The 72,089-nt window shown below is 42.3% G+C and overlaps 2 long non-coding RNA genes across 2 annotated transcripts; both read left to right on the top strand.

Moving 5' to 3' along the window:
- The first annotated feature begins 22,556 nt into the window (after positions 1-22,556).
- LOC138579490 (uncharacterized) lies at positions 22,557-38,425 on the top strand. The gene is made up of 5 exons (XR_011304021.1): positions 22,557-22,660; positions 23,197-23,234; positions 33,279-33,494; positions 36,501-36,560; positions 38,260-38,425. It is a non-coding gene; the product is annotated as an uncharacterized lncRNA (long non-coding RNA).
- Positions 38,426-41,800: 3,375 nt separating this feature from the next.
- Positions 41,801-51,906, top strand: LOC138579491 (uncharacterized). Its single transcript, XR_011304022.1, has 5 exons — positions 41,801-41,937; positions 46,527-46,597; positions 47,413-47,504; positions 50,411-50,514; positions 51,416-51,906. It is a non-coding gene; the product is annotated as an uncharacterized lncRNA (long non-coding RNA).
- The last annotated feature ends 20,183 nt before the right edge of the window (positions 51,907-72,089 follow it).

The following is a 72,089-nucleotide window of genomic DNA, read 5'->3' on the forward strand; positions in this document are numbered from 1 at the left end:
TCGTTTGTTGAGTGCATGCAATTGTTTACATCATCATAAGATGTGTGTAAAATCACATCTTTACAACATTTTACAAGTAAACTGTATCAGAAATATGGTAAAGGCTTGCCAAGTTGCAACAGATTAACAATCTGTAAACCGTTCTAAAGAATCAGGTTTCCTTGTTTTTTTTTTCTGTTCCATTGCAGGCAAGATAATGTGTTCTTCCGTTCCATTACAGATAGTCCAAGTAGCCGCAATCTTGAGTAGACTGCCAAGTGATATGTAATAGAGAGGACAGTGTGAAACTAGTGATCATGCATGAGGTTCTTCAGTGTTTCCTTACTAACCCTGGTAGGGCATTGGAGTTGAGCTTAATAGATAAACTTGTGTGCAAATATTATTATTATTATTATTATTATTATTATTATTATTATTATTATTATTAGGGTATTAGTGTATTTATTGAGCATGGTATTTATCGGGCACACCCCAATAACAGAATTTTGGCTGGGCTGGCCAAGCTGTACTTACGGGGGAAATAAAATCACAGTGACCATCTTGCATGATATATACCCACATAACATTTCCTGTGACTGACAAGTGGTCAACCGGAGTGTCAACCAATACAGAGCACCCACATGTGCCAGGGGTTTGGAGAGGTGTGCAGTATGTTGTCAATTTGCAACAGCCACAGTGGGTGCTGTTTGTTCTGGGGATGTCAGAATTGTATGCGGTAAAATAAATGGATCTAACTCTCATTAATCAACAACTCCACCTTCTACACACTCGTGTGTGCAAGATAGGTTATATGCTCAGGTATTCCAGGCTGATCAGTGGAGGGAGAGGATGAGGTTCAGTCTGCTTTCTCTGAGGCCGAAGGAGCAGATGGTTGCTGATAGCACATACTGAAGAACGGAGAGAAATAGCACAGTGAAGAGTATGCCATGGGATGCTTGTGATCGCAACTACCATCCACACACATTAATGAGTCTTAGAATAACAATAAAGATAATGGCCCATCCAAGTACAGCCTACAAAGCATTTAGCTAGAAATGAGTAATACTTAGGAGCAGACAAATGCTACAGAAGCAGAGGTGGAAAGGAAAGTATAAGCAACCCTTCACAGTGTATCTCGAACACAGCTTCACAATTCGAAAAGCTGGAAATGTTAGAGTGTTGTAGCCTCATCACCACCACCACAAACGCAAGGAATGACATAGCCCATTAGGATAATTACATCTATGTAATTCGTTCATACACTAAAAAGAAAACATGTCCACTTCTAATCTACAGAAAACAGGGGAACGTGGGGACAAACCTGGTACCATGTATTTGCAGACCCCCAAACGCAGCAACATGCTCCTGGGCGGGATATAGTTACAACATATTCACTGCTGCCCTCCCACCGCCCTTCCAATGCCTGTATCTAATTGGCTTACTACCACCATCCAGTACCAGCACCCTGAAAGACATTGCTTTTTTTCCCCATGGCCCTATTGGTGCATATGGCATGCATAAAGGTTACCAAATCAAATGTTCTTCAGGATTCAGGTGAGCTTAGCTTGGTAAGTAGAAAAGTACTATCCTGGGTGGAGCTCTCTCTCATCATGTCACCATCTGGGTAGTAATTCTCCCACATGGTGGCATAATGGAAGAGAGAGTTCATTTCAGTGGCTACCGTGTCACCCTGCGGGGAGTGGTAAATGTTTGTGCTTTCAGCACCGAAAAATAAAATTACAAGATGTGTGTGTTGGTTTTTAGCCATGAAATGAAATCTTGAGTGGTGGTGAGCAATTTTTTAGACATGAACAATTTAATGATGCTTTATGAAATGCTGCATTCTGACAAACTTACCAGCGAAGGTGATGGATAATACAAAATAAAGAAAGGGAGAGGGTGTACCTCTTCTTTTACAAAACGGGTTTCACAAACAGGGTGAAAATACAAGCAACTTCTCTGACATTACAAACACATTTCTATAACAAGCTTTCCTGCTTTTGACCTGTGTGGACCTGCCATGCAGCTACCAATTGCAGCCAAGCCGAAATAAGAGAACTAGGAAGTGTGCTGGGCTCTTCAAAGGGTTGCCAAACTTCGTCTGAAATTCTTGATGTCTGATTGCTCCACCAAATCTCCTTGGTTAGTTGATCCTAGCTACCCCATTGAAAGTGATATTACCAGAGGAAGATTATCTTTTAAGAATCTTAAGAAGGAAGGATGCCTGTTAAATTGCACGTCATTGTGTGGAGTAGTGGGTTTATTATTTGTTTACGTAACTACCCAGAAAAGAAAATGAAAGAAATAGGCACTGGAAATAATGCTTATTCAACTTCTTGCCATTGCATGTCCAAGGTCAGAGAGAGAAACCATCGGTGGGGTAGATATGCCTCCGCAGAGAGAATCTCAACCTGTGCTCCTCTTTACCAATTGCTCTGCATGTAGAACTTTATTTGTTATATATACAAATACTCAGGGTTAATCTTAAGATCAACATGCTATACTTTCCTTCAAGATAGAGACTAGGTACCTCCGAGAATTATCTCACACAGATTAAAGAAGCCATTGAGTTCCATACTGAACAGTTTACCAGGCAAACCTATGCAATGACAAATGTTTATGTTTTGCAACACAAAATTCTCATGTGCCACACTAATGAATACGCACTCAGGCAGCACCAGTCTTGCCCATACAAAGAATCCTGGGTCACAATGATGAAGAGCAGAATGCACATACCAGAAAGTGCATACAAAATTAACCTTCTCCCGGGTGAGTCTGGCTACAAATAATACAAAATCCTCTTTAGGTACCTTCTACCCAAAAACATAATAAGAGTGTGGATTGAACAAAGTGAAATGGTGCCACTCTCAAACAGTAGAACCAGTTCATGCCTATCCCATCTCCTGGATTGGTGCTACACCTTTAGGCTCCAGTCACAGTTCTTGTTCTTGAATTTATGTGAATACATATGAACCGAGTCTGAGCTTATCAAAAGTATATGTTCAGTCACTCCCAGTGCCGTGCAAGTACTTATGGCCCATAAACAGAGCAACTTTTTTCCTGGTGAGCTCCATAGCGTAGACAGAAATGCAGCTGCTCGGTTGATGATTATCGATCAGTGACGCTAGCAGGGCTGACAGGATACACCTTTATTACCTGAATGTTGCTCTCGATTGTGCAGAGAAACCTAACATAAATGATGCAGCTGGCATGGCAAGCAGAAATGTGTGGGTCCTATTCATGCCACTTTTTGTTTTTGTTGTCAGATAAGTGATACATTGTGTTAGAAATGTGTGACATAAATACCAGATTTTTTTATAAATTGTTTATTTTGTTACATTTGAGTAAGCGAAACACGCATTACTCACATATATATATATATATATATATATATATTTATAGCCAGCTAGCATAGCATAATTAGCATACTTTATGATTGGCTTTTACATAACATTTGAATTTAACTGAACATACAATAATCTTCAACACTGTGGAAAATGGTTTGATGCATACCATTATACAGAAATGTAAATGTACTTAGGTTAGAAGTGTGGAATACTGTGTGGTTGGGGTACAAGAAGATGGAAGGAGAAGGCGAAAACTTTACGGGTTGGACATAACTAGTATATTTGCTGTTGCCCAGACTCAGAGTTAAACAACACACAGTTTCAAATGTGAGTAACAAAGTTAATCACACATTTTTCATTAAATATGGAGAATCCACCATGGTAGACTTTCTTATTTCAGTTTGTCAGGGTAGCTAAAGGTGCAGGTTTTCTAAGGGCAACCTGACTGCTACCTCCCTCCATGCAAGAGATGCAATATAATCCTTCCATTCACTCTTGTTCTCACTCAATATTCTCTCACATCTAAAATTAGACTGAACTCATCATACCCATCCAGCTCCATCACATTCAGCCTGTGCATCAGACATTTTAGCATCATATTGTGTAGAATACCTCACCATCCTGGCATCGCCTTCAGCCCCATCATCCAATATCATCTAATATCACCACTGTGCTTGGCAAGCTCAAGTACACATGCACTGATAATCTAACACACACAGAGGTCCATACACAGACACATACCACTGCAGCTAGTAACCATACACCACTGAACCTATGAACCAATAAAACAAAGCTGTCTTCACCTGTGTACACACAAGAGCTCAGAAAATAAACACGCAATCCACCAGCAAGACAAGATATGGAAAAAATCCAAGTGACTGGAATACTTTGCTACTAGGCCAACTTTCCACTCAATATGCAAGAAGGGCCCTCAACATCACAGCATAAATACATTGCTACACAGCAATCTTAGCCAGAGGTTCCAACAACAGTGAAACCCTCTACAAGGCCATAAAGCTGTGCTTCATCCTCCTAAGAGTTCTCACAATGCCCGCATCTACAGCCAGATATAACGCAATCAATGACTCCTTCAAAGATAAATCAAAAAAAGATCTGAAGCCAGATTGATGACACTGTGTCAAGCATTGACATCTTCACCATCCCTTTGCACAGGTCACCAAGATGCATGATCAGAACCATAACACTAGATACACTTACAAACATCCTTTCAGCTTTTAGGCAGCCTCCCAAGAGGATGATATCATATCAGCCTTAAACTTGAATGGAGCGAGTTCAATATTCTGATTCAAAGAAAGCATGGGAACCATTTTTAGAGTGTTCACTGACAGAATCTGTACCTCTCATTTGAAGAAAGCAAGAATGGAGCAGCAAACAAAACTGTGCAGATTGTTTAGAGGGTCTACCTTCAATATTCCTCCTATTTGAAGAAATCAGCAAGAAAACAATTACCACAGCAGGCTGATTGCTAAGAGCCGGCAGTTTTGCAATGTCACTGATCATAGAAAGCACACATACAACCCTTAACATAGAGGAGTTGACCATTCGGATTGTGCCCCACCACCATGATTCTGATTTGAAGAAAGCAAGAAAACAATTGGAATCAGGCAAATGTGTCAGAGTGTACGCCTTCTCCCTATTTCTCTGTTTCAAAGAAGTCAATAAGACAACCATTAGCAAAGTGTGACCAATCACTCCCAACATGCACCTCCAGAATGTCTCTGATTGAAAGAAAGAAATAAGAAGAGAACCAGTACAGAGTGAATGAGTGCTCACAGAGGATGCCTATATTATGTCTCTGATTGAGAGAAAGCAAGAAGAGAACTATTAGCACAGTGTGGCTGAAGGCTCAAATCAAGCGCGTTCACCATGCCTCGGATTTAAAGAAAGCAAGAAGAGACCCATTAGCAGAGTGTGACTGACCGCTCACAGCAAGCGCCTTCTCTATACCTCTGATTTAAAGAAAGCAAGAAGAGAAACATTGGGCCTCATTAGGACCCTGGCGGAGAGGGTATTACGCCAGCGTAGTGCATGGCGTACCTCTCCGCCATACTACGAGTTCCCGTAGCGCCATGGCGGCCTTTTCCGCCTGGTTTTACCAGGCGGAGAAAACCATGGCGCTACGGGACCTCGTTGTTAATTACGCCACCGTATTTTACGGTGGCGTAATTAACTCCTTCCCCACTCCCATTATACCCTATGGGGCAAAAATGGGAATGGGGAAGGGCAGAATGGGGATTGGGGATTTACCGCCCCGCCAAGGTCGGAATGGGGCGGTAAATCCGCCAACCCCCATGGCGCTATCGGCGGCTTTCCGCCATGCTTCGCGGTGCATTTAGCACCGCGAAATCCGCCTGGGTCGTAATGAGGCCCATTGACTGTGGTGGACCGCTCATAGTGAGTGCCTTCATTATGCCTCAGATTTAAAGAAAGCAAGAAGAGAACCCCTTTGTAGACTATGGCTGACGTTAACAGCGAGCAAGTTCCATATGCCTCTGAAGAGTAGCATAAGCACAATTTGGCTGATCGCTCACAGTGTATCCTTCACTATACCTCTGATTTAAAGGAGCCAAGAAGAGTACCATTAGCACAGTGTGGCTGGCCGCTCAAAGCGAGCACCTTCGCTATGCCTCTGATTTAAAGAAAGAAAGAAAGAAGAGAACCATTAGCACAGTGTGGCTGGCCGCTCAAAGCGAGCGCCTTCGCTATGCCTCTGATTTAAAGAAAGAAAGAAGAGAACCATTAGCACAGTGTGGCTGACCACTCACAACGAGCACCTTCACTATGCCTCTGATTTGAAGAAAGAAAGATGAGAACCATTAGCATAACCTAGCTGGCCCTCAATGCGAGTGCCATTGCTATGCCTCTGATTTAAAAAAAACAAGAAGAGTACCATTAGAACAGTGTGGCTGGTGGCCACTCACAGCGAACACCTTCACTAGTCCTCTGATTTGAAGAAAGCAAGACCAGAATCATTAGCACAGTGTAGCTGATCGCTCTCATCGAGCGCCTTCACTATGCGTCTGATTTGAAGAAAGCAAGACCAGAATCATTAGCACAGTGTAGCTGACCGCTCACAGTAAGTGGCTTCTTTAGGCCTCTGTTTCAAATAAAGCAAGAAGAGAAACCTTAGCAGGGCGTGACTGACTGCTCACAGCGGGCGCCTTCTTTATGCCTCTGATTTAAAGAAAGCAAAATGAGAGACATTGACTGTGGTGGACTGCTCATAGTGAGTGCCTTCATTATGCCTTTGATTTAAAGAAAGCAAGAAGAGAACCCTTAGCACAGTATGGCTGACCACTCAAAGTGAGTGCCTTCTTTAAGCCTCTGTTTTAAAGAAAGCAAAAAGAGATCCATTAGAAGAGTGTGGCTGCCTGCTCACAGTGAGCACCTTCGCTATGGCTCTGATTCAACCAAATCAAAAAGAGAACCCCTTAGTAGAATATAGCTGACCGCTAACAGCAAGCAAGTTCCCTATGCCTCTGATTAGTGAGAAGGAAAGAAGAGCACCATTACCACAGTGTGGCTGGCCGCTCAAAGCGAGCACCTTCACTATGCCTCTGATTCAAAGAAAGCAAAAAGAGAACCCCTTGGTATACTATATCTGACCGCAAACAACGAGCAAGTTCCCTATGCCGCTGATTAGTGAGCAGGCAAGAAGAGCACAATTAGCACAGTGTGGCTGGCTGCTCAAAGCGAGCACCTTCGCTATGCCTCTTAAAGAAAGAAAGAAAGAAAGAAAGAAAGAAAGAAAGAAAGAAAGAAAGAAGAGAACCATTAGCACAGTGTGACTGGCCGCTCAAAGCGAGCGCCTTCGCTATTGCTCTGATTTAAAGAAAGAAAGAAGAGAACCATTAGCACAGTGTGGCTGACTGCTCACAACGAGCACCTTCACTATGTCTCTGATTTGAAACAGGCAAGAATATAAATATTAGTGGGGTGTGGCTGACCACTCAACGCAAGAGCCTTACTATGCCGCTGATTTAAAGAAAGCACGAGAAGTACCATTAGCACAGTGTGGCTGACCACGCACATCAAGCACCATTGCTATGCCTCTGATTTGAAGAAAGATAAAAGAGTACCATTAGCAGAGTGTGGCTGGCCGCTCAAAGCGAGCGCCTTTGCTATGCCTCTGAGTTGAAGAAAGAAAAAAGAGAACCATTAGCACAGTGTGGCTGACCGCTCACAGCGAGTGCCTTCACTATGCCTCTGATTCGAAGAAAGCAAGAAATACGAGAACCATTAGCACAGTGTGGCTGACCACTCACTGCGAGCACCTTCACTATGCCTCTGATTTAAAGAAAGAAAGATGAGAACCATTAGAACAGTGTGGCTGACCACTCATAGCGAGCGCCTTCACTATGCCTCTGATCTGAAGAAAGAAAAAAGAGAACCATTAGCACAGTGTGGCTGACCGCTCACAGCGAGCGCCTTCACTATGCCTCTGATTTGAAGAAAGAAAAAAGAGAACCATTAGCACAGTGTGGCTGACCGCTCACTGCGAGCACCTTCACTATGCCTCTGATTCGAAGAAAGCAAGAAATACGAGAACCATTAGCACAGTGTGGCTGACCACTCACTGCGAGCACCTTCACTATGCCTCTGATTTAAAGAAAGAAAGATGAGAACCATTAGAACAGTGTGGCTGACCACTCATAGCGAGCGCCTTCACTATGCCTCTGATCTGAAGAAAGAAAAAAGAGAACCATTAGCACAGTGTGGCTGACCGCTCACAGCGAGCGCCTTCACTATGCCTCTGATTTGAAGAAAGAAAAAAGAGAACCATTAGCACAGTGTGGCTGACCGCTCACAGCGAGCGCCTTCACTTTGCCTCTGATTTGAAGAAAGCAAGAGGAGAAAAATTAGCCCAGTGTGGCTGACCGCTCACAGTGAGCGACTTCACTATTCCTCTGATCTGAAACAGGCAAGAATAGAACTATTAGCAGGGTGTGGCTGACCATTCAATGCAAGAGCCTTAGCATGCCTCTGATTTAAAGAAAGCAAGAAACGTACCATTAGAGCCGTGTGGCTGACCACGCACATCAAGCACCATCGCTATGCCTCTGATTTGAATAAACAAAAAAGAGAACCATTAGCACAGTGTGGCTGACCGCTCACAATGAGCGACTCCACTATGTCTCTGACTGAAAGAAAGGAAGAGGGAACCATTGGTAGAATGTGGCTATCAAATCAGAGTGGGCCCTTTATCATGCAACTGATTCAAAGAAATGAAGAGAATTTATAACCACAGCTAGCTGACCATTGAGTGCATGCATCGTCACTATGCCTCTGGTTGAATGAACACATGAAGCAGTAGATTTGCAAAGTCTAACTGACCGCTCACATCATGCAGGTTATCTATGCCCTTGATTGGAAAGAAACAAGAAGAGAACCATTAGCAGAGTGTGTCTGGCAATTGACAGAAAGCATGTTTACTAATCCATCGACTGAAGGAAAGCAACAATAAAACTATGAACATGGGAGGGGATGATTCAGAGCAGGCATAACTAATATGCAAGAAGTGGACAATAAACATAGTGGGGCTAACAGCTTTGGACATATACCTATACAATACCTGATTAGAAGAAAGAAGGGAACCATTAACACAGCGTGGCTAACCACTCACAGAATGCGTATTCACCATCCCTCTAACCAGCTGTCCAAAGCATTTGATTTCCCTGCAGCTCCAAGTCAAAGAAAGTGAAAGAAAAATATAAGTGCAGGCAATCCAAATACACAGCATAGCTGTCTATAGTACTCTTTTAAGTCAGGCGAATTCTCCCACCACAATCATAAAATACATACACATGTTCTTGGGCCTTGTTGCCACCTATACAGCTCATGATGTGCTCTGACTAGCGTTATTGTCGCCATGAATGGGACCTACTTTTTTACTTCCTAAAAAGTAATTTTCCTTTTAACTTCTAAAAGTAGCGAGTGAAATACTGCAGCATCAATATCTAAACAGGAGACCAGATTATCACTGTGGCATTGAGCAATCTGAGGCATGCACTTCTACAACGCCTCTACTGATGATCTTCAGAAATGGAAAAACAAAACACACACTTTATACAATTACTGCTTCAGTCCTTACTTTCGGTCATTCAAGATCACTTTACTGGCAGCCTGCAAAGTGATCTCTTGGAATGGCAAGGAGAACGTGCTTAGTGACATTTGTGATCTTCAGGGTCTCTGTCTTTGTGATAATTTTATATCGAATCCTCTGAACAGGAATAAAGGATGCAGCAAATTCTGGTCTGTAGATATTCGTATAGAATACATGGACAGGAAAACCATAGTAATTCTTGAATGGGCGATCAACCTCTTGGTACCACTTGACTCTTGCTAGAATGTGTTTATGGATGGACCCATCTAAGAACAAAAGATTATGTTCTATGAAATATAGGATTTGGCCAGCATCAAGCGCCTGGTGTCTTCCTGGAGCCGAGTAAATGGCCCCATTTCTGTCTGGCCAGTAAGCCATTATAAATGAGGACCTGTAACTTCTTAATTCTTTGCTTCCCAAAAGATCACCACTATTCTGTAGTTGATTGATTTTGAAGCATGAAGGCACAACTGAAAAGTCAAGTGTGGGATATATTGCCTCGTACATAGTTTGGAATTTCATCAGAGCCAATGGTTTTAAATGCCAAAGTGTTTTTTTTAGATACACTATTGCTCTTCCCGAGGAGATGGGTGGACTCTGATTTGCAGTCATACATGAAGAGTCCCTGCAAAGCTCTAGAAAGTCTCCTGCCACCATATCCTTAAGAGTACCACGAGATCGAGTAGCATGCATTTTATTGACGTGGTCTTCAACCATTTTATTTTCTTCCTTTGTACCTTCAATCACTTTGGAGAACATTGAGCCATCTTTTAAAAACTGTTGCATTATCTGTAGTTCAACAGATCTCTGATTGGAGGGCTGATTTCCCAGAATTCTGTTATATCGTTCAAAGCTAAAAAGCCAGAAGGTACTGATTGGTCCATAGTTTAATATGCATTCTTTAAGATGACCATGTAAATGCATGTTAGGTGTTACATAGTTAGATCCATATAGTTGTTCAAATGACATACAGAATTTAATAATGCTTTCTTTAAAATTACATGAGAGCATAGCAGATGGCATGCTCTGACAAAGTGTCTCCAAACGTCCAAGTGCTGAGATGGCAAAACATCTTGCAAACAAGGAATAGAAAAATAAAGTGTCCAGTTTTTCCACTGATCCGCAGTAAAATCAGCAAATCCAGATTGTATTCTATAGGGTATATTTCCTAAATCTGAGGGCACTACAAAGTCATCAATTTTTTGTTGAATATCCTTCATATCTTCAATTGATAGCATACCCGTCTGTTTCCAAATGTCAACCATTCGCTTTGCTGTTCCCAGAAAAAGATTGTGCATTGGGTCTACAATGTGCATTTGTACAATATGAAAATATGGGAGACCTAAGAAAACAGAGTAACGTACATCATATTGTCGCTCAAAATCTTCAGCTTCCTTTCTACTTTTTGCATTCTGAATTTTTCCAAACCACTCAACATGTTTATCATGTGTTCTTTCTGGCCAGTCCTGTTCTCGCATAAAGCCACCATAGTTTCTCTCTCCAAATTGACCAGGAAAATATTTCCAACATTTTGAGCAGCCACGGTATGCAGCATGGCCTAAAAATCCACACATTTTACGGCAAGCTGGGATGTCGCAACCAATTAGAATAAGAGCAAGGTAAAAAGTAGTCAGTTTGCCTTGTTTGTGTGACTTCAAACTTAAACCATGCACCCATGCTTCTTTTAAATCCTCAATCAGACATGAGAGAAATGTATTTGTTTTTGGCTCTTTGGCCATGTGTGGTATAATGCCAACTAGAATTACATTTCTTCTCTTAAAGCGTTCTGATTTTGGTAAATTCAAAATAGTTAGGTATATTGCTCCAACAGAATACTGTACGTGTTTGAATGGACAAAACCAATCCACATTCAGCATTAGGCCATAAGATCTTTCCTTTGTGAAAAAGTCATACTTTAGTCCATTAAAAACCTTCCATATATGCCCATCCATAATGTCCTCCAGAATCCCAACTGGAATATGCCTTTGCCTCCATTGCTCACAGTGATCCTCAAACCCTGGACGCATCACCATTTCTGCCAAAGAGTCTTTAATAGATCTATAGCAATACCATTTAAATGGATATAGTTTTTTCTTTCCTGAAGGCAAGGTGACTTCCTTCAAAAGTGGTTCCTTGAAAGTAGTTTTTTGATAATGGTTTCTCTGCATGGGTATTTTAAAAATCCACATTTTATGGACTCAACACGACTTTCAACAACTTGCATGCAGTCATTGATTGAATACAAAGTGTAACATTTTCTACAAACAACAAACTTTGTAAAGGGGTCTTTAGTAAAATTCCACATGGTAGAATGGGAATCATTAATGCAATAATTCCATCTGGAACAGCAAAATAGACATCAGATCTTTGAAGAATTGCAGCAAAGCTTCAATTGCAATATCAGATATAAAAAAGCGGGCTTGCCACACCATCAAAAATAGACATAGCCATGTAACCAATCGATAGGCTTTTTTGTCAGTTGGTAAAGTTTTTGATTCCAGATGTTCTGTAGCTTCATCCAAATCTTGAGAAATCCCTTCGTCCATATCTTCAGCTATTTGTTCTACCTCTGGAATAAGCCAATGCTCTTCAGTGTCACTGTTATGCTGGGTTTCAAAGTCTTCTTCGGTCTCTGGAAAGAACACTGAAAAATCAACATCAGATACATTGTTTGGCTTGTCGAGATAGTCTCTCTTTACTCTTTTTGGTTGTTCCCTAGTCATGGGTCTCGAGTTTTCCTCAGCAACCACTGCTCCAGCAGTGCATGTATGTGGTCCGTGTTCTGTTGAATCTTCACCATTGCACTCGCTGCCTTCTACGATCTCTGCTCCTATTGAGTCTTCAATATTTGAACCACAGGTCTTCACTGTAGACAAACAATGGTATCTTCTGCAGTGATTCTCGTGATACTGGTGATAATGGCGATGGTTATAACTACCCTTACAAATTTGACATGTAACTCTTCTTTCAGCTACACATTCTTCCTTTCTAGATTCTGGAACTCTGGGGAAAAAATGAAAAATATGTACATATAACATTATTCAATCTGTTTAAAGAAAAAGACATGGCATGCTACATATTCATAATGCATTATAAAGCAAACTCTCAAATAAAAATACGACATAGGACCTTTAACTTATAAAAAACAGTATACTTGAGACCACGGGACACTAGAAATTCTCTCAGCCAATATGTAAATGCTCAATTTCCATATTTGAATGTGCGACGAATCACGAGATGTCGTCACTTCTTGCCGAGGGGGAGCCACTTCTCATGAGGCCAGGAAGATGAGGCCACTACCCGATAGTACCTAGACGCCAACAGAAATGACTCTCTACAGACAACAAAATCAAACTAAAGTTGGCCTCCCTAACCCATAAAGCCCTCAACAATGCCGCCCCCAGTTATCTGATGGACAAGGTAAAGAGAAAGTCCTCCATCCGACAAACAAGAACTATCAATTCCAACCGTCTGATAATTCCCAGATTCAAACTCTCCACCATTGGTGGGAACAGTTTCCCAGTGAAAGCTGCCATGCTCTGGAACTCTCTGCCTCACAACCTAAGAGCTGACCAACCATACTTGCACTTTAGAAGACACCTCATCAGTCACCTTAACTCCAATAACCCTTGTATTTAGCTGCACTTTCTACACCTATGTATAGATAGTGATACTCTTGCTCGTGTTTCTGCATTCGCCTCTAACAGCCCTGCACACTTCTGTACACTTACCTCCTGTATAGATATTGACTTTTTATGTTTGAAGACTTGTATACCTCTTATTCCTGTAATCCTGAATATTCTTTTAGGTTTACCCGCCTCTAACAGCCCTGTACATATCTGTATATTTACCCCTGCATAGATATTGACTTTGTATGTATGAAGGTTTGTATATTTTTTATTCCTATAATTCTGATTATTTTTATTACTACTTCAAAGTGTATATTTCTGCAACATTGTAAGCTTCGAATTATCTTTTGCCTGCGCCCTGTTGCCCCTGGGTAAGGTGCGCCATACAAATAAATAAACAAACAAACAAACAAACAAACAAACAAGGGGTAGTATTCAGTGGGATGATCTCATGGGAGAAACTTCCCCTCTGCGGACAAGGGCGGACATCTTGGGAGAATGTGGTATTCCAACCTTCCACTCACACCATATACCCCTTCTCCTTCTCTAGCTCCAAACTCCATATCCCATACTTCCATGTGTTTCAGTAAAACTGAAAGCTTAACACATACTGAGAAGAGTAAAACTAGGGATTACCTAAGAAAGTCCTCCTTCACAAGTACTGGGCCAAGGAGGAGGTGCAGAACAATGAAGAGCACCAGTGAGAACTTGAATGAGCATTCTAGCTATCTTTGCCCATTCATCATAAGAAGGAAGGAAGGACTTACCGGTTGGTCAAGCCCTCTTGAGAGGAACCACGTGGGTGGAAGCGGTTTGGCAAGGAAGACTGAAGAGGCTGCTGACCAGGATGCTGGCGAGAAGGCGGGAACGCTGATATGGTCCGATGCTGAAGGACCAACTTGTAAGCTGTCTAAGCAAAGGTCTGGAGCAAGCAAGAAGGCAGACAGAGTCTGTAGAGCCACCGCAGTATGCCAGAATATGAACAAAGCCACGGAATACCCAGAGACCGACCGGAGCACACCGGCAACAACCCTGAGGGTACCTGGATTGCCGGGATGGTTGGCGGGGCCACAGAGACATTGAACCCACATAGCAGGACTGAGAGGGGAAGCCCTGGCGAGAACACAAATATTAAAAAAGCTGAATGTAAAGTGAGATAAACAAGGTTCCGGGACCTGCATCCACAAAAGAGGAGAATTCCAAGTGGCATTCTTCATGGCAGTACCTGGCAGGGGAGTGAAGCAGGTCTGCAAAACCAAAGCAGTAAAGAAATGTGGGACTGGGACCTGCTCCCACAAAAGGGGAGAAGTATAAGCCATCTTCTCTGTGGCAGTACCTGGCAGGAGAGTGAACCGGTCTGCCAAACCAAAACAGTAAAGAAACACTGGTCTGGGACCCGCACCTACAAAAGGGGAGAAGTACAAGCCATCATCTTCATAGCAGTACATGGCAGAGAATGAAATAGGATTGCCAAACCACAGCAGTAAAGAAACACGGGTCTGGGACCCACACGCACCAGAGAGGAGAAGTACAAATCATCTTGTGCATGGAAGTACCTGGCAGGAGAGTGGACATGGTCTGCCAAACCAAACCAATAGATACACCTGGGTTTGGGAACACTAAAAGTGAAAGACTGAAATTATTGAACTGTGAGATAGAGACCAGGGGAAAGGAGCCATTCCCCCTGGTAGAGTTGAACTGCATATTCAAGTGAAAACATCCCAGGGGAAGGGAGCCATTCCTCCCAGTTGTGTTAAACCCGGGAAGTCAAGATACCAGAAGGGAGGCATTCTCGTGGTGAACAAGGCCAGGGTAAGCGAATAATTCCCACTGATGGTGTGGAACTTTATCTTTGTGCTTTGTATTTTGTGTTAGAAAATAATTCATCTTGAGTGACAGTGTACCTATAAAAGGAGACAAGTGCTAGAACGTTGTCTATTTCATTGGAGGACAATTGGGACCAGGAGAAGGGAACCATTTCCTCTGAGAAGAATTCAAAACCTGCAAGTAAACTTCTATTCTCAGTCCAGAAGAAGGGACTCATTCATCTGGATTAAGAAGGGCTACTTTAGTTTAGTTTTAAGTGTGAGGGACAGAAGTAGGGTTTTTGACACAAGAAAATGTACTATTGATTTACCCAGAAATTCTGATAGAACCTTATTGTTTTAGCTGATGCAGGGAAACCCCTATTAGGGAAAGCTAGGTTTTTATCTTTATTTTTATTTAAATATGTAAAAGTAAAAATGTGTTTGTTTTTGGTGGGATTTGTGGCGAAGCGTTGTTTCATATACAATTCCACACCATTTCATCAATCTGCACCACATTTTGCATAGTTACCTGATAGGAACCTCCAGACATTACTAGCTACGTGACATTTGCACACACCACCGCTTTCCCTGGATTTCGGCACCTTCACACATGAGACAGTTGCCTGAAATTGTCAAAACATCAATGTGGTCGTAGCAGGACCGGTCCCGAAACGAGGAACAAAACCCGAGGTCCAGGCCCTATGATGTACAGTTTCCAAGATATTTGCACTGCAATGCACCACAATGAACTGCTACACACCAGGGTGAGGCTACAGGTGGGTAGAGAGCACAGAAGGACCCAGTATGCAACAGCACACCAACTCTTGCCTCCCCCAATGACTGCTCCGAGGTACGTCTGCCAGCCACATGCACCCATTCTCAGTGTAGTTTACTTCAGGGTGCAAAGCACATCAAGTGATAAGTGAATCGGAACAGCGACCTACAGGATCAGTGTTATCATATCTGTCTACAGAACCTATTCGAAGAAAGGGTACTTCTGCTAGTATCTAATAAAAGTCTATTCCAATCACTATACCACCTGAGTGTTGGTCTCCTCCTTCTGCACCCTTTCAAGTGGTAGAGTTTTGCATACCACCTTGTCCTTTACCAGTTATAAAAACAAGAAGGAATGTATTATTGAGACCTAGTTTCACTTTTTTAAAATCAAGCACACTGCTATATTTTGCACCGGTTGTAGCAGGAGTAGGGAAGCACATGTGTGGTGAATGCCCCTAGCCCCTAAGCAAGTTCACTAAGTCTCCACTATGGATGCCAAGTCTTTCCTTGAGGCAAAAGGGAGAACTATGTTAAGCTTGTTTACCAAAAAGAAGAATATTTTCTTTACTTTCTTTAATTCAAACAATTTTATTGGGTGCATGGGTGAACACAACAGAGAAACGTAGGCCAAGGCAGGAATTTGTCTACATCTCATGTAGGTCCAATTGTTCTGTGAAACAAAATTTTGGTTTGCTTGGTTTCATTTGCAGTCAACTTTTTTGCCACCCAAATTTGTATTTTATCAATGCAGCTGTCTGAGCAATAAGAATGGGCTAACAAGTTGTTGATGTAAAACAAGTTCCACCTACCATGGATATGGAACCTCAAAGAAGAGAGCACAGATGGAAAGATTAAACAGAAAAGTAGAAAAAGGGTTGAGCCCTTGGGAAAGCCCGAAATTGAGCTGCAATTAGAGAACCTGCTGGGTGCTATTGTCCAGAGAGCAGTTGAACTACGTCAATCCAGATATGAAGCAGTGACTATCCAATCAGTAGGACTGGTGAAAGGAACATCGCAGGACTGTACTCTGTAATCCTGTTGAATCATACCAGGAGAAGGGAATCATTCACCTTGTACTCACCCACCAGGAATCATTGCTAATAACCCTGCAGAGTTTGGTGAAATGTATGCTGGATCTCCAGCAACCGCGTCACTTGCTTGGTGTACATACATGTTGTAACTCGTCACACAGGATTTCAACACTGATTGATAGTAGAGACATATGTAAGCAACCCTTACTGTCAAACTCTGGGACCAGGGCATATGGTAGGAGCACATGCTGTTGTCCTGTTAATGAAATACTGCTGCTACCCACCCGTGTGTGGTACTAGTGTCCTTCTCTGTACACACATGTGCTGGTTGGTTTTGGGTTCTCTCTTACTTATCCACCCAAAGGCTGGTGTTGGGCTCCTCCTCATGTGTCTAATTAGCACATACTGTTCTTTTTGTTCTCATTTCTCACATCCTCTATCCAGTTTGCAAAACACTCAGCAACTGGACTGTTCTCGTCATGCTTCACCCTACATGCTGTTTTTGTTTGAAAGACCTTCTGCTTCATCAATAAATTCAAACATAAATATATGCCTGCAGCATTAAAGCTATCCAGAAAATTGACTTTATACAAATCACAATATCCCCTGTAATGAAAATTTCTTCACTGTTAAGCATGCCATAAAAAAGGGATTGAATACCACTTACTGCTTATGGCTATAGCGCTTTCTTATCTTGAATTATGAGTGGAGTCACACGGTCTACCAAATAAAAAATATATCTTTTTAAAATGTAACCATTAGCAAAGTCAAATCAAACATATATAACTAAGCATTAGTGTTTGATACACTTCTGAGCCCCATCCAGTGGGAAGTCAGTCCTTCACAGTCATCCCTTGGCATCACCAGTGTCCCTCAAAAAGTGCAAGTTCTCTCTCAGCTCATGCCAGTGCTCCCTGAGGGCCACTTAGTGCTCCCATTGACCATAGAAGGGACCCCTTGCCCCACCCCATTGGTTGGATTGCTCTTAAAGTGTGCACTGGTATGGTTGTTTAAAAAATACTCACGGAAAGGTGTGGTTTTAAGAGATGGAATATTTGTCATTTATTTAATATGATTCACAACTACTAAATGAATCTACTTACATGTATGAGCTAATGTCAATTTATTTTATATACGAGACTGAATAATCAAGTGCCACTTTTGTAAGGTAATTTTGAATAACAACAACCTTTCTGTAGCATATGTTTGCACACAGAGATTGTTAGGCATCATATTTATTATGTTCTCATGCACATCTGTCTGGCTGTGACATAGGCAGTGCACATTGGAGCAAAGCAAAAAAGTTGAATTATCCTGTCCCGAGAAGTAATGGGCTCTGGGATTACTGGTTTGGGCATGGCTGTACAGTAAGTTCTCTGCAAAGAGTCTGCAATTGGACCCCCTATAGTGGGAATATCTCATCCCCTGGAACTGAACAGTGGTAGAAATGTACATGGCGACACTGCCAGAACCACTTATGGTTTATAGATGGTCCAATGAAGGAAGCAGTAAATGGTGTAACCAATGGTGTAGGCAGGGTATGGCCTGAGGGACAAGGCCCATCCCAGGTTCCACATCGCCCAGCCTGCTGCTAAGCCTGCATACCCTAAAATAACAATAAATATCATCCAGGCAGGGCAGTCCTCCTGCATTGCATTTTGTATAACTGCTCAACAACTGCTCAATGTGTGCTTCATGCACAGAGCAGTTTTGCCAAGTGACATTGTAATGCAGGTATGTAGGGTCCACCAAATAGGTGGACGCCAGATTTGGTGATTCCATTGCTGAGCACAAATACGTGTGTGTGTGTGTGTGTAAGTGGATAGGAGTGCCATCAGTCCATGCTTGGCCTGCCAGTGTTCATCCACTGAGCCATCTGTGGGTAGTTTCTCCTTCTCAGTGCTTCTTAAATGGTGAGCCACATTGCTAGGCCTGATAAGATTATTATTATTATTATTATTATTATTATTCCAACAGTGACAGTGGTCTTGAGTCACATGTGAAACATCTCCATCTACCATTCAGAGTAGAGCGTCATTACCCTCTCGTATGCCAACAAGGCCATTACACAGGCTGCCACTGCATGTTGACAGAGGGTCATTCGGCATGTTTTAACCTTCGGTGCCAACTTCCACCTGATCTCATTCTTAATGATTATCACCCAATTTTTTTCCCACCTGGGCCAACCTCATTCCTTCTAATCCCAGAAACAGTTATTGAAAAAATGACATTATGCTGTGTTTATCTGTGAGCTCTGCAGTCTGCAGGAGCACTTATTTTGAATGGCCCACTATGGCTTGACACCCTCACGCCCACTGCTTCCCTCCACTTGACATGCTTAGACCCTCACATGTCTATTCACTCCTCATTACTGTCCTGCTCCTGTAGCTGTAGGCTTTGAGCAGTGAACAGGAGTGCAGGAAAAACAGTGACAATCATTATACTACTAAATGGAAGATATAAGAGAACAGTATATACCTAAGTCACAGAAATAGTGTTGCATCTACTTCGATGACACAGATATTGAGCATGCTAGGGTTTGGCATCCTAACCCTCTTTGGTTATGGCATACAGTCCAGACCAAAATATATTCAGTGTCTGTTCTGTTACAATTGCACAATGACTTTATATTACTCTGTTTTGCACACTACTCTGCGAATACTCTACACAAAGTAGCGAACCAGTCCCCTATAATACAGAAACTACACATATTGTTGGGGAGGCCAACCTAACCCCTCTTAAAATGTTATTCCCCCACCTAATGAATGTGTCAATAATGCAGTTGAAAGTGCAATGCAATGTTGTAATGTAAATGTTGTAATGTAATTGTCATTTGTATAGCTCCATTCAGCATTGGTATGGCCCCAATTTGCCGTAGGTTGAATTCCCTCGGGGGACAGAGGTCTAGGCATGGGCATGTTGTCAGAGTGGTTTAGAACACGTGTGTGCATTTTAGCCAATACAAAGATAGGTGTGGGTGGCCAAGTCCCTGCTAATCACCAATGTCAAGCTGGGCAAGAGGATGGGTGCTGAGAAGAAGTAAAGGGAGCATGTGAGAGCAGGAGAGGCATTATGTGTGCAGCTAGACTGAATTGTATCATGAAGGATAGCTGCATTCTTATGGCAACGGTGTTGTGCAGTGTATGTGGTGGATGGGTGCGGTAGTCTGGAGAGTAGGTGAGAGCAGGGGAAAACATTTATGTGTGCATCTAGACCAAATTCTAGTGTAGGGGATAGCCACATTTTAATGGCATATGTGTTGTGGAATGTGTCTTAGAGTAGTGCATGTAGCGTATGGCTATTGAGAGGTAGTCTAGGGAGAGTCTGAGAGCAGGAGAAACATTATGTGTGCATCTAGACCAAATGTTATTGTGTCTGATAGTGGATTTGTGTGGGCAGATGGCAGTGCTTTCGGCTAGTTCTGAAGAGTGTGGATTTTGATACATACCCACGCATCCTGGCTGATTTCTTGTTTGCAGAGATGCAGCTAAATTTAGAGGGGGTGAATTCAGGGCACGGCTAAATTCAATCCATTTGCTACATAAATGTACCTAGTACGATATAATGTTTTCAGGCTAAAAAGGACCGAGGCTCAATATCCTAGCTACACTCTGGAACATACCTAGATTACAGATTTACTGTACATTTCTTTATCATTACCACCACTTGGTCATGTGGTGGAATTACCACAGGATTTCAAGCAGTGAGAGTAAATGTTAACCCTCATTCTGGGAGTCTGCAGGTCTCCATGGGGATTTTGGCTCAATTACTGCAAGCTGTAATTCTGTCATGGTATTTCAGAAGATTTTTGGCCTTATAATGGAGATTTTACCATTTTTGCTGCAGCTAAATCCTCCATGTCAAGTTCTAAACATGGAATTTTTCAGCGTAACAAAAATGTCAGAAAATCTGTTACCACCAAATAATAGTGGCAACGGAATGACCCCCACTTTTTAACACACTGCTGACCTTGTAACCGGGCCCATTGTCCCTAAAGTCCATGTTGCTTATGGTCAATAAACTAAGTCAGGTATGATTTCCAATTCACCATTCATCTAAGGCAGCAAGCAACATTCAAAAGCTCTGTCGGCCTCTTACAAGGCCTACTTCTAAGGCCAGGGGCTGACCCCCTGACCCTACTGCATTAAGATTGAGGCACACACATTCTGGACCCCTGCTACGTGAGATCCATGCGGAAGGTAAGCCCGGCTGGGCTTTCTTTGATTACCACCACAAGCCCTTTAAAGATGGATGCCCCTCCGACAATAAACTTCTCTCCAGATGTGGGCTTGCTGGATTGCTTGCCATTGACTGCCTTTGATTTGCTGCCCTACATACAAAAGGAGCTGTCTCCAGGGAGCCGACTGGTGATGCTGGCCTCCTTCAAAGGCCTACGTCTAAGGACGGGGCGGAGACCCATGTTTGGCCCTATCCGGCCATGAAAGGCTGTAACAACAACCATGACCCAGCGAGTCGCATCTATGATGATCTGCCATCCTTTGTTACATTCTATCGCACTACTGCATCAAAGTAAACCTCTGCCTGATGCTCCCCACTTTCACTACTACCTTATCCAGTGCACCACAACCGTGTTGCTCATCTTTACCTCTCCACACATCTGCCTGACCTGTTGATGACTACCCTATTTCTTTCCTCTTTCGTCCTGGATACGCCTAATAGCATTCTCTATGACCTCCATGCCCTTGTGCACATCCCGACGGGCTAAAGTTGACTTCAATAACTTTACACGGACTATTCTTATTATCCCCACCATGTACTGGGTGCGAGCATGACCTGCTGCGCCGATCCCTACAGCCCTAGGCCACTGGTGTGGTTTCCCGATACATTGTCATATCCCAATTCAATTAGATGTATCATTCACACTTCTTCTCGGACTTTGCTGCTTTCTGCTCTGCGCTGCAGTTGCATTTTGTATGACTTATCAGCCTGTACTGCACTTGTTTCTTGACTGCTACCTGCCTCACTATGCCTATGAAATGAGACTCTCTCAAATGACATATTTGCACCAATTATGTCTTTCTTGCTTTTCTGCATCCTGAAGTAGCCCCCCGTATTATGAGGCAAGGCTCTTCCAGAATGTATACACTGACTGATTGTGTCCTCTTTGCTTATTGCACATCTGATTTGGGCCCCGTACCATGAGGCGAGGCTCCACAAGACTGGACACACACTGTGTAGCTCATATGCGTATTACTGCACTTGTGAAAGGAACAATGCACTTTCTGTAACTAATGCCTAGATGCCTCTGGCCTGTGTGCGCTGTAAATAAATGTAACAATAAATAAATAAATACATACATAAATAAATAAATAATATGCCCACAGTTTAAACAAAACACGCTTCCAGGTTTCCATTTGCCAAACATGTTTGAATTTAAAACCTGAAGTGGATTTGTCATTTTGTAGTTCATGCATTGAAAGGCTGCCATGTAAAACATTTTGGAAAGCAGCACTGGCATAGTTATTTCATTTTAAACAGTGATATCATCAGAAATCAAGAGCTTACTAACAAAATCCACCAGTGGCCTGGACAGAAGTTAAAACAAAGTAATGTCCCAGTGTAAATTGATTAAACTCTGCCTTTCATATGTGAGGACACAATGATTCAGATGAGCAAAATTAATCAGTTTCAAAAATTCAATGCAGCCTGAAATAGTTCACAAAAACGTATATTTTATATTGTGTGGCTGTTTCTGTAAAGTCACTGAATACATCTGTTTACCTTCATAATATTGTGCTGCAGTTAAGGCCATCTAGCGTCCCCTCTTCTCCATTAACCGGAAGCAGTCTTAGTTGAAAGGAAGGGGCTGGCATTCCTCTGACAGCTGATGGATGAGAGCAGCGGGGCTCCTCACATTCTATTTACAGAAAAGGCGAGATGGTCCATTAGGCTCGCATTTTCCAGGAGAAGACAGGACTTGGAGCTCTGGACTTCAGATTAAAAGGTAAGATACTAAATCACTCAGCTAGATTCCACACGAACGACAGAAAAAGCTTTTAAAGATCAGCTATGCCAACTATGAAAATAAATATGTGTTTTGAGAGCTCGTAACTCACACTTTCTTAAGATATTTCCCCAATTGTTAAACAGCTTCTTAACTTCTTGCTCTTTGTCAGCAGAGCATTACAATGAGTACAATTGGTAAAGAAAGCTAAAGCTGTAGTCTTTTAGAATGACATGTTTCTGAGATGAAGGATATATTTTCAGGGTAGTTTATGTGCTGTTCGTGTAATTTTTAATGCATGCTGTGGACTTTTTTTGAAGCTCATGGAACCAAAACCTTAGCACACATTTATGTGAAATAAAGCCGGGAAAATATGAGGGTAATTTGCTTAAAAATACAGACTGGGCACAACTTCAGACCTTAACCAAAGAGTGTCAAAAAGGGAAGACACTCCTTGTAATGTGCCTGTTTGCGATGTAACATCTGATGATGTCATATCCTCTGCTAAATTGGTTTGCATGTCTTTTGCTCCACAGACCCTTTGAAATCCCAGGACTGAAGTGAAAGTTAACAGGTCAGTACCCTGTATGCTTAATGGTCCTCCTGTATGCATAATGTTCCTACTGTTTTTGGGGATTTTTTGTGCTGTATGTGAAAATGTCATTTGCCACTGATATTACCAAAAATGTAAAATTACATGGGGAAATGGTGGAGTGAATGACACCATATGAAACCGTGTACCACAGATTACTTCTGACGGACCCCTCCTCTAAAGTGTACTGTGTAACCATTTTGTAGATATCCACAGTCACTTTACTGAGTTAGGAAAGGCCAAATGACAATTTGCATATTTAACTTTCATGTGTTCATTTTATGTGATGCCACTTCCCATTGCATTTGCCAATGAGTGTGTCAACTATTTTTTAAGGCATGTGCCTTAGGTTAGGCAATGTTGCATTATTGAATTCTCATGATTCCTTTGCTTTCAATTTCCTGATGGGCAAATAAAAGGCTGGCCTCATCATGAGTTAGGCAGAGTGGGAAAATGCTGCGGTAACGCTAGTACGGCTGCATTTACCGCTGCGCCCATTCATGCGTTCCATGGCATTCACCTCCAGCTCCCAGCTGGAGGTGAATGTGCTGACCTTAAAGCCATTTTTGGCACTATTACCACTGTTGGTACTAGCGCTCCTCAACACCATTGGGTCCATTGGACCAAATGGGAATGGGGACTTACCGCCCCCCGCAACTCGGGATACGGCTCAAATTGTGCTGGACTAAGTTGCGGTAACGCTAATTGTGGTGAGCGCCATCCCGGCAATTAGTGGCGGGATACCACCCAACTCGTGATGGGGCCCATGGGCCTCATCACAAGATGGGCGGTATCCCAGCAGTAAATGCACTGGCATGCCGCCCAATGCTATTAGCGTTACCGCATCAAGGCTGGCGCAATTTGCGCCCATCCTGAGTTGCAGTGCACTGTTAATCCTCATTTATTCGGAGACCATGAGGCTATATGGGGTTTCCCAGCAATATTACCATCAGTGGAAATAGCACCAGCGATAATAGCGCGGAAAATGGGCAGAAAGGGGAGGTTTTTACCTCCAGCTAAATCCTCCCACTTTCCACCCAAACTCAGGATTGAGCAGAGGGGTAATGCAACGGTAATAGCGTTACTGCCACATTTTTACCACTCCGCCCTACCCCCGATGAGGCCCTTAATCTGCCATGACAGGTTCAGAGCCTACATTATATTGAAAATGTCTTCAAAATAAATGTTTCATTATGGTTTCTTTGTTTTAATGCATTTTCAGAAGTGTTGTACTGGCATGTTATTATAATATGCATAATTCTATTTTCCATGAGATTCACATGTTATGAATGGATATTGGGGTTGTGTTGTGAGGAGCCAGGAGTGAGGTTTGTGTTTTGGGCGCAGGGATGCGTGATGCTAGATATGTGGCTCGTGTTGTGGAGATGAGGGAAGTCTGTTATGGGACTGGTGCTGTGGGTGGAGACAGAGAAAGCAAAGGATGAGATTTGTATTGTGGGTATGTTGAGCCTGGATGCCAGGTATGGGTTATTGGTGAGATAAAATGTCACCTATAAGTATCGTGCAGTGGAAGGGTGCCAGGCGTGCGTTCTTGTCCTTTGGGTTGGGGAGTAGTGGCATACTCAAGATTGGCGGCTTGTCAGGAGTGGGTGCCTACCCCACTTCCCACAAGGAACTCAGTAAAGCAGTGGTCTTCAAACATTTTTGGGCTGGGTCCCCCTGGGTAACATGTGGGCAGGCCGGGCCACCAAAAATGCCAAATGGACAGTAAGTCCAAATGGTTATGAACTATCATGTGCTGTCACCGCCCCCTACTCCCAGTATAGTCCCTGGGCTCCTCCACCTGCTCCCACCATAGTCTCTGGGCTCCCTAATCCCACTCCTAGCTCAGTCCACAGGCTCTCCCCATCGCACCACAGACTCTGAGCTCTCCCCACCCTGCTCCCACCAAAGTTCCTGGGCTCTCCTCAAACTGCAATCTCCTCTATCCCATGCCCACCCCCCATTCTGCTCCCACCACAGTCCCTGCCCCCCCCCGGTCCCAGCAGAGTCCCAGGGCCAATCATGGCTGGTGAATTGGTTAGGTGGAGGGCCATATAGATTTCAGCCAGATATACCATAGAGACTAAGTGTAGTGTTTTTGTTGAATGTTTTGTTGTGAATTGTTGCATTTTAGAGCATACTTTTAAAAAAATGGGTAAAAGGCAAAACAGTATGCAATTGGCACTGGGGGGGGCCTCGGTGGCAGGCATGGTATTTTTTTTTACTGGACATCTATGTTAGATGTCCAGTAAAAAGATACCATCCCTGTCTGATGAGCCCCACAGCACCTCAGAAGGAGAGCTGATTTTGGCAGGTGGGTAGGGGGATTGTAGAACAAGGGCATTTTTAAAATGCCTTTGTTGTACAACCCTCTTCACCAACACAAACGCGGACACGCAGACCTTCAAGCAGCATTCACACAGCAAGCACTCACAAAAGCACCCATCATCATACACTCACTTAAAAGACGAGCATACACGCATCCATGCACATATTTAAATAAAAACTAAATGAACGTAAACTTACCTTCTGCCTCAGTCCTGCAGTGTCCTCTGAGCTCCACTCCTGGATCATATACAGGAATCAGGAAGCAAGAGCTTCCCGGTTCCTGCACAGGCGTGCATAGGCTGAGCACGGGTGCTGAAACACCCCACTCCAGCCAGCTGTGTCTGTATGTGTGAGGAGGTGCAGGAGCTCTCCCTCACACATACATACATGCAGCCAGCATTTCCAATGAGCGATGCAAGGCTGGCGAAGCAAAACATCCCAAGCCTTGCATGGCTCCTTGAGTATGTGCAGCTGGGAAACTGAACTGGCAAAGGGAAACATGGTTTCTCTTTGACAGTCAGCCAGCCCAGGAGCGCTTCCTCAGCTGGAAAAAGCAGCTGAAAGAGGGCTCAGTGTTTCAGTGGGGTGGCTTCTTGGCTCCTCCATACTGGGTGAGAGGGCTGTTGGGTCAACACCCCCTTGCCCATTATGGATGAGCCACCCCTTGCCAGGACTGCCCCCACCCCTCTCCTCCCCACCCCACTCCGCTCCCTGCATTGTCCCAGGGACCCGACCCTCTCAAAAAACAATCCCAGGGCCCCCATCTTACCTGATATACTCACGTCCCCATTTCGTTCCTGTGACTACATTCAAACACCCTGGAAGAGCGCTCTCTGGAAAGGGATAGAGCGCACGCTTCCAGGGTGTCTGTTTCCTGGGTCAGACGCTCCCACTGACCCTAAGCCTGGCCGTGTCACACTGAGCATGTGTGGTGGGGGCCATGGAAGGATGGGATATGCACAAACATGTATGTCCTATCCAACTCTGGCTTTTTCTTTCCTCCCTATTAAAAAAAGCAACAACAAAAAAACATTTATTTTTTCCCCATTTCTGGTTCAGGTCCCGAACCCCCCCCCCCCCCCCCCGGGAAAGAGGCTGCGGGCCCATGGGGGTCACCCCAAAGTTTGAATAACACTGCAATAAAGAGAAAAAATGTTTTTTTCTGACAGGTCGTAGCTCTACTGTGGGTCATAGCACCACCAACAGGGCAACCCGCTTTTCAATCTTTTTAACAATCTTTATTTTAAAGATAAGTCCCAGCTCCAACCAACAAGCTTCAACTCTCAGATTTTGAAAGCTGGATGTCAAGCTGCTGTTGGCTTCTCAATCTGTGCCTACTCCAAAATAAACTGAATATCAAGGTAAGCCTAGATCCAAAACTACCTGGAAACTAATCACATTCTAGGGATGTGCAGGCCATTGTACAGAATCTGTGCTCATTAAATCGATAAACTCAGAGACATGGGGAAGTGTCCTCCTTGATCTATCAGCAGCATTTGACCTGGTAGATCACAAAATCCTCTGCCATCCCCTCATCACCTCAGCCAATTTCTCTAAAGAAGCCACAGCATGAATCGCCTCCTTTAAAAAATGGAAGGGTCATGAAAGTGTTCCATGACAATGCCAATGCCCCACCTGCCCCTATCCCTTGCGGTTCCCCCAAGATCATGCATATCACCCACACTACATAACCTTTTCACAAGACCCCTCTTTGACATCCTCGATTCCCTCAACATAGCCTATACCAACTATTCAGACGATACACAAATCCCCCTATCCATCTAAGTACCTCTGGGTCATCTTCAACTCCACGCTTTCCTTTTCTGCCCACATCTCTGATGTCCCTAAAAAGTCAAACCTCCAACTGCACCACCTGAGAGGTATTCTGCCTGGTTCTCTCTAGGTTGGATTACTGCAACAGCCTCTTTCTAAATCTACCTGCTTCTACTCTCCGCCCTTTGCAACTCATCCAGAACAAGACCGCAAGACTGCAAGACGTGTCCTTGGCCTCAAGCCCTGGGATCGTATCTCTCCAGTCCTGAAATCTCTTCATTGGCTCCCAGTGGCTGCCAAGATTACAAAGACCCTTTGCATTGTCCACAAGGCTTTCTGGAGCCTGGGTCCAAAATACCTTCAACCTTCCCTCCGTAAACACCTTAGCTCTTGAGCTCTTCGCTCCTCCACCTCCAACTCCCTCAGCAGAAGTTGTTTCTCAAAGAAACAAACTGGGGGTAGATCTCTATCTTCGGCTGGGACCTCCCTCTGGAACAGCCTCCCTGCCACTCTCAAACTTGAGGAGAACCATCTCCAGTTCCAGAAGCACCTCAAGACCTTCCTCTTAGCTTCTGCCTTCGCTTCTCTTCTCCCTTGTTGATCTGTTCTGCTTCGGCATCGTGCACCTGGTTAACCTCTGATTTCGGGCCCAGGTACTTGCTCACCCTGCCACGCACCGGCACTGTCTCCTGGCAACCCTTGCACTTGGGTCTGTATCTGTAACCCTACTGTCCCTCCTTTTTCTGCACTTATCAGACACCCCCTGTCTGTACCTTAAACCTAGCACTTGCCATTTGTTGGCTGAATTGCCACTTTGTGATTATTACTTCCCCTTGCTTAGCACTTTCCACTTTTCCCCCTACCTCCTGCAGTTCCCCCCTCCCTATCTCCTGCACTTTCTTGTTCTCAGTGTCACTGGGCCTAGTAAGATTGTTGTTTTTGTTCTCCCTTGTTCCCCTCCCCTGCCTCGTCACGCTCTGAAACACTTGTGTATGAGTGCAATACAAATACAATATCAATATCATGGGATTTGATGGCTAGTCAAGTAATTCCGATGTCAGGGAGGATTTGAGACTTGCAGACTGTTCATTATTTCTTGACCAAGTTGGTTACCACAGGTTGGTAGTAGCAACTCAATATGAAAATGACATAGCCTCATTCAGCCATGTGTTCCATACTTCACAACTCAAAGAAGGATGTGTGATGGTGGGCTTGTGAATGCAAAATCTTTGAAGGATCCCCTTTCAAACAAATTTTTCATTGATTGCAGTAGAAACGAATGCTTCCATTTTTGGATAGAGACAGATTGATCTAGACCTGTCAATATATGATCTTTGGAATTCTGAGGACAGGGCACATCATATAAATGTCTTGTAGCTCAAGGCAATTGAACAGGCTCTGAAGATTTTCTTGCCAAACCCCAACAACTATTATGGGTTAATCCTAACTTTCAGCACTGCTGAAATGTTCTACATCAACAAACATGGTGCCCCAAGATCCAAACTGCATTGCCTAATAACTAAGGGATTTGGAGTTTCAGAAGAAGTTTATTTTCCAGGATTCCCATCTACTAGGAGTCCTCAGCAGGTCTGCAGACTTTCAGCAGGCTGACATTTTTGAAGTACGAGTATAGTTACACTTGCAGTCTTGCAGTTGATCGTCTCTCAGTGGGTCTTCGACAAGTAGATCTATTGTGGCTTCCTAACAAGACATGACACATGGGTGGGTCAGCTCCCCCTATCCGTGGACTGTGCCCTTTCATTCAGTGTGACATAACTGACATATGCGTTCCCTTTGATTCCATTCATTCACAGTGTTGAGGTTCATAAGTATTGATTGTTCAGTCCTCCTGATCAATCCACATCAGCCAGCCCATTGTAGATTTGATCTGTCTGTCCAAAGCTCACCCAGTTCTGCTTCCCCAGAGTCTTAATGACAGAGCAAGAGATTCAAGTTCAACCTTTACTCAATCAATGTCCTTACCCGCAAGTCACATGAGGATGTAACTATGCCACTTCGACATCTCTGAGCTAATATTGTCCATATCTAGGCAGACAGGAATCCCTCCACTGGGACTCAATACAAGAGCAACAGGACCCATTTCTTCTACTGTTGCCTGCAAAGGGAGGTTAGTACTTTAAATGCTCCTTACCATGTTCTAACTTTTGTGGCTAACTTAGCTTCCTCTGGAGTACAGAATCCTTCCTGTAACCTTGTGGCCTTGGGCTCCTATAAAAGTTAGAACAAGGAATCGCTTTATCTGCCAGTCCAATTGTGAAGAGGAATGGTTTAGGGTCTACTTAATATATTGCCTTCAGGTGGGGTTCCTCCCCCTCCCTGGGACCTCACCACCCTTTCAGTATTTGCTCACAAAACATTTGTACATAGGACATCCATTTAGTACATTTTTAATGAAAAGTTGCATTCAAAGTGGTTGTGGCTTCTGCTTGCACAGTTACACATTGCAGACATTATCAGCCTGTACCCTGCATTATTTCATAGGGAATTGCACACCCGTCATTCCTCTCTAAAGCATTCTCCAATTTTCACAATAACCAGAAAATGGGCCTACCAACCTTTTTTCTGAATCCATCATATGACGCTAAACATGCTCTCCACTATTTGGATGTTTGTAGGGCGTTCAGGTTCTAGCTTGATCGGAACAAAGACATCAGAATGGTGACAAGCTCAACAAATACAGTGAGGTACAGTCTGATGAACTGGCAGGGAAGCCACCCATCTAATTATTTTATAGAATGGCCACTGTCATTCTCATCCTAAAAAACAGACCTATGCCTGAAGGCTGTTTACCAAAGGTAGATCTTTGCGGATTTCAAAGAGAAAAGGCGGCATCTGCAGGATGGGAATTTTGTAAACAGCCCTCTACTGGTCCCTTTTGGGGGGTAAGTGGTCCCCCCGATGTCCTGTAGCTGCTTTGCAGCCCACCTGCCACTACCCCATCCCACTTACCTGCTGCACTCTGGCACACAATGCACAAGCCACACACTCGTACAGCTCCCATACAGAACATGCACCCTAAAGGCATACCGATGGGATGCAGCATTTTGCATGCCGCTTCCCATATGTAGGCCTTTAGGGGGTCAGACTTAGAGAAACCAAACAAAACAAAAAAAAACTACTCGCTCCAATATTCCAGCCAACTGTTATCCAGTCTCATCCCTCTGTCATTACTCCAAAATCCTTGAACGCATTGTCTTCAATTGTGTCTCTAATCACTGTGAAACCTGTCATCTATTTGGCTACCTCCAGTCTTTCGTATGCCCATTAATAACAGCTCTCCTTCATATTTCCAACTTTTTCTCCTCTCCTGTCCATGCTAAACAATCCTGCATTCGTATCCACACCCTCTCCTTTTCACTCTCTATAGCACTCCACTGCTCTTGACTGGCTCAACTCCTACTGCCACTTCTCTAACTGATGGAATATTCAAAATGCATTTGTCACCCCTCTCCCTGTTAGTATTCTGCAGGGATCTGTCCTCTGAAAGGTACCCACCCTCCAAACCTCCACTCTTGGTAAACTCATTTCCTTCTGACAAATCTCATATCTTCTCTTTCCCCTCCCTAACTTCTGAATTCTCTTGTAAAATTACAAATTGACTTAACCAGGCATTGCATGGCGATTTGATGCCTCATGCGTACCTCATTTAAGATTGGGCATCTACTTTCCGACATCCAATGCTCCACTTTCCTATTTGATTTCTTCCAGACATTCTCACTCCAGTTGCTATATCACAAACCATTATTCATTCTCATTGATACAAACTCAAACTCTAATTATCTCCACTACTGCCTCCTCTGCTTTAGTCAACCTCCCCAAAATCTGATATATACGTCTTTGCACTGCCAAATCTCTCATCACTGCTCTGATACTTTCCAAAGAAGTCGACAGTACTAGCCTTCTTATTGGTCCAAACCCTCCAGTCTTTCACTCCCCTAGATAATAAAAGGTCCTCAGATCTTCTTTCCGCACACTCTTCATGCTCCTTCACTTCTCCCATACTTCACCCACAAAATACATGCTGACTTCTGGCTCAACGCACCTAACCAAATCCTTTTTAAAATGTGTCACTATTGTTTTCAAATCTTTCCACAGCCTTGGACATAACTGACTTAGATATCTTGTATTATATGCCATGCATCCTCAGACCCTGTTCTGCAATCTCCAAGACTCCTGCCTAACCTTTTTCCCCTCAAGTTTTAGATCATATTCCCTCCTGCCCATCAACTGGAAGGATGGGCTCTTCACACCTGACATCAACAATTTCTCCAACCTCACAGCTTCAAAGACCAGCTGCTCTCCACAGAATCTCCCTATCCACAGCCATTGTCCTACCTATCCCCTCTAATCCTCTTTCTGTCTTCTCCCCTAGACCCCAAGTCCCTTTCTTATATCCCACCCCTCCCAGTCTACCTACCCTCTTCCACACCTCTCCAATCTCTTGTACCCTTTTCGATGCAGCACTAACACTATGCCCCTCTCCTTTTCCTGTAAGTGTCATTCATTTATTGTATTTTGTTCTTGTTACATGCCACATCTCCTCTCTCTCAAGTATTCATGTGCACTAGTTCCATCCCATAATTGTAAAGCATCTATGCATCTAAATGTGTTCCTCTCTCTGCAATTGTTAAATATTTTAGGTACAAACACCAACCTCCTTTGTACATGAATAAAAATAAGTAAATAAATTGTGTTCAAAGCATAAAAGAATGTTATCTGGTTAATAAAAAAAAAGTCCACCTCAAAATGGATTGCATGCACACTGTATGCGCACCAAGAGACTGTCTCTCAATCCCATGTGCCCTTTGATGTTGTCACAGGTAGCTACATGATCCACACTTTCTGCTTTTTGTAGCCACAACTACTACTACTGTCTGGGATCCAGCTATTGGGTGATGCATATTTTGGTCAGGCAGTCATGCTAGTGATAGTTGACTCTTGGGGAGTAAGGAATGGTGTCCTGTGTGTATGTGTAGAATGGAGGTGCTGGGTGACTTTTTATTGTGGGCTAGTAACTTGCAATTTCAAACTTTACCCCTGGACTAACACGGTCATAGTCTCCTTTCATCTATTCATCCTCACCCGTTCTCCTTTTATTTGAGCTATCTACTAGTCTCTTCCTGGGTGCATGGAAAAGGGCTAGGCAAAGTCAAAGGTTAGGACTCATGGGAGGGAGCCATGCACATAAATTCATACATTCCCTACTCTGTGAAAGAAAAGCATGTAAATGCACGCAAACAGTGATTGTAATGGTGAGTGGAAATCCTGATGTGTATAATCAGAGTCGCCTTCACAATGGTGCCTTATGGGAACGTGCCTGCTATTGTCACTTGAAGACTAGTTTGTGGGCTTCCAGGCAAAACCAACTTTTCCAATTGTAACAGAATCTGATGTGGCTGTAAAGGAAATGGGGATTCCATTTCTGGAGCAGGAAAAGCTCAGGGATTAGTAAAATGTGCCCTGCTCCATGCATGGTAATTGAACCAGAGTGATATGGTTCATAAAAGCATGTGTAGAGTGTGTCTCTGCATGTTTTTTTGTAACTACACCATTTGAGGGCCTCACCAGAAAAGATTGAGGCCCTAATTTTAGAGAGAGGGTTACTTGGGGTCCAAATGAAGGGCACTGGTGCTAATTTGAAATTTACAATTTTTAGTATGACAATGTAGATATACATGTTATACCTGTTTGTATTGGATTTTAATTTTCTCATGTAGCAAATGTTGCCTCAAGAATGCAATGTTAAAATTGCATCATTGGATGAAAATGCATGTTTTTGGTGACTATGATTCCCACAGTGTTATGCGTTCTACTGTGCATGATATGTGAGCTAAATACGTGAAATAAATAGAACACCACTGCAAGTGTCAATGGTTCACTTCTTTCCATACCACCTTGCAGCCTTGAAGAAAGTCCTCTGAAGAATCGGCAGTTGACCATACTGGGTGTGCTGGGCTGCTTTAGAAGGTCTCTGATTACCAGCTCTACTAGAACACTGCAAAAAAGAAACAAGATGCCTCGCAACAAGTCTGCTACACAAGGAGCACATCGAGGCAGCACCAGTGTCGCAGGCCAAATGCCACAAACCCACCAAAACAATTAGCGCAGTTCGTTGCGGTAAGAATTTTTATCTTTACGGTGCTTTCATTTGAAAGTCACCCAAAATGGCCAGCAACTCACATCAGGGAATGTTTTGGAGTAGCATGAACTGTATCTGGTGTAACAAATCCTGTGATACCGTCCCTTCTTCCAAAGGGGGAACCCTTTCCATGAGGCTAGGGAGGTGAGGCTGCTACCTGATAGTTCCCCTGTGGGGTGATATTCAGCAGGAGGATCTCATTGGCATGGATTTCCCATGTGGGATACAGGGAGGACATCATGGGCCGATGCAGTATTTCCAACCCCTGCAGACCTCTTTCCCTCCTCCTTCCTTGCCTTCCTCTACCCTAATGCCCTCATCTATGTACAACTAATGATACTGCTAGTATTGTGAAGAGGAAGAGTAGGGCTGACTCCACTGAATGCCCATTTCCATCTACTGAGACGAGGACGAGTTTAGTAACCATGATGAGACAACCACAGAACTGGACTTAGTGTTTTAGTTTTAAAATCCACAGTGCTTAATATGGAGGAAGGACTGAGCAAGATGTCATATCCGCCCTGGAGGCACCACAAGCAAAGCAACCATTCCACAACCCGAGAAGCTGATGCTGCTGACTGGAGGTTCACAAAGGAAATACGGAATCCCTACTTGGTCCACTGTGTATCGGCAGACTGAGACTAGAAGGAAAAAGAAACCCAGGTGTGAAAGGGCACCGAGCCGAACGATCAAGAAGGTACGGGCAGCCTGACTCCAGTGAAGTGCTGCAGAGCCGAGAGTGGCAGCGTGGGAACCCAAGACCAGAAGGATAATGAAGTAAAGGCATAAGAGGATGGCGAACAAAGGGGTTGAGTTGAGACACTCAGCTCAGATCCAGTGAAGTGCCATAGAGCTGCTTAAGACAGCATGGAGACGGGGAAGACAGAGGAGAAGCTGTCAGAGTTCTCCGGGAAGACCGAGAAGGAAGGCCGGGAGCCCACTTGAGTTACAGGGGTTACCCGGGTCCACTGGAGGGAGACAAGAAGTATATTTAAAAGGGTTTCAAACCCAGAAACACAAGATAAGGTAGTTTGGGCAACACACAATACCTGGCAGGATAGTGAACCAGCTATAGGTTTTAGTTCGAAAGAGTGAAAGATACCGGGACAGGGACCACAGTTGAACGAAGAGAAGTTTCTCGATTGTTCATCTTCCTCATGGCAATACCTGGATGGGATGTATACCTGGTCTGTCTACCCAAGCCACTGGAGAGGCTCAGAGCATGTGGAATGTGTGAGAGAAAGGCCAGGAGAAGGGAGACATCCCCCTGGTTTGTTGAACTGCCAAGTAAACCCTGCAAAAGACCAGGGGAAGAGAGACGTTCCCTCTGGTTTATTGAAATGCCAAATAAAGCCTCTGAAATGCCATGTGAAAGAAGACATTCCCCTGGTTTGTTGAACTGTCAAGTAAAGCCAGTGAAAGGCCAGGGGAAGGGAGACATTCCCCCTGGTTTGTTGAAGTGCCAAACAAAGCCGGGGAAAGAAGACATTCCCCTGCTTTGTTGAACTGTCAAGTAAAGCCTATGAAAGGCCAGGGGAAGTGAGACATTCCACCAGTTTGTTGAACTGACACGTGGAGCCTGAGAAAGGACTTGGGAAGGGAGGCATTCCCCCATTTTTATTGGAACTACAACAGTAACCTAAGAAAGGCCAGTAAAAGCGATACGTTACCTCTAGTGTATGGAACTGAAACAATTCATACAAACCAAAAAACAGCTCCATATTTTGGAATTGAATGGTGATCGGCCGTCCAGAAGAAGGGGGTAGTTCTTCTGAACCCAGAAGACCACTTTAGTTTTGATTTTCAGTCTAAGGGACAGAAGCAGGGTTTTGACACGGACGGTGGACTTTGCCGTTACAGACATTCTGCCACTTCCTTAGTATTTAGTTGAGGCAGTGAAACGCCTCTTAGAGATAGGTTTAGTTAGGTTGTATTGTTTGTTTTTGGTAATAATAAAAGTCTTTAGCCAAAAGAATGCCACCTGCATGTCAGACTCCTCCTTCCACAACCTCACACTGGTCACACTAACTTCTGTCTCCAATTGTCTCCCTCAAAAGTAGTGCTTCATGCAAAGAGATAAGAATTATGTTCTGAACAATCCCCTATAATTGCAGGTCTTGGATCTCTGTGTACCAATATCAAAAAAAGAACCCAGAACACAGTGTTATGAAATAACTGCCAGCTCCTCAACACAATAGCTACCACTTCCTGCTTCCCAGCCCTTATTAGGACAAACCAGCAGTATAAAGACAATCTATTGCGGTGGTGAGCACTAACAAGTGCAATCTCTCTTTTGCTCATCTTCAATTAATTCAATAATTTACTAAATTCTGATAATGAGAATACTCATTTGTACCTGAACCTTGGATGCCAAATCCAATAATGCTTGATATCCATTTCTCTCTGAATTTATACACGCATACAATGTGTTTAAAATTGAATCCCAAAACTGCCAATAGTGAGGACCTCTCAATCCACTGTGCATGAACAGATCTGTGCTCAGCCTGTAGCCTCATTGGAAAGACTCTGCCTTTTATTGGTCTGATGTTGATAACTTGAGTACTATTCTATTAGTTAATATACAACAAACTGCTCCTTTGAAATTAATTTCACTTTTCAATGGACATCACAACATAGGCATAAACCATAGGGACATTTGACACTCTCCATTGCACTGAAGGAACATCTGTGCATGCATGCAAAAAAAACATTTGCAACTGCACTGGTGTTAGTGCATGTACAAAGTATGCTGAGCCCTGCGCTGGGTGCAGCTCACAGCTTTTGAAATCCAGCCTCTAACGGATCTGTACCAAAGGGTTGAACCATGTTAAATTCAAGCAATGCATATTTACTGCTGTTTGATGTGACAGTTTCATATTTGCAATAACATTACTTGAAGTCATGAATTCAGTATTTGATGATACCATTTCTTGCAATTAATTTTGATATATCAGTTGCTAACATCCTTTTTATTTTCTACAAAGCACTCTTGGAACTAAGAACTTTAGACCATCTGATGTTGTAGCTGCAATTCTTGATGAAAGGTTTGTTTTGCTTCATATGTGAAGAAAACCATATTGTAATCGCTGTTCAGTAAATAGGTGTATATGTTAATTTAGAGATGTTGAAAGCAAACTAGAATGTCATAGATGTGTTGACTGTTTAAGATATCAGTGGTTTTCTTGTGCTAATACTCTTGAATATGCCAGCAATTTGTGTCAAGTACTTGTAATTCTGTCAATGCAGTTCTGAAATGTTTGAATGTCAAGTTATGCTTATTCTTAATGAGCATCAAAGTCAATCTAGCACAAATGACAAGGACAAAATAACTTGAAATTTGAATTAGTATGCAAGCATTACCCATAGAATCTCTTTATAATGCAAAGTCCCACACAAATTAAACAGCGGCCAAGATCATGTAGGTGGAAGCATGCCCACACAGACTAGCAAATGATAGATTATGAGGAGGTCAGTGGCAGAATGCAACTCACTGGTGGAATAGGTGGTAAAAAAAACTCTTAGCATTTTAGGTGCTTGCTTCAGCTTTGGGTGCAACCTACAGTCACAAGTTTCAATTCCCATAGGTCCCACTCAGTCTCTCATCCGTCTTTGGTCGATAAATTGAGCAACATTAAATTGGTAAATGCCTATCGCAGAGCTTAGAAACTGTAGTAATCTAGCAGGAAAAGCTTTAGTAAATGGAAATCTTTAACATAAAATAATGGTGCCAGTAAAATAAAACCATTAGGAGGCAGGAATGAATTCACACATGTGCCAATGTGAGCTATATGTGTTACAGCCACAACATTAATATTCTAATACAAGAAAAGAATTAGAAATGTTATCTAATTCTTCAACATACATGTAAAACATGTGTACAGCAAGTGAGTGTAAGCAATGAATGCTGCCACATACCCCAGGACTAAGTTAAAGTAAAGCACAAACCGACAGCGGCATTAAAACCAAGCACACTGGCGTGGTGAATGAAGCAGTGCCTAAAAGATGCAAATACAAAATAGCAAATGGACATCTCAATGATCAATAGTGTTAGCCATATAGGTGATGGAGGGTTACCATGAACCAGAGCACATCAAACATAATAGCACATTACAAGACAACGTTGGCAGTGACAAGCACCAATGCAGTATTAAAAACAAAACCGGCGGTAGAAGTTGGATGGTAGCAACATTCATGTGTTCACCAGATGTGGGAGAAATTACATGATAATCAAAATATATACATTTAATAACTAGTGTGCCAGCCTATCTGCTCACATGAACTATAGTAGGCCATGTCACAGGTCATGGTAATGCAGCCTGATCTATGAGTAGTGGTTGTGGTGGTGAACAGCATTAAAGTCATGTTGTTTGAATACGGCTCAAAGTTACTCTTGAGAAAGACCTGCAGTGCTTTCTGGGGCAGAAAATGTAAATGCTGATAAATTAAATAATTTCTGGGGGGGTTGTGCACTGACTGAGTGGGCCTCGTAGCTGCAGACAAAGAAGCATTCCTTCAAATGACCCATGCCTACAAAAGGAATGTTGAAAAATGTTTGCAGAAATAGCTGGTTGCAGGGAGGCAAGTCGGATGAATATTACTAAGGAAATGAGATGGGAAAAGACAAACTGAATTGATTTGTTTCTATAACTGGTTTCAATGTATGTGCCTTTTGACTATGGAACAACATGTTTTAGTATTATAATGAATACATTTATTTCAAAATGACTGTTCCCTTACTGGCAGTTCAAGCTTGGAAGCTGAAAATAACCAACCGACTACACAAAGTACTGCGGTATCTGCCCAACAAAGCAATGTCGCAGCTGATCAAGAGAGGGACCTACGCCCAGAAAGTCCAGTAATCGCTTGTGTATCCCATCCAGTTGTTTCAGCTGATAATTCTGAGACTGATAGGAGATATGGCTTAACATCACACATGAATTAAATGTAATGTTGCATTCTGTGGTACCTATAAAACTGCTTGTGGAATTGACATTATGGGTTTACCTTTGTAGGGGCTGTCTAAAGCCCTGGTGAAGTACATTTTGAATATGTGATTTTTTAAATGGAGAAGAACGCCATCTAGTACAGAAAATATAAAGTAAAATACACAAGGAACAGTTTTGTTCTTGAGAAGGAATCAGATAGAGTAAAGAGTAGTATACTTTTTTCATTATATTGGAACTAAGAACATTGCATTTATGTTGTCACATTGCGTTCACCTAATTCAGCATATTATTTGCTTTTAAGAGTGTTTAAGTTGAAGGTGAACAGTAGCATGAGAATGCATGTTTTAATGACACATATGGTTCGCCAGTTGTTTAATATTGACTTGTGCTCCACTGACATTTTAATCAATTAAACCAGCATGGCTTTATTTAGGATGTTATAATGGTATTTAAACATGAGTTATGCTGCTTTGGAGCATGTAATGCTATGCTTATGCCTGAAAATATTTGTTTAGCTGACATTTAACCATGGTCAAGAGAATCTGATGATAGAAATGCTGCCTGCATGGGCATGTTGTCCAAGTTGAGAGAAGCTCATTATATATCCATGGTTTCCAGTTGCATGGATAGATTTCTTTTAAGTGCACTGGTAAATGTTGAGCAATACATGGGAAAAGGGAATGGCTATGCAGGCTTACTTATAACAGTACCGAAAAACTCTGTTATATGATTTATGATATAATGGACTGTTGCAATGGCTTGTCAGTCCCTTTTAGATTGACCTCTAGCCAAGAAGTCATTCACCTGTTTTTATCTTTTGATAATAGTATGATCCACTATTTGTATTGGTCTCATGATGTGGCTGACCAGATGGGTTGACATATAGCTTAAAACATATATGCTTGGACATTAATCAAGAGGAAGAATGATGAAACTGGAATATTGATTATTATGCTTTGATTTTCGGTGACGAAGAGACAACCTTTTGTTATCACTTTGGAATGCATATGTGTATATCATAGGATGCTATGTTTTACTGTTTCAATTTTCAGTTTCAGTTTGTAGATTTAGGGCCACAATTGATTTTTAGAAGTATGTTACTACTGCTGTTGTAAATAATTTTAGAAGCATTGCTTTGTTAAGACACGCATTGATGTCAAGAATTTGGAGATGCACTGAGGTTGTGTTAGCTTTTGTAAAGGTGGTGTGACAGGGCACATGAGGATATGAGAGCCTGAAGAGTATGGGAGTATGTGACTATTACATTGTTAAGTCTACTGGTTGTATGCTGCGAGAACAGTTTTGGTCTGTGTTTTCAGGACATTGATGTCATAGCTGAATTGCTGCTCTGTAAACTCAACCATGGATGAGACAGTGGGTTCATAACCCTTATCTCATGGCTACCAACATTTACTTAAAATAACTGCCCATAGTGTTTCTTTTATCAAATTGTAACCATGGGTTTGATGTTTGCTTTCCTTTTCTTGGCTTTGACTCTTTTAAGTTTCCACATTGATCCTCCAGGCATTCTCCATGTACAATAAATCAATCTGCTAAGATACTTTAAAAGCCCCATCACAGCTTGTGTGCCACATCATTAATACAAATAATGAAACAGAATCTCTCAACCATGTCACAACCTTTATTTTTTATGAATTGGCTTAATCCTTGTAATTCAAAGATGATGTGTACTTTCTTTAAGTAATATAACATTTGCTTTGATAAGTACATTGTTGGTAGACGTTTCTTTATCAGCCAAACAGGAAAATGGCACCACAATGCATATTCCTTAGAAGCCATAACTCTACACAATTGTTGAATAATTATCATAGGCTATAATCGGGCACAAGAGCAATATACATGAATCATACATGAGGCTGTAACTTGCAGGTTTTTTTGTACTGTTTTTTTGACAAACTGATTTTGTATCCAGTTGGTATCCAGTGATACATTTGCATGGGGGAAAAGGACGCCAGGGGGTGACATTTCCCCAAATTTACATATCCAAGAATGTCTTGCACTTTCCTCAAAAATTCAAGAACTAGAATTAGAGTAGTATATAATACCCATCCTAGAATATATGTGGTAAGGCCTTTTGAGGTGCAGGGAAAATAATTGCCTAGCTGGTGACTTTTTCCCATGGGACATTTCCACACAGAGCCACTCATTCTTTATTTCTTAGTGTGGTTGGTGGCATTGCAGGCTGAACCTCTTGGGTTTTTTATTGTGATGTACCAGTGTAAAAACGTGCTTGTTATTCTGGGATGAAGTTAAGTCTTTTACATATGTATGAAAAGGGTCCTGCTCCATAATATACATGCACAAGCCTTCATTGTGGAGGAGATTTTGCCATATTTATTTGTAACAGAATGGCAGTATGGCAATAACACCTTTTGATGAGTTGGTATTATGAAACAGAATGTAATATATATTTTGTCTTGTTGGGTAGGAAAAGAAATCGCTCCAGAACTAGTCTAAAATTGAGAAGAAAGAGGAGGAAAGGAAGGTGTAAGGTCTACAACCAAGAAAGCAGCACAATAAATCAAGAATATTTGAATAACTGTGCCCATATGAACAGAATAACACATGTTATGTCAGAACAAGATCAAATGTCAAAGACATTTGATGAATTCAATTTAGCACTAAAAGCTGGTGTTCAGCCAGTACTTTGCAAATTGTATAAATATAAGAAACAAACAAATTTATATCTCAAAAACACATGCCGTATGGTGGTTAATTTTTGACCTAACTACTGGAATTGTTTTTGTAATCCATGTAATTGCACTTTTACGCAATTTATGATTGTTTTACATCTACTGCATTATCGTCACCAAGAAGCTGCTTTACAAACTGAGAGATACTTTTTTCATCTTTTTTATGTACATGTGTATGGTTTCTTGACGCTCTTGTAATTAGTAAAAAGAAATATAATTGAGCCAAAAAAGCAAATATTTGGAATTATGTGTTGCTCAAATTATTTTTCAAGAACATGTCTCAATGATTTTTATTTACATTTGCATGGTCAAACATTTCTTCTGCTTCTTATCACCAAAGTACAAGCATAATCCTAGTTTCTTTTAATTGGCTGGCATTTTTATATTAGTCATCAATATAAACCTCCCTCCTCCGATAAACACCAAGCCCCATTTGATATCAGAAACATAATACATTTAAATGTGTACGCCAGCCTTACCACACAGAACAGGAAGACAATATTATTCTTGGGACTTTTGCATTTACTTGTGATCGCAAACTATGTGGCTGACCTTTGTTGTCAATACCTGAGAAGTATGTTAGTTATCCTGTGAATGCTGTTTACGTTATTTTGTAGTTAGTCATTTTCTAATGCTTATGCAGTGATCAACATTGGCAAGAAGTGTGTCAGGAGTCAAGTGTAGATGGCCAGGGTACACAAGCTAACCAGGAAGTGATGGCAGAAGTTTTGCAGATTCAGAAACAGCTGCTTGAAAATCAGGTATGTGTTTTGGTAAGGAACACGTTCATGACACAATCAGTGATATTTCTCAGATTGTAGGATACCAGTGCATTTCCCGTTTTTGACAGTGTTTCATTTTGAGGGGACATAAGCATACGTTTAAGAAGAAACTATGTACATGTATACTGCTAGGGCTAAGCATCATTTGGTAGATAAATCGATAATCACAGAATTCCATAACAGTGGTTGTGAACACGCCCATGTTAAGGATTGAGTGAGTCAAAGTGGACAAACAGCTGGTCTTCTTTTGATCTCTAGTATATTCCCAGAGCATATCATTGCTATTGGTATTTTTTATTCGTTGTTTAGACCCACCCGTTGCTCTGACTGCATCTGTTTGACAAGGAGCACTTGATTACATGTTGCATTCTTATGAAGTCAAATTTAAAAATGATGGCTATTCCTCAAAGTAACTGAGCAAACAGTGATATGACTGCCTTTGAAAGAGATGGCTAAACTACACCTCCTATGCTTGTTTAATTGTGTTGCTCCCAAAAGTGATCAATTGGAATTGCTAATCAACATGCAATTACACCTCTGACCGGTAATAAGTCTTTGGGAATTGGTTGTTTTAAGCATTAGCATTATTACATTACTTTTAAATGATGTAAATGAATACAGAAACTGAAAATGTTAATCCAGGGGGGGTTTATTTCATAGAAAAAGTAATTGAAACAATTGAAGACCTCAAAGCTCAGCTGGCAAAAAAAAATCAGACAAGAGGAAAAGACAATATTAAAGCTGCACCATTGACAATGGTAACTGTATATACTCATTTTACAAATGTGTATTTTTCTGTTGAGCGGCCACCATATTTACTGATGGTATTACACACATTTCCAATAGTTATAGTTGTATGTTTTCAACAACAAGAACCGCTATTTTTTGGAATCTGTGGACGACATCACACCCTGCTCCTCTCCTCAACCACCAACACATGTAGATCTATTGAACAGCACTGTTCTCCTACTCATGTTTATTTTTATGACTTCATGTATAAGCAAGCCAAGCCATTTTGGTAAACCAGAGCTAGAATCCTCAAGACCAAGTAAAATTAGTGTACCACTCTTGGTGCAACGGTAACCTGCTACTTCAATCTGCAGAATATCTTCACAAGCAGAGCAATTGGCTATACAAAGTCATGCTGATTCTTCACAAATGAAGGCAATGTCATCCCAATATCATGCCCCTCCAATTGTATTTTAAAATAGAAGTTCACTTGATGTCATTCTTGAAAGGTGTTCAAATATCTGTTTAAATATTATGTGGGATGTTTTTACCCATGCATCCAAGCCCTACCATAAAACTGTGCAGTACTGGCATGGAAAACATCATGATGGCCAGAACTCCCCAGAGAGTGCACAGGGAAAACATGAAGAATAGGCTGCCACCCATTTTTGCATATGTTGTGAGCACAGGAGGGCACTGCCTAAAACCACCATTGGGCTACACACACAGTAGCCTGAAACCATTGGAAATGGCAATGCTGATTGCCAAAAAGCAACTCAGAACTGTGGGGAATTCATTTTCTTAATCCCAAAAATGGTTGCATTACCAGTACTCACCACTATCAGAAAGCCGGCGTTTTAAAACCACCAGACTTTTGTGTAAAACTGAACAAATGAAACAAAACCAGACAAAGGAAAGACTTGCTAAGAGGTGGATACAATGTAAGACTATATTCTGAAATGACTTGAAGGAAGTAATTATTTAATGTATAGGTATAAATTTTCAGTTTGATTTGAATGTAGAAAACTGGGAACAAAAAGTGACATTTAGCTGCAACCTGGCTTAATGAAACTGAATTCTGCCTGACAACTACCCCCGACAGGAGTTGAAACTGGATCAACAGCCACTCTTCCCAGGCCTAGCTGCATCCTGCCACCCCTTGCCAAAAGAACCTGTAGCACCTCTCTGATTAGATTAGGGGTGGAGCACCTGGGAACTGGAAGGGACCGAACAATGCAACTTCCTTGACTCAGGCAAATGTTATATTGGGGGCGTCGTAAAATAACTTCCTCTTGGGAGAAACTGGGGGGCAGCTGTGCCTCTGTGAACAAGCTGGCTTGGGGGAAGTGGATAAACCAGTTATTCCACCATGTGATGTGGGAAGCCACAACCCTTTTTGACCAGGGCATAATTTAAAAAAACATGGATAATTCATAGTACGGACTTGTCAGAATTATATAAGTAATACCATTATTCTTGTGATTTTTCGGTGCACATTTTAAGAGGCGTTAGGACCCTGTAGTGTATTCTGGGGGGTTGCTAGCGGAAAATAGGGTCTTACTCCAAATGTCTGCATGTTAAAAATCTGACACTTCATCAATTAATGTCCATACTCCTTGCGCAACTGTGTGTAATTTTGGGTAAATGTCCGATATTGCAAAACCAGTTAAAATGCACAAAATGTTGTCATTTTTGAATGCAAGCTCCCAGGAAGATCAGAGGCGGACAAGCATGGACCATAAGGAATATATAATGTGTACATGTAATTTCAACAAATTGTGTTTCTGGGAAAGATGTATTTGAATCCAATATAGATTTGTGGGCAAACTGACCAGGGGAGGATCCTCTGACCCATAAACAGACCTCATCATGATGACAATCCATTTCCTTCCCCCAATCATGGGAGAGGGGAGAATTGGGCCAAAGACATGTAGAGAGGGGCAGGCTTAGCTAGGCCCAGGCACACACCCATTTTCAAAACACATAAAAAGAGACTGCTGGGACAGGTAGAGACATTCAATTCCATTTGCTGCGGAGCATGCTGACCGACGACTTCACATCCAGAGATCCAGACTTCAAATCCATCAATCTCCAGAACCTGTAGCAGAAATTAACTCCAGAATTTGTAGCAGAGAGGCCTGAATCCACCAGCTGAATCCTCTTCAGCAGGCCTCAAAACTAACCAAACTATTCAACAGCCGGGCGAGCTGTTTGGAGTTTTGCCGAGAATTTTTGCAAGAACCTATAGCAGTACCCAGAAAGCAGTGTTACATCCAGAATCCAGAGAGGCTAGACCAGCAGAGCAGAGCTGACCCAGATCGCTGTGAGCAGAACCGGTGCCTGATTGACCCGCCGAGCAGACAGAACTGCAGCCGGACGTGTTGACCAGATCTGTGACGAGGCCTAGTTCAAATTTATATTGTGAGTACCTAGCAGAACCGTGCAGAACCAATCTCTTAGTTAAAATAATCTAATCCAAACTATTTTAACCTAAGTAGAACTGCCTCCTAGAAATCGTGTCATCTGTCATTTTTAAAGCTGCACAACTGTCACCTGTCAATTCTGCAGCTGTAAGCTGTCGCCTGTCATTTTGAGTTTATTTTAAATCCGAAAAACTACCTTTATTTAATCGTCCGTATCTCTGGAACGAAATTTAACTTTCATCTGAAAGCTTAGAATCTAGGCTTTCCAACGAACCTAGAACCGACTTCCTACTCCCTATACTTTTCCCGTAATCGCGAGACACGCACTCGCGAAATTTACAGCGATTTGCGATTTGGCCCGATTTATTCATCTGTAGAAATTAGCAGCTTTTTGCTTCTCTTTGCTAAAATTCGTTTGCAACTTGGTAATAACTCATAGAGCATTGCTAAACTGAGCCTGAACTAATACCAACACGCATCTCCCACTCAACCTGAATCTCTAGAGGGAATTAAAATCAGTTGGCACATTTTCCCATCCATTGCCATCACATTTAAAAGCATTTTGGGCCTGTGTTTCAAACTCCTACCTGTTTCCTCTAAGCTTGCTGGGAGAACTGGAACTGTGTATTGCATTATAAAGTGTGATTTGTTGGAATTCTTGAAGACTGTGTGCTCTCCTTCCATTTCTGGTATTGCATAGGGGGGAGTGAATTGTCAAAAGAAAAAGTGATCATATTACCTTTTGCTAAAATCATAACAAGTTATTTCTGTACTGCATTTTATTCCACCTTGCGTTTCCTTGAACCATATAAAGCATTCTTTCCCACCTTGTTCTTCTGTTCCTATTCATAGTTGCCTCTTGCTGATTATTGCTCATATTCACAAGTGTAATATCCATTATCAATTTATTTATAGAAGTGTGATATATATATTGTTTAAATTTTCAAATAAACCTTTTAATTTGCAAAACAAACCTACTTCTTGGCTCAGTGGGGTCAGGGGGATTCTAAGAGGGGGGTGTTATACACGGGTTGTCATCCAGAGTACTGAACTGGATATTAAAATACATCAATAAGGGTTTTCCTCAGCATCCCAGACTAGGCATTGACTTAGCTGTAGTGTTGATTGAATATCGCTTACAATTACAGACACCAGATTTCATGAAAATGCCATAAACATATTGAAAAATAGTGAATGCAGTCAATTAAAAACAATGGATTTACACAAGGGAATGTGGGCTTCTCTATAACACTTGCAGTGCGGTTTTCGGTTTGTTTCCAAGCACATCATGAAATATTTCCTTGGACTTTATTATATCAAATTCAATAACATGAACTGTGTTTTTTCATTGCATTTTGTGTATTTAGCAACGATGACGGTGTTCACATTAAAGGATATGTCTTTTTCATCCAACAGAATCTTCTGCACAGGGGCTATAAATACTACACCGATTGTGAGAAGATGCCAATGTGGGATACAGATGAGGAGTATGACAATATTATTTTGTTTTTTACTACATTAACAGAATAGTACATCTGCTTCCTCCCTGAATTATGCAATTGCATATTTGTAGTGATGAAAATGTATTTGTAAAAAAAGCCCTTATGTATATTTGTTCAAGCCTATATAATTGTAATTATGTAGATTTCAACACAATCTTAGCTCTGCAAAAGTGAAGTCTCTTAAATCTTTCCAACGAGACCTACTCTGATACATTATAAGCCCTCTTCCCCGGGTTCTATTCCCCAGCTTCTCAATGAATGAACCGTGAACATTTATTCTACTTTCCTAACAATAAAAAGAGCTCTGCAACCACTTACTGGTGAATCGGTAGAGGATTACTAACTAAGGTGGTAAACGTTGTTTTGCTCATATTTGAAAAATATTCACTTTCACTAAAATGTTAATGCAAAAATCAAACTGATACAGGTTTATAGAAGTGAGGGATTGGTCACAATCTACTCTCTGTTATAGCAGGAGGGCACCAGTAATGCTCCCTGTTTGCAAATGGACTGTATATATTGTCAAGCTGTGGTAGACAGGGCTGTTGGAGTATTTAGAAATGTAAATGCGTGCTTTCTTGTACTTACACAAATCTATCAACAACATTGCATGCATATTGTGTTGTGATGATTAGTGCAACACATTTCCATTTTTGTGAATTTCATGTATGTGATTTACCATTTTAAATGCAACATTTATTAACCAATACTTTCTATCTGTTTTTCAATTCATTCACATTTAAAATGTTAGCATATATATTACCAGTGGGCCATTCACCATGTCATTTCTTTTTTTACAGCCCTGTGGGGACAAACAATTGTGCCTTAACGTCATGATTGCATGAATATGTGAGGGGGGCAAACCCAGCTGCATCCACTGAAGAAACAAATGGTAATATGTGCATTAACTATGATGTAATCTACACAAATCCATTTAAATACAGAGGAAGAAATGTTCCTCCTGGAAGTAAAATGCCCATTATGGGCTTGTTAGGTTTGCACTTCAGTGTTAACATGTCTCATCTGGGCAATATTCTTTATTTGTACTGCAAATTCAAAACAAAGGGGCACTTTCATCCATGTTCACCTGCAAGCCTTTATTTCTGAACTACACAAGGTGGATTGAGTAAAAGGCTGCCCGCGAGGCAGAATTTTCAATGGATTCTTATGTAATCTGGCTGCTTTTTGATGGTGTAAAAAGCAAGCAGATACCCATATGGGATCCATTGATTTCATGACATTTTATGCTGGCATAGAACAATGTGGATTTTGGAGGCAGGTGGCAAAAGGGAGGCCGCAATGTCACTTCCCGTCTGTGCCAACCTCTGCTTTCACAAAACCCCCAAATGCCCTGAAGCAGGTATGAAGACAAGTGTAATACCACTATTCCTATCTTTAGCACCTTTATTAATTCTCACAGCACTCACAAAATGAGCTCTAGAGAGGAACATCCATTTATTGAAGCAAGCACTCCCAGTGTGAAATATAATGAAGAAAAACATAATTATTAAAAGCATGGTGGTTTAAGAGTTATGAAGGTTGATGCATATTTAATACTTTAATATTTTCTTGGTCAGTTTGCAAAGTTAAATGTTCTTGACCAAATTAGATTAATGGGCTCATCTGATAATAGTTGAGACAAACGATATGCTTGGGTTTCGTTTAAAGTGAAGTTTGCCTTCAAGTTCTAATGCTTTCACGTGTTCCACAAATACAAGTTAACAACCTATCGTAGAGGTTGAGCCATGATTTGAAAAGCTAGCACCAAAATGGAACTTCATTTTGCAAAAGACAAAAGTCTTTTGTCCATTCCCTTTAAACTATGTATGATAAGACGTCTCCTGCCTTGTCTATTCTGGTTCTCCCTTGAGAACGCCCTTTAGTGATGTCCGAGCCCTGCAGACCACACGCTTACTCCGGTACTGTCAGGAGTAGAGCGTACTGGAGCATGCAACTGGTGTGTTCACCGCCCTCTGGGGGGAGTGTTTATTCAATGCAGACTAGCTATTATAAGCAGAGTACAGTTGCGGACTAGGAAAAAGGGGACGAGAGCAGCTGGTACCAAGGAAAAAGCCAGCGAGTGAGGAGGTAAAATGCCATGCTGCTTGCCCTAGACTTAAGGTTCCCAGCTTCTGGGGCCCTTGGCTTCTCTCCTGCTAATTCCCCCCATCTGTATGTGTTGCTACATGGATCAACTGCATCTGAGTTGTCTCCCAAGAGGGATATCTGTTGGCTACCAATTGTTAAGCCCCTGGAGTTTCATCTGACCCCCTCATAACCTTTATGATCAGACCATAACACAAAAAAGATGGTGACTAAAAGCCACTAAGAGTGGGACAATAGAAGGGCCTCCAGATATGGAATAGTTAAAGTTCCACTCTCAAGACCACAATTGACAGGATTATCTCCCTCCTCAAGAAATGAGGTGTCAGTGTCTGTTCAAATATCTTTAGAAATGATTGTTCCTGGTTGCCCCTCATGTATCCTTTTTCCGAGGTTGCTGGGACAACCTGGATTACCTTAGCTGACTCAATTACCAACTAGTCTGCCCTATAGTTGACCATATTTCCTGGGATCAGTCTTCCTACCCTAACTAGGGGATAGACTGTACCTCCCTGTAGGGGTCTAAAAGAGTCTAGGACCTTGTCACCTCCTTTGCCCTCCTGTTCGTTCTTGCACTTAGAGAGGAACAATGACAAGTAGAGGAACAGAGAACAGAGGAAATATGGACTAAAGAGGTGAAGGAATACAAGGTAATAGATGTGGGATACTTCACAAAATCACTCATACACCTTTGTGTGTAAATACATTAAATTCAGCATTTGAGAATAAACGTATAATGATCAGAGATAAAATATTAATTATTCATTTAAAAAGGGTGGTTATTATTTTGTGTATTCTGGTGTGGAGTAAATGGCAAGAGGAGCTATCAATGTAGTCTTAATACTCAGTCCGATCTAAGAAGGTAGACAATATGAATGTAACCGCAGTAATGAAGAGTGCTTAGTTCCTACAAACTGTCCAATATTTAGTTTCACAGGGAGCTTCACTTACATACATGAAAAGAGCCAACCGAGGTTGAACTAGTACTTTGGTTGAATTGTGTTTAAAAGTCCACAATGAAGTGTCATGTTAATGAAGGGCTGGTAAAAATGCTACTCTTCTTAGTTTGACTTTTTGCAATTAAGCGTGAAGTACCCGTTCCAACAGCTGTACCAGGAGGTAACGGCCCGGGCCCCAACTTAAGGGCCTGAACGTAGGAAGGTTATTTCATGAGGGCTGCAGAGGGTTACCAGCCAGTACAGCTCATGGAACGGGGACTTAACACTGTTAGCACCTGTTCCACAGAATGTGTAGGGGATACGTGAAAAAGATTTCCATACAGTGAATGGGCTGCCTCGCAGCGTCCCGTTCATTGAATGACAATACTTTCCCAACATGGCTGCCATGAAGCAGGAAGACAGGGCTCTGTAGGGAGCCCCTGTTCCACTTCTATGGTGGCCACAACAGAGTGGAAGCAGCTGCGGCGGCAGGTCCCGCCACTGCTGCAATCAGGTGAGTGGGTATGAGGGTATTAGAAAATAATGGAACGGAGGGTGGGAGGAAGATGGCAGGCGGGGGAAGCAGCCATCAGGCAGCTCGGAATGGGGGCCTGGATGACTAGATTCAGCCCACTTTCTGATCATCCCGATTGGTTGACTCCACCAGAAAGGTGCTAATATGTAACATAAGATGTAGTGTTTAAAGCATACAAATTAAAAAATGTATACCCATAAATCATGCATTCTTTTGTTACAGTTGCAGCAAGAACCTATTGGCGCAAACTGCGGCGACAGAAAAAAGAGGCCGGCATTTGGGAGCAGAGGAAGTTGGAGGCCAGAAGAAGAAAAAGTAAACGAGATGTAAGATGCTTTTATAATGGAAACCGCATGATGTAAAGCAGTGACTATCTGGTTATGGCAGAGAAAACAAATGTTTTATTGTTCTAAAATGTAGGGTGTGCTATCCTGTGCACTACTAAAACAGAAAGTGGTAGTGTAGCTACCTCATGAAGATCCTCCTTGCAAGTGTGGTGCATAATAAGCATACTGTACAACTCTCTGTTGCAGAGGCGGTGTATGAATAGCTACCAGCATGTTGATGGGTTATCTTCTCCTATACTGCATAATAAACTAAACCCATACACATACCCTAAGGAACAACCAACAAAGGGTATTATCTAAGACTTCAACTGGAAAGTTCACACTCCAACAAAGGAAACTCACTATTTACACTGAAAATGCTTAATGAAATACTGTGCAACATGAGTTTCTCGTTGAATGAGCAGACTTGTATTTCTCTACTTCCGATTACATGTATCCCATCCCAATAGCAAATTTGCCTGAGACAAACAAAACTTACAAAAGGGACAAACAAACTCTATCTACACAATAGGAAGATTGTATATGAAGAAACACCCTAGCCAGCCATTGGTTATCTGAAATGTATGGATACTGAACTGGAGGCTGTGGTTACTGTGGCTATGGCCATGTTGACCATGAGCAGGTTTGGTGTACTCAACCTAACTGCAGACTTGATGGATCAACCTGGACTTGATGGATCAACCTGGGACCAAAATTACTAGGCTACAGTGTTGTGTTGAAAGGTCTCAAGGAAGATGCAAAGCTATACTAACATTAAAACCTAGCTAAACAGTACCAAACTACCTTCCATAGCTGAATCTTAGACCCAGATACATTGCATTTTAAGTGTATACACTATGTGTACATGTGATTTAATCCGTTACTCCTTGTCTCTCTGCAGAAGTGTAAACGCCGGATTGAGGCCATTAATGTGACCACACTGCCAGTAGAAGAGAAGGCAATAGTAAAGGCAGCATTCCTGACACTGCCAATGGAAGTTACCCAGAGTACAGAGGAATTTGGGGAGGAAGATGATCCATTCAGGGATGGAGAGAAAATCCATGTGAAATGTATAAAAAAAAGAAAGTGGGAATCTCACTTGCTCAAGAATGCTAAAACAAAATGTGACATTGCACATGGGCAGCATTTAAAAAGACGTTGTAGCTATGTACATAGAAAAACTGGCTCCTATTCCACAAGGCCGAAACCGGACATAGGTCAGGAGTTTCAATGGATGCTGGATGATACTTGCCATTGACATAGCAGTTCTGTCTATACTCCTCTGGAAAACAAAATCACATGTACCCCTTTGGGAAATATACGCATCCAAATGTTAAGATGTAGTTGTTACTTTACATTGGCGTTTGAAACTGTTCCATGTTATACAATAAAATGTTTACAATTTATTTTACTTTTCATTTTTTGTGTGCTTGCATTGATTTCACTGTATGAGGTTATGCACACATGACTATGGCCGTATTTGTCTGTTCTCAATTAATCTTTACACTTCAATCAGGTGGGGGCATATGGTGGCATATTGAAAAAAACATAAAGCAAGCAATATTTCACTTCAGTAAGGCCAGAAAACAGAGATGAAATGAACAGAAATGTAAACAATTACTGTGAAAACCAGCGACTGCAAATGCAGTCCCAGAGGTCATGTGTGCTGGGACCCAAAGAACATGTAGGTATCAGGCGAGCAGGGAAACTTATGATCGATGGAGGGATCTCAAATTGAGGTAAGCTGGAGAAATGAAACCTAATACTACCTTAGGGTGTTTAAAAGGCGAATTCTTTTGGGGCTTAGTGTAATTATAGAACGATGTAACCCAAATACTAAAATGGAATATATTTTTGATGTATTTAGATCTACACTGGGACAGACTTATGCCTTTTGATGCAAGCTCTGTAGAATCTGCAGAAGACCAGCTACAAAATACAGACTAAATAAGCAGCCTAATAGTAAGTGAATGGGCGCTTATTACATTTTATTATATCTTTCAAGAGTAGGACATGTGATATAGAGTGGCTTTTGAATTAGACACTGACTGGAGCCATTTTTTGGGTTTTTCTCATTTCTCTCTTTTAGTTTGTCCTCTGATGCATCTTTGAGCCACGTGTCCCATCTGACGGGTACAGTGGAAATATTGAAGGAATCTTATATATTTTTTCACCTCTATCCAACGCAGCTAAGAGGACCTTGTTGGTGGTGGTAAAAGAATTATCTATACGCAATATACATTCTCCCTCGCTGAAACAGTATCCTTTATGTTTATCCAATTTTTCTAGAATAGAAGACATTTGGAGAGATATTCCCAAAGAAAAGGAAATCTCGTTTTTTTCCCCTTTTGGTTACCATTTGGAGGTAATTCACCGTCTGTGGGACGTTGTCACCACAGTTTGGAAGGTATGTAAGAGTGAAGCATACGTATCCCCCTTGGTGGATCGGGGGTGTCACTATCGGAGTCTATTTATAAGATTTCTACGATAGTAGATATGTGCAAATAAAAATAAAAACCCTAATAGGTTGTCTTTAACCCACAGGATTTACAAATCACTGAACACATCTGACAAAGAAAATAAGTGATAGGAAAGAAGACTATCACGGTGATAGAAACACAAGCAACGAAATACCCCTGATGAATGTCCTACATTTATATGTGCGTTTAGGGACAGAAACTTGTGCAAGTAGGGTCTAGGAAACAATCAGAAAATCAGTGTGTGATAAAAAAAAGAAATACAACGCCAATGTGAAGTTTCACATGATGTTGATCTAGTGATCAAGAGAAGTAATCCACAGTATGTGTTTATTCTTGTGTCTTGTTTTGTGAAAAATTTGTTTTCATGTTTTTATGGAGTTTTATGTAATGTGATCATTTTATGAGTACTATTATCTATGTGTTTAATAAAAAGACATTTTAAGGTTTATAAGAGAATTTTGGGATAATAGACATACCTTTTTCATAGGAAATCGTGGTTTTCAGACACATATCAGTATACCTTCTTTTTTGGAGAATATATAGCTTAACCGTGTGGTAAGAAGCGTAGGATCCCCCTCTACACGGTCCAGGCCGATTGAGAACAGTGGTATCAGGGGTGGGCCATAAACTTGGAGTGTATGGAGTGGAAGGCAGTGGTTTCATTGCACATACAGCCAGTTATACCTCTTTCACATACCTCTTTCACACCTCTCCTGGAAATCATGCACTTACATGCAGTCAAAGCCAGATGGAGAATACGCGGTGCACGTTAGCAACTTTTGTGAATCTGGGACACTGCTATCAAAGGTTTACACATTTCAAATACTGTAACAGGAGAACACCTTTAGTTTGCAAAGGTTTACAAATATTTTCTTTGTAAACTGAAAGTTTACTGCATTGATGCATATTTGCATACATACTGTGTGAAATGGTTCGCAAATCGCAAATAAGTTGTAAACTAAAGGTTTACTATATTTTGCAATTTTAAGTATACAATCAGTTTGCTATGGTTTACAAAATTGTGTTTGGTAAACAGAATGTTTACTGGATTGTACCATTGTGGCGTACACAAAGTTTGCAAGGTACTTCTATTTTGTAAACCATGGTGTACCTAATGTTTACAAAATTGTAGAACTTGAGGTCCAAATGGACTTGCATAACTACTAGGTTTACGCACATGTAAACCAAATGTAAACACAAGGTTTACAAAACAGTTTACAATGTGTGTAAACCTGTGTAAACCTTTAGTTTACACAGGTTTGCATACAGTTTACTAGTCCCGACTATCAACCATGAACTCTGAGGGCTTCACACCCAAGTTTACCTCCTATGCCAAGTCCCTCGGGTTCGACATCGACAAACACATCTCCTTAAAGACACACATAGCTAAGAAAACTAACACAGCTTGGTATCAGCTCTCCCTCCTGCGGAGGTTCAAGCCCTTCCTCCCTCTGGATAGGTTGAGATCCACAGTTCAAGCAATGGTCCTTTCCCACCACCTTGAAGGCCTCCCACCACCATCCCTTGTGCCCCTGACAAGTGTCCTACAAGTGGCCCCACGCCTCATCATGGGTCTACGCAGATATGACCACATCATCCTTGCCCTCATTGACCTTCACTGCCTCCCACTGCACGCACAACTCACCTTTAAGTCTTTTTGCATCATCTATAAGGCCTCAAGTCACCCAGCTACATCACAGAGGAATTCAGCATCTCGGACACACAGTGCACCACTACAAGCCAGGACACATGCAGACTTCAAGTTCATCTCTACAAAAAGGAAAGGACCAGAAAACAAGTCTTCTCTGTCTATGCCCCAAGACTGGAACCTCATCTGTGTCAGCATCAGACTCATGTCCATGTTCCTATAATTCAGGGAATAGCTCAAGACTCACCGCAATACCCAGGCCATCACATCGACACATGACTCACTAGACGCTGCCCACCCCTCTCCTCCCTGCAACCCTGTAAAGCTGTACCACTCTCTGTGCCCCTCAGTATCCTACCCACACTTTATATCTATTGTTACCTTTGGAAAGTACTCTGTTATGCAACTGTACTGTTGTTTACCATTGTCTATCACACCGTTGTGTATCTGTACTGGTGTATACCTCTGTACAGTGCTCTGTTGCTTCTTGATGCTAGGTATGGCTCAATAAATATAATAATAATAATAATAATAATAATAATAATAATAATAATAATAATAATAATAATAATAATAATAATAGAGTTAGTAGGTTCCAGCTCAGTGGTAAATATTAGCGAGAATTAAAGTGTCTATCGTGTTAAGGAGAACAGCCAGGCATCCTCCCTAAACACGCATGCAAAATTAAAAGGAACCATTTATGTCAATGTGGAATATATTCTTCATGCATGCCAGCCTTGGTCAAAATCTCCAAATGTGTCTCTCCCAGAGCTTTTGTTTCTTACCATCTAATGAAGACACTATCTGAAACTTTCAAAGCTAATGCTATTTTCCACCATTGCATACTATTTTCAGTTACTTCAAAAAAAGATATGAAAACTGAAAATTACGTGAGAAAATAATTACAAATAATAAAAAATCTACTGATGGAAGCATACTTTTGCTTTGCATTAGTTTCCATTTTAGATCGTCACGTGACAATCTCCCTTATGGACAATGCTTCAGGATAAGGCATCATTGCTCTTCATGCTGAAGAGTTAGCCTGGCGTCTGATCATGAAGAGGGACCCCAGGAAGTTAGTGAGAACTTTCAACAAACGGGCTGACTATAACAAGAGGGAGCATTTGTTGGCTTAGAATACCAGTATGTGGTTTTAACTTCAATTCCGAGACTCAGAGATGTATATAATTAAGAGGTATCAGTCTCTTATTAGTCCATCACTACCGGACTTAGGTGATCTGGTTTTTGCATTTAAGAGAGGCAGAAATATACATGACATTCAGTCCATTCCAACCTTGGCACAGAGAATCAAGAAAGTCAAACTGAAATTATTACTCAAGCACTGGTTAGCGGGCATCCCGTGGAAACTCTTTAGCATGCCAATGTACTTACCAAATTACACAGTTCACATATGGCACTACTCATTGGGAATTCAGAAACAGTACCATCTATGACACCAAGCCTGCTATTTAATGCATCAAATGTCCATATCATGTAAGACAATACGTCAGATAGGAAGAGAGTCCTGGAACATCCTTACAGTATCAAATGTCATCATGTGAATTTCTACCTAAATTCCCTGCTTTGTGGAATCCTGACAAACAGAGGATGATCTTCAATGGTAAATAATTAAAATGATATTGACAACAGAGAAACCCTCCTCACCCTTACTGCCAAAATAAAGGCTGCACACTTCCTTGAATATGCATGCCCACCTCAGGTGCCATCAGATTGCATCACCACACTTGTGCTGCACTGGCACTACATCCTCAACTTCTGTCTCTGACATGATACTATCCTCTAAGCACTCAAAACTGCAAACAACCCCCCCTCCTCAAAAAAAAACATCTCTCAACCTCACACTCGCAGAAAATTCCTGCTGCATTACTATCCTGTCAAACCTCGCTAGAATGATGGAATGCTTTGTCACAGCCCATCACCATAAACAACCTCCCCGACCCCTTTCAATCTGTCTTTAGAGTGGGACTTACCACCAAGACTGCAACACATACATCCTATGTGCTGCTGACTACTGTAGAAATGTGTTACTGCAGTTTAAAGCAAACAAATATATTGCAGCTATCAATAATACAGGTCTGCCCTATGCAGAGACACAACTCGATGTAATCTGAAAGATGCTTGCTCGCCTCATACATATTTCAGTTTGGCACACACAAGAGAAGATTCTCTTATGATGTGACTCATGTTAAACTCTGTTTCATATTTGTTTGAAATTGCAACAATATAACGGTCCGTATCAAAAGGATGGATCTGCTGCTGTAGTCGAAACTAGACAAGGCTGACCTGCTCCAATTCTAGCTTCATGCAGCTGTGTATTACAGTGAGTGCTTCTTAGCCAAGTATTGGAGTATTGACTGATGTATGTGTTTTTCTTTGCAATTTGTGGATTAGGCTCAGGGGAACGTTTGCCTAGGAAGCAAGACAAAGCAGAGCACCACAGGTTTGAATCCTGGTCCTGTGCTTAGAGACCGGTCCCCGAGTGTTAAGTGTTAAGCATGTTAAAAAAGATGATTTAATAAATGAATAGGCAGGAAACTGAGTTACTCCTTCAAATGGTCCTAATGAACACTGTTAAGCTTCCCCCCTCTCATAGGAACTAATGTTAGAGAAATGTATAAGAATTGCTGTGTTTTGGGGAGGGCCTAGGTGTGTTGGGGGTTTGTTTGTGGCATCCTGTCCTGTTGCTGTTCATGTTACTGATTTGCTGATTTCCATTAAAGACTTTTTCCCAGCTTTAATTTTTTTATTATTTGTTGATGAAAGACTTTCCTGTCATGTCCCTGTCCCCCAGCTGCTGGCCCCTATTGCATCCTACCCACAATCATGCCCAAGCCAAGCTGCCAAGCATAGAGCACATCCTCTGAGTCATGCACTGTGGCAGGGCCAGTCGGTGTTGCTGATGTTTCCTGGACACGCCCTGCAGGTGATCTCCTAGATGGGATCCAGATTTTATAGGAGGAGTGCCGACAGTTTCTGAGGAAGAGGTAGTGCGTAGAGCTGGTGGTGGTGGCAGTGCTGATGCCAGGGTCGGTGAATGTTGTGGTAGTGGTGTTGGTGCTGCTGACAGTGGTAACAGCTGTGTGGCATCAGCAGGTAGATAATTGTCAGGTGTGGTTGCAGTGAATGTGGACACTATTGCATGTTATTCTCTAGTTGGTTATAACGCTACTGTGTAGCTGTGTGAATTTCAATTACCTTGTGAAGTAAAATATTATGTTTATGTTTCTTATCAAGTCACTTTATGGGGTGCACATGGCACTTTAATGTTGTTAACAATGTGTGTTTTCATAAAAGAATGAATGAATGCATACAACTATTTTGATTTGTTGAAATACAGAGTAAACATGTTATTGTTTTTACTGTCTCATGTTTATATGATAAACATTGACATTTCATGAGAGCAGGCCATAAGACATTATGTATGACTCCATGTTGATTACCATTTTCAATATTCACCTGCCATAGACTTTGTTGACAGAGGGTCTATTCAGTGTGTTTGTTGTATGTTCTACCAGGGATGACCCTCTCTTGCAAACGCTGGTGTCCCCCATAGTATAGAGTGTCTTCTAGCGCGGCTATTGGTCATGGGACAAATTAAGTCAAAACCCATCGATGGACATATTGGTATATCTTTAGTCTGTTAAACAATGGGGTGGTGGTCGGGCTGACACATTGCAAATATACACTATGGCGGCAGATAAGGTGAAGAGTTATGATGATAGATACGTGACACAAACTCTTGCTAGGGCCTCACTTTTTGCGACAGATGGCAATAATTCCAACTCACAAATGTGAGTAATTGGGATGAGTTACTTCATTTGCCACAGGGCCTCATTGTAAGGAATGCACCAAGTCTCTTCTTACAAAATACCATTTTTGTAATTCAATGGAGTTACATGGCAAATAAATGAAGAAAAGACTGGATCATTCTTATCATTAACATGGCAAGAGATGATTGATAAATTGACTACCGAATTGGTTACATTAGATGATGAAATAGTTAAATGGGTTCCCCTAGACAGGTTTTAAAAGATTAGAGTAAATTATGAAAGAAATTGAAGAATTCAAAGAGTTTACCTCACAAGAAAGAATTTGATCCATAAAAAGAGGATTATGATCCCAGTGTGAACAGACCTAGACCTGGGAAAGCCTTGTCTAGTTCTCAAAGTTCTAAGGAAGAAAACACAGTCGAGGATGGTTCACATAAGGAATACAATCCAACAAATAGAGGCAAATCTGAGGCAGAGGCAGGTACAGTAATATATGAGGTACATAGGAAAGAAATTGAGGAGCAAGAGGCAGAGGTTTAACCCAACCCTAATTTTTTAGGTAGAGACCCAGGACAAACAGATTGGGAGTATGAACCTCAACAAACCAGGAGCAGAACATCTTAAACGTAATCTATTTCTTGTTGAACAATAGATTCTTCCGTGAGTTCCATGGTACAACGATTGGCTCTGCAGTTGCCCCTACATTAGCCAACTCATTTGCAGAGGGTCTTGAGAAAAGTACAATTCTGTCTGATGACAATCTGTTCAAAGATCATGTGAAATTGTGGAAATGTTACATTGATGATGTTCTTATGATGTGGAAGGGAGATGTACACAGAATTGAAATAATTTTTGAATGGATGAATAATCAGAACCTGTTCTTAAAATGCATGACCACTCCTGACAATTCTGAAATAGATCTTTTGGACATAACCATTTTTGCTGACCCTTTGAACAAGACACTGAAGGGTAAACCATTCCATAAGGGAACCAATAAGAACTTTCGATTGCTGTACTCAAGTTTCAGCCGCGACACACTAGAGAAAATCTTCCATTCGTGCATTTTTTATGTCCAAAGCGGAATAGTGCAATACGAGAAGAGTTGGATCATGAGGCCATGAATTTGAGTTCTAATCCTTTGAACAGGGGATACCCTACAATAATTGTTAAAAGGTCATACAAAAGAGATTATAATAATAATCGAGAAGTGTTGCTAGAGTACAGGAGAAAAACATGATAAAATAATGAAGATGTCAGGTTTGTGAGTCATTCAAACCCTTATCGAAACAGATAAACCGAATCATTAGAAAACACTGCCATATCTTATCTGGAGGTAAATATCTGATTAGTCTACCAAGAAGTGCCTATAGAAGATGCCACAATTTAAAGGATTTGTTGACCAGAAATGAAATCTATGAACCACCAACCAACCAATTGACTATCACAGAACAATGGGGGATGACCCAGTGAGGAGGATGCAGCTGTTGTCCACAGACTAGAAGAACACAGGAAGTGGATATAGGATTAACAAGACCGTGTCAACAGAAAACACTGATTAATTGTAATACAACAATGGTTGTTTATGCAATAGGTGTCCTTGTAAAAAACGATATACAGGGAAGACTGAACAGAAAAGAAAAACTTGCATTTGCAAGCATAAAAGTTGTAAAGAAATCAAATCTTAACAGCTCCACTAGTTGGAAATTTTGTAACAGCTGAACATAAATGTGAGGAATTAAGATGGACTGTATTAGTTAAAATGGCCCTCAGTATCAATAAAGGTTATGATAAAGACAAAACAGTCTGAGAAAGAACTACGCTTAATTTTTGTAACTAAATGTTATGAGACAGGTTTAGATGAGTGCATTTAATGGCACAATATAAGGATACAACTGATCCAGAGGTACACAAGCCACCTTGTGGAATTGGTTACAATGTAAGACTTTGGAGGGTTGTAGTGTGCTTTAGAACTCTTCTCCATAAGTCGTCCTTTGAGCATGATTGTGGATAATAGTCAGATGAGGACTGACTACATAACAGTTTGATTTGGAGTCAAAATCTGCATGTGATTCTCTAATTTATGGTCACATAACGTGAATGATTAGTGCCCTTTGTTCTTTTTGCCTAGAGTGCTTCTGTGACATTTACTGAAATGTTATCAACACATAAAGTGGTTTGTGTTAAACACGCAAAACACACTACGATGGCTGCCGGGTTTGGACATATCGGAAGAGTACAGGCGCGATGACATGCTGCTTCACGTGCCAATTCTTCACGTTTTTCCGCGTCTGTGTATGAAAGAAGCTTTCTACTATGGGACTTGTTTCGGAGAGGAAAGCTGTGCGCAGACGTGATTAAGCGATGCCGGAAGAGAGCGCGTAAGTGAGAGTGTATGAATCACGCGAATGGACTGCCAGCGAGTAGATACATGATTGAAGTATAGTGGACATCACACTGATCGAGTTGCATCTATTTTAAATGTTGTAGATACTAATGAATAAAACACTTATGCCGGAATTGTCTTCTCAGTACTATAAACAGTGTAGTGCTGTCTGGAAATAGCCTTGAGCTTCTCTTTGTCTGTACACACCACTCGTTTCAACATAAGTAAGTACAGGTAGCTGGGATGCTGCAGTTTATTAACAGCACCAATGTCTTATCCTAATTATTATGGGTATATAAAGTGTAACGCATAGATGTATGTGTTCACATGGATGTACGTGTTGAGAAAACAATCTGCGTATCTGATGCTGCAACACCACAAGTATATTTGTTTATGGCACAGGAGTTGCTGAGAATACATATTGAGGTTTATGAACATGAGAACTTATCACTATTTGAAGAAATTGGAAAGAAGTACAGAGGGATTTGAGTTTGCCTACTTGTTCAATGTGTCATTGAGTTAGCGTTGACGTGCCGGCAAGTATTGAAGTGCCATTGTTGTAAGTCCCCTCAAGAAGTTCTAAAAGTGTGTTGAGTGAACCTTACGGAATGAAACATGTTGGGTCAAGTAACAACCGCATGTTTGTGGTTGTTATCAATCAGGGCATTATAAGGCCTTTAGGTCAATATTTGATAACCAGGATCGTTGTTTAAATATGACGATAATGTAAATGAGAGTTGGACGTGCTGCTGATCTAAATTGAATGTGGACACGATTGTATGTGATTCTCTAGTTGGTGATAACGCTAGTGTGTAGCTGTGTGAATTACGATTAACTTGAAAAGTAAAAGAATGTGTTTATGGTTCTTATGCACAAGTCACTTTATGAGGTGCACATGGCACTTTCATCTTTTTAACAATGTGTGTTTTCATGAAAAACAAATGAATGAATACAATAATCTTGACATGTTCAACTACAGAGTACAAATGTAGTTGTTTTGCCTCTCTCATGTTTATATGATAAAAACTGGAATTTCATGAGAAAAGGCCATAAAACATTATATATGCCCCCATCGTGATTATCATATTCAATATTCACCTGTCATCGCCATTGATGACAGAGGGTCTATTCAGTTTGCTTGTTGTATGTTCCTCCAGGGATGACCCTCTCTTGCAAACCCTGGTGCCCCCCATGGTATAGAGTGATGCTCCGCCGGTGACACAGGTGTATCTCGTCTTAGTTTTAACTTTCCTTTGGTCACCACTGGGACATGCATTTAGTAATCAATCACTAGCTCTGCAGCTATACCTATGAGTGTGCCTGACTGCCAGGCCATTTGCTGGGCCCTCAGCTATTAATGACAATGTAACGCCTTGCTTAATTGGTCTATATCTGCATAGCATGCAGTGTTAGCCTATCAAGTTGGCAACATAATGTGGGTGGCGTTATCCTCTACATATCCCACAATCCATTAGAGCGACGTGGGTCACAACATTATATCATTTCCACAATATAATGTGGAGCCACTGTTAATTGCAAAGAAAAACTATTCCAACAAAAGACTCTGTGCCCCCTCCCCATAAAAAGCAACACAATATGCAACACAGCATATCTTCTCTTTCTAGCTGCTCAGCCTGAATCCTTGGCACTCAGGTTTGGTTTGTTTGACTCCAGCATCTGTGGCCACTGTTCATGAATCCAAATATCAGCCTGTTCCAAACTCCCGCCCACTCTCTATTATGAGCCATGCATATCCCCCACCAATTGGCAATGTTTAGTTAATGACAAAAGGGATTTCATATAACTCAAGTTGGAAAGCCATCCAGATTGGTACTTAGAGACACACTCAGAAAAATAGTTTATAGAGTGAAATGAGTCACAACATTATTTGGGCGGATTATTTAAAAATGCTGCATAAAAAGTAACACAATGAATTGACCTGTTTTAAGAACAGAGATCGCATAATAATAATAGTCAGCTGCGTCTGGAGCAGTACTTCACAGTTTCTACATCATAGTAAACTGCAACCAAAGGAAGATTTGTTTGTTGAAGATAATTGTGGAATAATAATCAATTTTCAGTGCTAACTTTTCATTTTATATTTTTTGATGGATGTTCTTCACAGTTTGGCTCTTCTTGTGTACCAAAGACTCTGACGATTCAAAAGTGCCTCAATAATTTCAAATTCAGAAGTCAAATTGACCCATAAATATAGGCCATTGACTCTTCACCAGGATCACAATGAGTAGTTCACAGCAGAGTCTTTTCCAATGGCCCAAATCCCTTTATAGTGTTGTCACCTACGTCATCACATCCGTCAGCATTACCCAGCACAGCAGAAAGTCACATCTTCTCGGAGAGCTATGAATATTAATGTCAGCTTTGTTCTGAACATTTTAAAAAGTGTTTAATACTGAAGCCATGGCTTCCAAAGCTCATGTCAAGTCTTTCTTCCAGTTTTTGAGAGCCCATTCAAAATCCTCAGGTTGCACATCTGTGAAGAAGTATTTCATTACAACTTTATTCCCACTGGTCAAATTGACAACATCCCCTGCTGACAGGGTCCCTTTCCAGAGAATAACAAAGTTTCTCACCAACGCAAGCGAATAGGGATAATATAATTAGCAACCAGATTATTCCCAACGTCCAAAGAACACCAACTCCTAAACCGCTTTAGACTGGGCGCGTACTTCTCCACCAATGCAAAGCTGTGTTGCACATTCCTCCTTGATACAGCTCTCAGGTGAAACACGTGGATTGTTCGCTACAGGTGTACACGTGACTGGGATAATTGCTGGCAAAACCTGCTGACATCCGGCTGGCATCCTGATGGAAACGCTGACCCAAGTTGGTCCCTTGTGGTGATTGTTTGGGTGGCCAAGGGGGTCGGGTGCCACCACCTGCAGAGTAATGCTGTGCAGGCCAGCATGGTAGTGATCTCCTTGATAACATCAACACACCCACCTGATTTGGCGGGGGCATCTCACAGTATGAGCATACAACTCCCTGTTCCATTATGGGACTTGCTAGCATGTAGCATGAAAGGTTGTGCTGATCCACAGAATAATGATATCCTGTCAGCACCGGCATATCCACAATGTATCAGAGGAGATGCAGGATTCTGTGTGGAATCTGGTGGTTCAGCATGAATGCTGGGTCATCTGCACAATGCAAGGTGTGTGTGTGTGAGTGTCAGCAGCCTGTGGAATGTGTGCTGCTCATGCCATACCCTCAATTTGCTATTAGGAAGTTCGGCAAACAATTCATCGAGAAGGTGACCACCGGAAATGTCTACAAACAGATTTGTAGACAGTGTGCCAAAACTCCTCTGCTCTTCTATTGCGTCTATGGTTTATTTTCTATCATTGATCAGTTGAAAGTGAAAGGCAACCCAAATTCCATCAATTATTACCTGCCTTCTAAAGCCTCCCTGCCCATCCACAGAATGAAGCAGGCAGGGCTCAAGCATCACTCAGCAATGGCGACCAAATACAGATGAAGTCATGGGACACTGTCGACCAATGGGACACTGGTGTTTTGTAAACAGCCACACTCGCTGGGTGGCAGCTGCTGATGGAGGAAGTGCTATCTGGCACATGCCGCCCAGATAGACAGTTCAGATGCTGCTCGGACACACGCTTCTCATGGGAGGTGTAAAGTCTCAAGGCATCTGAAGGGTGATGCCAGTAAACAGATTAGAATATACTGTGTGTGCGTCCCTCCATGTCACGGGATGGATGTCCTGTTGTGTGAGAACATATGTGTCCTAACGGATATCATAGATGGGATTGGGGACACGCCACAAAAGTCCTTCATCTGATCAGTTGGAAGTCATATTGGGGTGGTGGTGTGTGTCAGGGGTGCGGGTGGCAGGGCTCGTGAGGCCCAGGCAGGGCTTGCCTTCTCGCCTAAACTGGACATGCATGCAGTGTATGCATGCAGAAAGGCGGACACCAGGCAGCCCTGTCTGACCCTCATGACCACGCTCACTGCTGTTGATGTGGCTGAGGGCTGAGGGGACCACACAGGCCCACAGTTCTTGCTACGCCACTGCCCTGTAATTTATTTTTAAACACAGGTGTCACAAGAGAGACAGCAGGGGTAGTGGCTGGGACCATCGGGGTCGTCCCTGATGACGAATGACATCCCTGGCCACAAAGCACGAACATGTACCAGAAAGCAAAGAGCCCTTCCTTTTTCCTGCACTTGGACACAGGAGCCACAGTGCTCCACTGAAAACACCCCAATATGGCAGTAGCCCCCATTGCACATGCAGATATGTAGTGTACATGGCCCCAAAGAGCCATGCAAGGCAATGGAAGCAAAATGCCCCTTGCCTTGCCTGGTCCATTGGATATGGGCACTGGCAAACTAAACTGACACCATGTTTCCTTTTGACAGCCATCCCATGGCTCCCAAGCAGCTGAGGGAGCGCTTGGTGTTTCCATTGGACTGCAGCCGCTCCTCCTTGCTAGCAGAGTGAACTGGTGGGTCCATTATGGACGAGCCGCCACAGGCATGCTCAGTTATTTGCCAAAAGTGGGAGAGTATTTTATTTTTATTGGCAATTTATTATGCACCTATACACATGTGTCTGAATGCGCAACAAGGCAAGGGGGGGCACAATCCTACTACTCCTTGGGCCTCATTAGGACCCAGGCGGTAAGGGGTTTACAGCGGCGTAAACAGCGCCGACCCTTTCCGCCTGATTCCGAGGTCCCTTAGCGCCATGGAGGTATTAACACCTGCTTTTAACCTCCTTCCACTGACAATGAATGTGGCGCACAAACAAAACGCTTTTTATCTTTAATAAACCACAGGTTCTTTATTTGAGTAGGCCCCAACCCGTCTCGCACCCAACCTTCACAAACACCCCGTGTCACGAGGGTCTAGGATCCAGGCTGGTGTGTATCAATAACATGTTTATTCATTTATTATTTCATGGAAAAAGGAAACATTTTCAAAATACAATTTTACAACAGCCACCAATGTTGGGGCAACACAAATGCAATGATTCCTACAGAACAATGGGTTCAAGATCCTACACAGTTCACCTGCATCTTTAATGACAAAACAGGAAAAACGGTTTTAAAGCAACAGACAGCACCAAGGTTAAGCACAACCCCGACAACAGACACCACCAAACATCAGATAACTTAATTCCCTTTGAATGGAAGGCAGAGGCAGGGAGTAAGGATGACGAGAGAAAAATCGGATTTGGAATACAGCCCACCACCCCAGGAAGGGAAGTCAGAAAAGAAAATGAAAACCCGTTTCTAGAGAAAAACGGCAGAATCGAATTGGGATGGTTACTCGCACAGCAGCTCACAACCGCGGTGGGACAGCTAGAAAGGAAATGTGTGTTGCTACACTTGAGGAGATAGGGAAGCTTAGCGACTACTAATCAGCACACCAGGGCAAAGTGAAAACAAGGTGGGAAAATCGATTTTGGGGAAGAAGCAAATGAAAAAGAAAAATACACGCTGCAAAATGGACATTTTTACAGAGGATTTGTAATGACAGGTATCTAAGCAAAGGGATTAGCTGTCAAAGTCGGAAATCGGTTTTAAGGACAAGGACAGAGGCACATAACAGATAGGATTCTAACAGAAAGGGATTGTTCTCAATGGGACTACGGTTTGGGTTTTTCAATGGCACAGATGCAAATCAGGAATTCGTAGGAATGCACACAATACACTGCCAAATTCGGTGTTCAGTGACAAGGAGACTAACTCTGTTAAGTCTATACTTTAATGACTATAGTTATTAAAGAAAGACACTAGGCACCAGGGGGTTAATTTTGAATTGTAACCAATTTACACCTTGAATATTCTTATAGGAGAATTAATTGATTTACATCAAAATAATGCTAAGGATGTATGCAGACAACTGAGAGATATATCAAAGGAATACGCTAACATGCCAAGGCTAATACAGATTCTTCTATGGAAAGGTGAAGGGATTATACTGGCAATTTGGAACTTTCAATGGGATTTTCAATAGGATTGTCTATGGGATGTATGTTACAGAAGAGAGAGGTATGCAATTTGGCACTGGGGTTATTTGCTACTTACAAAGTAAACCTTTATTTGGGATTCTGGAAAGTCAGCTGGATCTCAGGACCCTCTGGACAGTTAGGCAAGGGTCTGGTCTCTGCACTCTCCTGGATGGGATTCTGGACAGCCAGGCTGAATCTCAAGGCTCTCTGGATGGCTAAGCAAGGGTCTGGTATCTGCACTCTCTTGCATGGGCTCAGCTAGGCAAGGGTCTGGTTTCTGCACTCTCTTGGATGGGATCAGCATCCTCCTCCCTGTACTCTTTCTTGTGACAGTTCTTTGTTCTCCTGGCCAACTTTTTAGCAAAACGGAGTTATCTATCATAACTTCCAACTTATACTAGACACCCCCATAAGAAATAGATAGGTGGTTTCAGGTGGTGATGGGGAATTAGACAAGCAGATCGCCGACTCTGTGTGAGGTAGCATGGCCTCTTGGCACCTTTTGGTCATTTTCATAAAATGTATAATAGTTATCACTCAGCAAATGATTAAGCTAATTCATAATGTACATCTCCATCTTTCCACAAACTGTCATATTTGTCCCATTTAAAAATCATCCCAAAATGATTCTTGACTGGCCATTTCAGGTCACAAAGTCCTAGAACCATGCACTTAGTATCAAAAAATCCTCCTGGAAATCACGTGGAAAAATATCATAAAATGAAGTTATTTCTTATTCTGAGTGCTGGGGAAAAATGCCAAAAATGCATACATGCTTTAATGTCAATTTTGACAATCTGTCACATATGGGAGGGTGGTGCTTCATTCCCCTCAGCCAGATGTCTCCCCCTGGCTCAGCTTGCAACAAAGGACTTTTATTGTACCCTTTCAAGTTTGTCAGTTTGTCCTTTGAAGTGGGTACAAACGGAACTCGCACCTCCTGGTCAAGCACTAGCCGCACTTTCTTTCTTTGTCTTTCCTGCCTTCTAGTCTGGTAGAGCAGAGGACCATCACGCCCTCCGCCACTTCACATGTAATTGTGGAATGGGTCACTTATTAATGTGACTTCCAGTGGGAGGCCAGGCTTTCAATTGAGCCCAAAACTGGTTTTACTGGTATTCTCAGTCTCAAGGTGATTGAAGTCTTGTAGGGGAGAACATACATTACATGTGTATCCAACCCCCCACCCACACTGACATTTCTGTACAAGCAAAAGCTACTGTCTCACATTGGCTTTTAAACATCACGTTTCCTTATGTTCTTTCACACGTGTGCAAGCCCTATTTCATTTAATGTTTGAAATGCAGTTCTGTAGGTAATGGGATTTTCTTTTAGTTTGACCTTTTGAATGGGTTTGCAATTACTATTGTTCATGGACACGGATGGGGGCCGGCCAGGGTTCTTTGATGTGACATGAAATGGAAAGGAAAGACACAGCCATTTTTTCCCATTTGCAGTGTTTTGAGCGCTGCAGTTTACATAAACGGGAAAATAAAAGCTGTGTCATGTTGCATTTTGATGAAAACCTTGCCCCTCTAGTGAATTAATAGTCGGACAAGGCCGTTTTCTGGATGGAGTGCATACTTTATGACATTCAGATGGAATACAGAAGAAGCAGGGCCATTCTTCAGTGCAGATGAAAGATAAGCAAACGCTCAGCTGAAATACAGCAAACAAAGGGTCATTTTTCAATGCAGGGTTCAAAGGCTTGCCACACGTGTACCAGGGAACAAAGCACAGCCATTTTTTGTGGCCATGTTTAATGTAGTTTTTCAGGTGACAGGGAATTCTGTTAGGGCCTGTAAATGCACTCCACACTTGTATATTCGGATTGTGCAAGTGTAGATCATTTATAACATGCTAAATCCAAGATCAGTTTCTAGTGCTGATCCGGGAGTCAAACCTGTGTTGCTCAGTGTGGTCCTGTTTACAAGACCCGCGCTCTGCCACAGAGCTATCCTCCATTCACAAGAATAAAGTACATAGAACGTACAAGGCCATGTAACATTTTTGTTGGGCTAGTGCCAGAGGTGGACTGGCCTATAGGGAACTCTGGAGATTTCTTGGTAGGCCTCTGTACATTGGGCCTCTTTTGTGAGGTATTTCAAAATGTTCCCATCGGAAAAAGGTTGGGTTTGCTGAAAATGTGTAATATGTGGCCACTTTCAAAATGGTTTCCAGGGCCTCTTTTGGCTCCCAGTCTGCCCGTGTCTAGTGCCCACTAAGGATGGGCTACAATCAGATTGTATCTCTAGCATACTGACTAAGAAATATATATTTGCACAGCAATCTTTTTGACTCATGATTACAGTGCATCACCAAAATGCTAAGCACGTCTTCTAGGAACAAGAGTGCAGTAGCAAGGGTAACACAAGCCATGTTTTTTATTGTAAACATTTCAGAATTATATACCAAAAAATAATTTGATATTAAATGCATACAATACAGGAGAGCTAAACCAATGCAAGGTTACTTTGCCACAAATTCATCAGAACTGATTAAAGGAACAGATGATTGGAAAATAATACTCCAGCATTGAAAAACATACATACAAATTAGACTTCCAATGAAAAGAAGATATTATGATATACATGTTATAATATCATATTATATCATATAAAATCAGACCAATTTTTCCAAATTTTGCGTGATAAAGAAATATGAAAAGATTAGGTTCTGAAAAAGACCAAAATAGGAATAGGACACACAACTAAACTGATTTTGAAAAACAACCCACAACATTTTCTGTATATTATTATTTTTTTTTATTTTTTTTTAACAACTTTATTTATTTCGGTTACAGCATTATCTGAGCATTACATGAGACATTTGATTCCCATTATATATAAGGGTACGCGCAGATTGTCCTTTATCCCCACCCTGAGCTCCCCTCCCTCCGTCCCCTCTTTAGTCTGTGCTGCTCTGATGGGATGGAGACCCGTCCGGCCCTTGGGGGTCTAGAAAGTTCGACACCAGGCGGGTTTGAAATGCCGGAAATCGGGAATGGTAGTCCAACACTGGGGCTCAGCAGTCGGTGAAGCGATGGAGAGATCCCTCCTTCGCCGCTGTAACCTTCTCTGCCACCAGGATCTCCCAGACTTTTATCCACCAGAGGGCCAGAAGAGGACCATCCTGAGTTTTCCACCTCCCAGCCACTGTGATCTTAGCCGCTAGCAGTAGGTGTGTGAGCAGTTTGGTGGATCGGCCCGCACTGGGATATGAGTCCGGGTCCGCCACCCCGAGAAGGATCACCTCTGGGTCCAGTGGCAATTTGCGTTGGGTGATGTCCTCCGCGATCCGCAGGACCTCCCTCCAGAACCCTTGTACTGTCGGGCATCCCCACCACATGTGGAAAAAGGATCCTCGTTCGCCGCAGCGTCTCCAGCAGCTTGGGTCAATGTCCGCGTTGCAGTGATGTAGGCGAACTGGGGAGTAGTACCAGCGGTGCAAGAGCTTCAGGGCACATTCCTTGTTTGTGACGCATCTGGACATCGAGTTGATCCCGGACCATATCTCCACCCATGTCTGGTCCTCTATAGGGTGTCCCAGGTCTGTCTCCCATCCAGACATGTATTGTGGTCTGACTTGTAGCATGTCCTCCTGGAGGAGGCGATACAGTTTGGTGATCTGACCCCGGCCCGAGCCTTCCCCTGTCGCCTGTTCCAGGGGGTGGAGGTCCCGGGTGGCCCCCCGACGGACCGTGGGCTGCGAGATACAATGGCGGAGCTGGGCGTATGTGAACCTCTCTCTTTCTGTCAGCTGAAAACGGGCTTTACATTCTTCAAAACTGAGCAGGGTGTGAGTCTTGTATAGCTGGGAGAGGGTTCGGAGGCCTCCTGTGGACCATCGGCTGAAGTGGGCTACCTCCATTCCTGGCCTGAAGTCAGGGTTCCCGCAAACTAGGGAGAGTGGGCTCGGGTCCTTGGGCACCTTCCTTCTCCTTCCGGCCCATGCCCATGCCTCAAGGGTCGCTTTGGTGGAAGATAACATCTGCGGACTGTGGCTCCGGTGAGGTCTCGGGGTATATAGTATGGAGTGTAGTGGTGGCTGGCATCTGGATTGCTCGATGCGGGACCATTTTTGGGGGGCCTCCAGATTTGCCCAAGCTGTGGCGCTCGCTAGTTGGGCTGCCAGGAATTAGTTCATCAAGTTGGGCAGCCCGAAGCCGCCCCATTTTGCGGCCCCAGTCATGACCCTCATCGGTATCCTGGCTCTGCGTCCCCTCCACACGAATTTCGCCAGCTTCCTCTGTAGTTGCTCCAGGGCCTGCTTTGGGGGGGTGGCCGGGAGTGCAGAGCACAGGTATAGCAGTCTCGGAAGGTGGTTCATTTTGCATGCTGTGACTCGTCCCAGCAGAGAGATTTCTTGGTTGTTCCATCGTTGGAGGTCTTCCTCCAATTCCTTGAGGAGCGGGGGAAAGTTGGCAGAGTAGAGCTGTTTCAGGTCTGCCATAAGGCCTATTCCCAAGTAGGCCGTTGCGGAAGAGCTCCATGCTAGCGGGCAGAGTGTCTGGAGATGGGTCATAAGAGGGACATCCAGATTGATGCTCAGTGCCTCCGATTTGGAGTAGTTCATCTGAAAACCAGCCACTTCCTCAAACGTCTCCAGCACAGTTAGGGCCGCGGGTAGAGAGGATTGGCAGTCGGTGATGGAGAGCATCACATCGTCGGCGTACAGGCAGATCTTAAATTGCTTGCCGTTTACTTCTAGCCCAGTGATGTTCTCGTTAGCTCGTATTCTTTGGGCGAATGGTTCCATCACCAGGGCGAAGATCAGCGGAGAGAGCGGGTAGCCCTGTCTCGTCCTGCATGAAAGCCAGATCGGTTGTGAGGTCTTCTGGTTCAGGCGGAGTGATGTTTTCGGGTCTTTATAGTTGGCTAGCACCATTTTCTGGAATGTTGGGCCGAGCTGGAACGCTTCCATGGTGAGGCGCATGAAGTTCCAGTCCACCCTGTCAAACGCTTTGGTGGCGTCCAAGGTCAGGACCGCCAGGCCCCGATGTTCCTGGGACGCTACTTCGATGAGGTTAAGTGCTCGGCGGATGTTGTCCATGTTGCATCTCACCCTGATAAACCCCGCCTGGTCCTGGTCTATGATGGTTGGGAGGATTTGCGTCATCATAGGGAGGATTTTGTTGCATCATATTGTAAGGAAGGCATGATATCACAAATAAAGACAGACGCACATGATGCACAGTTCAAGGGTGTTTATTGAACCACATTGGGTTGGACACATAAGAATAGGGGGGAGAGCAGGGAGAGATAAGGAGTGGGTC

Source organism: Ambystoma mexicanum, chromosome 3p (genome assembly GCF_040938575.1).
Source record: "Ambystoma mexicanum isolate Mex_15411 chromosome 3p, UKY_AmexF1_1, whole genome shotgun sequence".
Lineage (NCBI taxonomy): Eukaryota > Metazoa > Chordata > Amphibia > Caudata > Ambystomatidae > Ambystoma > Ambystoma mexicanum.